At 36.9% G+C, this 72,089-nt stretch overlaps 1 protein-coding gene across 1 annotated transcript; it reads left to right on the top strand.

Moving 5' to 3' along the window:
- Positions 1 to 45,944: 45,944 nt before the first annotated feature.
- Positions 45,945 to 52,012, top strand: LOC113302814 (ankyrin-3-like). Its single transcript, XM_026551771.1, has 4 exons — positions 45,945 to 46,431; positions 49,159 to 49,434; positions 50,007 to 50,144; positions 50,256 to 52,012. The coding sequence occupies exons 1-4, from the start codon at positions 46,087 to 46,089 to the stop codon at positions 51,810 to 51,812; spliced, it is 2,316 nt and encodes a 771-aa protein (XP_026407556.1). The 5' UTR covers positions 45,945 to 46,086; the 3' UTR covers positions 51,813 to 52,012.
- Positions 52,013 to 72,089: the final 20,077 nt, after the last annotated feature.

Below are 72,089 nucleotides of genomic sequence, written 5' to 3'. Positions count from 1 at the left end.
CACCACAAGAATATTTTCTCGAAATTAAAGCTCTTACCATCTTTGTTTCGTTTAAACAGGCTGTTATCAACTAATTGTAGCGAGAAAAATATCCCAAATCTTCTCGAGTTTAATGGAGAATATTCTCCCATACAGTACGCCCCTGTTTTCTTCAACACGAGTTAACTAGCCAAATTCAATGGACGCGGATACCCAAAACTAGCCTGTTATGATCAATCAAGTCAGCCCATAAAATTCCAGCTATTGAGTCTCATGAAATCACGTCCAAAGGGTTAACCCTAATTCTGCCAGTCAAAGAACTCTTTTTCCGGCCAAAATTCAGTTTCAAACGAAGGGGATGAAGGTGCCCCTTAACCAGCTGCTTGGGTGCCAATAGTACTTTGGGCACCCCTTAGTAATTGAGGTGCCCCTTATCCAAAGGTGAGAGTTCGAATAACACGTGTCCTCCGGGTCCAAAATCAACTTTTCTAGCCGAATTTTCCAACAAAGTTTATTTCCCAAAAATACCTACACACACATAAAACACAATAATAAGCACAAAATCGAGTACCAATAATACATAAAATTGAGGACAACTTATACACAAAAATATATCTATCAGATACCCCCAAACTTATTATTTGCTAGTCCTCGAGAAAATCAAATCTAGAAAATAAAATCCTAACTCACTAGGTGGCCCTAGTGACCGAGATATAGTCTCGGGAGGGTTTACCAGAGGTGTACCCACAAAACCTTTACTCCAGACCCTAGCTATCTACGCAGAACCTTGGAAGGCACTAAAGAATCTCCTTGGTTGGCATACTTATTGATTACGGGAGGAAGTACCCTGATGCGAAATTCCAATTGTTGTACACGAGTTTGCACTCAAGCATACTAAAATTCATATATAAGTGACAGAGCTCTGCTCAGATAGTTGCTGGACATCATAATCGGAGTCACCCAGTCACATGGATAGATTTAGAAGATGGATGTGGAAAAAAAAACGTAGATGGTTTTGATGTTGACTAAGGTGAACGGGGTTTCCCATATCTTCTGAAGGCCACTGCCAAAGCGAACCTATCCTAATGGACTGAGATACTGGTCTGGACTAATACCAACACACTGGCATATACAAGGGAACCAGTGGTCGATAAACCCAACTCTAGGTCAACACAACTGGCATATACAAGGGCACCAGTGGTTGACTTTATTGAATTTATTCTGGTTGGTCTGATGGTCCGGTCTTTTTTTTTTTTTTTTTGTATCTCAATCACTCTATTTCACCCTAGCAATGGTAACAACTTGAATCGTGTGCCCCACCAAATCACTTAAAAAAACAGAAGGAGTAGGATTCAACGAGATATGGCGAAACTACCATGTTTTTTTTTTTTTAATTCTAACACTTGAGCTATGTGCTTTTATGAATAGACTCTTTAGATGTTTCCATATAATCAGATTGGTTCCTCAACTCCTACAAACCAAGATGTTCCCATCCACTTAGATTGGTTAGTGCCAACCTTAATAAGCATAAATTTCTAGGCTCTGGAGTTTATTTATTGTAACTAAAAGCTAACAAAAAGTTTCTTCCCCACCCCCAAACTTAAACCTAACATTGTCTTCAATGTTCTAAAGATGAAATTAAAAGCATGAACAAGGAGAAACTGTTACCACTTGATGGATGGAAAAAGAAATAAGGAAGGATATTATCGTAAGCATGAGCGTGGGTGCCTCCCAGAAAATTCTAAATTTAAAGTCTTTAGCTGGAAATCAAATACCTAAAAAAGGATTGTCACCTTCCAAAGTCATATACCAATAGCCGAAATAGTTGCGGGTCCTCAGAACCAAATAAAGCAGACACAAAAGAAAGACTACCATCTTGGATTAAAAAATGAGCTGACGGAGCATAACTTGATTTAGGGCTTTCATCAAGGAAACTAGATTTATCTGGGGTGTCTCTCTGGGCTCTATATAAGTGTCTACGAAAACAGGTTCAACCGAATGACATGTCTCTATAAGAATTGGGTTTCTTCATGGACAATATCTGGAGGATCGGGTAGCAGAGTTTGAAGAAACTCAAGTAGTATCTTAGACGCACAAAGCTCGAGCCCCAAGTTAGGGACTTAAATTATGGATACATGACGAACACTAGACTCATCATTACCCCCAAACTTAGGGTGAACAATATCCTCAAATGGACCAAAACCTATGGGATGGGTTCTAGGTTCCATAAAGTCAGCACAGATACTAGCTTCTTTTGGGGATTGTTCATATAAACGAACAACATCCTCATATAATGGATTTTCAAAGAAAATCTCTAGCATAGGCTCATCGACTAAGGTGTTCACCATGGTTACATCCTCCGAAGCACTGAAAGGTTCATCAAATAATGGATTATCAAACATAGTGCAGGCTAAAGGATCAGGAACTAGAGTGCTAATCATGTTCACCACTTCTAAATCATCTATCTCAGAAGATTTAATGACATTAAAGACATTTAGCTCAATAGTCATATTACCAAAAGATATGTTCATAAGTCCGGTTCTACAATTGATGACAACATTAGATGTGGCTAAGGATGGACGACCTAAAATCACCGGTATTTGAGCACTTGGGTCCTGAAGAGGCTTGGTATTTAGAACAACAAAATCCAATGGGTATATGAACCTATCAACCTCAATAAGAACATCTTCTATGACACCACGAGGCACTTTCACAGACCTATCAGCTAATTGAAGTGTCATTTTGGTCGGTTTCAACTTACCAAGTCCTAGATGGGTATACAAATGGTATGAGAGTAAGTTAATACTAGCTCCTAAGTCAAGCAATGCCTTATCAACTACATGATTACCAATCACACAAGATATGGTGGGGCATACAGGGTCCTTATACTTAGGGGGTGTTTGGTTCAGAAGAATTGAACTTACTTGACCAGCTAAAAAGGCTTTCTTATGGACATTCAACTTACGCTTTCGTGTACAAAGATCTTTAAGGAACTTGGCATAAGCGGGCATATGCCTACTTGCTTCTCATAATGGAATGTTGATGTTCACCTGCTTAAATGTTTCTATCATCTCGTTGAAAGTTGACTCCTTCTTTGTTGGGGCTAACAAATGTGGATATGGGGCTCTAGGCACATAGGTAGTCCTATCAGGAATTTCTTGGGACTCCTTAGAAATTGTTTCAGTTTCCTCAGCTATGGGTTCCTCTTCGGAAGTAGAAGGTGGAACTACAGTATGTCCACTAGACATGGCTACCTTATTGTCTACCGTTTTACCGCTCCTAAGGGTTGTTATTGCATTAACATGATCGGATGCTCTTTCACCTATTTCATTAATTCCTCTAGGGTTGGGTTGAGTTTGACTAGGAAACTTACCTCTTTCTCTTAAAGACTCATTTATCTGACTAACCTGAGTTTTCAACTCGGAAATAGCCTGAGAGTTAGCCTGACCTATTCTCTTATTTTCTTCTAAACCTTGAGCAACAGATTGCTGAAACTGCACAGTGTTACGAGTTAACAAAGCAAAAGACTCTTCTAAACTCATAATCTTCTTATCCGAAGGGTTCTGAAATTGTGCCGGAGCTGAAGGATTATTAGTATATCCAAAACCTGGGGGAACCTGAGAGTTACTAGACTGGCCTTGATTCTGGCCCTTAAACCAAGAAAGGTTGGGATGGTTTCTCCAGCCAGGGTTATAGGTTTCTGAATATGGGTCAAACTTCTGACGGTTATCGAATCTAGTGTTGTTATAAAGAGCATTGGCTTGCTCCTCAACAGTATGGCCTTCCCAAAAAGGCTATATTCTACCACTATTATCACTAGAATGACCTAATTCTAAGGCTTCTAACCTTTTGCCCATGGCTGCTATTTTAGCATCTGACTCATAAGATCCTTCTACTCTATTGACATTTCCTCTACTTAGAAGAATTATTTTTTGGGGTTCCCTACTATTTTCCCATTGTTGGGTGTTATTGGCGATTTCATTCAAAAATGTCATCGCCTCATCAACAGTTTTATTCTCAAACCCACATGTGGTGCATAAGGACTCAACCATGGTTGTTGTTGAATAATCTAAACCCTCGTAGAGGACCTGAACTAACCAAACCATATCTAAACCATGATGAGGGAATTGAGATATTAAGTCATTGAACCTTTCTAAATACCTATATAAAGATTCTCCCTCTTGTTGAGCAAAAGTATGTCCTAATAGACGATATTTTGTGCCTTGGGAAAAACTTCTGTATAAAGGCAGATGTAAGTTGGCGATAGGTTTCAATTGACTCAGAAGCCAAACTATACAGCCAATATTTGGAGTTATCTTTTAAGAAAAAGGGAAATAACCTAAGTTTCAACGCATCATCACTAAGGTTTTTAATTTTCAGAGTACTACAAACTTCCTCAAATTCCCTAACATGAAAATATGGGTTCTCATTCTCTTTTCTTAAAAATATTGGGAGCATCTGTAAAGTCCCAGGGTTGAGTTCATAATTTGCCTCGGTTTCAGCTAACTTGATACAAGACAGACGAGAGGTCCTAGTTGGGTTTAATAAAGCTTTCAAAGTTGCCATTTCTGGCACTAAAAAAGGACTAGGAGTACTTTCTTCACTAATTATCAAGTTTTCAAAGCTGAAATTTCCAAAGACAGGGCTCTCAAAAGAAGAGTCTTCGAGCTCCCCGCCTTCACAAGAAGAACTACTAGGTTTATCACTAATCAAACGACCTAGAGTGTTTCTTTTCCAAGCCCGCTCTCTAATAACCTCGGGAATACACTAGAAAAACAAAAGAAAAACAAAAGAAATCCTAAAAGGAAGGGAAGTTCTATGCAAACACAAACAAGGCTGACTCCACCACAATAAACCTACTGATTTCTAGCAAATAAAAAGCATGATGGCTCCACTTAGATTGTTTCTAGACCAGCTTCCAATCCTTCGAAAGGGAATTCGTTACAATTTAAGCAAACTCCTCTGGAATCAATCCGAGTTAAAGAAAGTTGAATCGAGACGAGGGAAGCTCAATGGATCTTTGATACCCAAGGCCTCACCGACGTTACAAGGCGGCGTATTCAACTCACATAAACCATCATGAACTTTGAAGCATGGTTAAAAGAGTAACCAATATTTTTCGAATGACTTTCCTATTAAGATCGTTACCCTATAGGTCTCGTTCTAGTCAAATTTTAGGCTTAGGTTCGCGTTTGGTTTCGTTTTCCTAAGGCGCGCAAGAAGGGAACGGTGATGAAATCCGAACCCTTATCTTGTATGGCCAGTCCTTGCCCTTTACTAGGAAATTAAAGCAGTCGTTTTAAAATCCTCAGCATATATGCAAACGAAGGAATACAGTAACTCGCTGACAGGGGATTCGCGAGTGTTTCGACAAACTTACCTCCCGTACCAGACGGGCGAAGAACTGCTGAAGTCGACTCGGGCCACGACTCCTATGTCATGTACGAACCCGAGGGGCCGAGGCGATATCGTAATCGTCGTCCTTCTCTGCAAACAATTTATATTTGAACTCTCTTCCGTAGGGTTAAAAAAAAAAAGTCCCAAAGTCCAAAGTCCAAAAATAAAGTGCAAAAGAAAAAGATAATCTAAAAAAAATTCTAAAACAAATGTCTCTCTCTCTCTTCTTTTTAATTAATTTTTATTCTTCTTTTCTTTCGCTCCTTTCGCTTTGCTTTTACTCCAAATCTTTAAGTATTCACCAAAAGTTTTGGCAAATTTTTCTTTCGCTCCAAACTCCAAAATTTGTAAGGAAAAGACAAAAACCCAAAAACATAAAGAAGAAAAAATAAAATAAAAATGAAATACAAATAAAAACCTAAAACAAAAATCTAAAAACTCTAGCCTAAAGACAAGTTCGCGTCGGCGGCGCCAAAAATTGATGGTATTTTCAATTGAGTTGTAGTAGAAGATTCGTTGAGACTTATGAAAGCAAAAGATTCTAGATTTACTAAAAACAAAGAAAACTTAACTCAAAATTTGATTTCAAGATATTAAAGATAACCAAGACACTAGAATCCACTATTACACATGAATGAATGACATCAAATATTTCATAACTCTAATCAGCCTTTAAATCCTTTATATCTTAATCCACAAATAATCAAACAAATTCTCAAATATTAATTGTATTCCCTAAGCATAGACTATCAATAGATTAGACAAAGTATAATCTATCAAATTGAATCACAAATAATTAAGAAAATTATGTAAACATTTTAAAACTCTGCAAAAGCAGTGATTGAGTGAATTATAATTAAACGTTAGAGAAAATGAAATAGTTACCCATTATTCATGTGTAAATAGCTTCATCCATTGCCTTGGTTACGCGAGAATTTAGCCTCTCATCATGTTGGAAACACGCTCAAAATTTCATTTCATTTATGCTCAAAGATGGTATACAAATGATAAAAGTGTGAGAATGATTAAAATTACAGAGAACGATATATGTTGATTGTCGCTGTTACTATAGCAAATAAGACTATCGCCAACAGTCGCTGACACTGTAGCTTCTAAGACCCACGGCTGTGTGTCGTTATCACTGTTGATAAAAGACTGTCTTGGTTGGTCTGTTCTTCGTGTTCTTCACCTATGCAGCAGCAGAAATGACGTTTCCTGCAACTTTGATTTCTCGACTCTCTGTTCGTTCTAACTGCTCCTCAAACTCTCTGTATCCGCTCTCTGATATCCCAACAACTATTTATAACCCAACAACATCGAAATATCACGCCATAACTGCCAATCATTCTCCCATTGCTCGATAGTAAATAATATCTTTTTGGGAATATTTTCTTCCCTTTCATCTCTTCTCACGCTGTCAACCAGTGTTTACACGCTCCAAACATGCTTCCAGATCATCAAGCAATGATTCAACACGCTGATAATGCATGCAATCTTTCCAAAGACGAAATAGATATCTCGGGAATATCTTGAAGACCAAACGTGCCCTGTTTTCTTTCAAATCACACCACAAGAATATTTTCTCGAAATTAAATCTCTTACCATCTCTGTTTCGTTTAAACAGGCTGGTATCAACTAATTGTAGCGAGAAAAATATCCCAAATCTTCTCGAGTTTAATGGAGAATATTCTCCCATACAGTACGCCCATGTTTTCTTCAACACGAGTTAACTAGCCAAATTCAATGGACGCGGATACCCAAAACTAGCCTGTTATGATCAATCAAGTCAGCCCATAAAATTCCAGCTATTGAGTCTCATGAAATCACGTCCAAAGGGTTAACCCTAATTCTTCCAGTCAAAGAACTCTTTTTCCGGCCAAAATTCAGTTTCAAACGAAGGGGATGAAGGTGCCCCTTAACCAGCTGCTTGGGTGCCAATAGTACTTTGGGTACCCCTTAGTAATTGAGGTGCCCCTTATCCAAAGGTGAGAGTTCGAATAACACGTGTCCTTCGGGTCCAAAATCAACTTTTCGAGCCGAATTTTCCAACAAAGTTTATTTTCCAAAAATACCTACACACACATAAAACACAATAATAAGCACAAAATCGAGTACTACTAATATAGAAAATTGAGGATAACTTAGACACAAAAATATGTCTATCACCCTCCAGCAAACAATTATGTCCAGAGTGTAACACCCCGAGTTTCCGGACCAGGGTCAAGCCCGTATGGAGATCCGAACCCAAAGCGAACGGGTCGGAAAGAGACTTATGCATATATTTCTCTTACTTAAATATTTATATTAAACATTATAAATGCTTTATGAACATGAATTGATGAATTCAAATTTACTAAAAATCTCTAACAACATTTTAGTTCAAATTTACATTTCAAACAATTACAAGAAACAACACAATCACTAAGAAACTCAATCCTAGCTTCCGCTGCGCTACTCTAACAAATCTGCAACGGATGTCAATTAGGGTGAGATGAGTAGAATGCATTCCCAATCTCAAAACAGCATAACAAATTCAAGAGTCAAATAACATACAACTTGAGCATACGACATGATTTCGAGTGATCAATGATATATATATATATATATATTGAACCAACAAGATTACAACACAAGTATTATTTTCAATAAATCATTTCATTCATGTAGTCAATCATGAATTTATAGTACCAATATTATTTATAACAAATCATATCATTGATATTTTAAACTTGAGTTCATAAGACCAATAATATATCAACAGTTCATCTAATTATATTTAAAACTTGAGTTCATAACACCAATAATATATATCAAAAATTCATCCAATTAGATTTTACACTTGAGTTCATAACACCAATTACGTTTTCCAACAAATCATTTAATCTAGATTCCAACAATTCATTCATTTGAGTTTCAACACGTGGGTTCATAACACGAATAATATTTGAAAAATTCATTCAATTATACTTCACTGATGAGTTCATAACACCAATAATATATCAACAATTCATCCAATTAGATTTCATATTTGAATTCATAACACCAATTATGTTTTCCAACAAATCATTTAATCTAGATTCCAACATATTATCACATATTTATATTGTCACCTCAAACCATGAGCTTACAATGTTAATATCATTATCAACAAATCATCCATTTAGGATTCAACCCATCAATTCATCACAACAATAATGGTTTCAACAATTCATGCAATTAGACTTCACAAATGTGTTCATAACACCAATTATGTTTCCAACAAATCATTTTTCAACACATGCATTATTCATAAATTAATATTTTCATTAACACACCATGAGTTTACGGTACAAAAACCTTGGTTCGTACACCCACCTATCATTTGTCGGCACGGACAGCCTTCATCGATGGTCAGGAACAAAAGTTCCTATGGGGATCATACCCATGTGCTCTCGGGGATCATTACCCGTTTCATTCACAGTACGAAAACCTTGGTTCGTAAAACACCTATCGTTTACCGGCACGGACAGCCGCCATTGATGGTAGGGAAACACAAGTTCCCATGGGGATCATTACCCATTTAACTCTCGGGGATCATTACCCGCCGTTAGCATGAAACGATATTTCATCTAACGGAAAAAACATGAACTCATTTCATTTTTAAAATCATTTTACAAACAACACAAGCAACCATGGCTTAACAACATAAATTTCTTTCAAGCATTTCTACAAACAAGCTAACTACAGCCATATTATATTATATGTTTCACGGTAATAAATTTAACCAATCATATCCAAACTTTACCGGGACATACATGAACCAATCATAAACAACATATTAAAATTTCACAGTAACCAACAGTTCAAACAAAAGATAATGAATTTATAATGACAACCTAAAAACTTGGCAGATTACATGTCGTTACCAAATAATTCATGATAAATTCATAATAATCTGAAATTAACCCAGTCCAAAGCACATACATAGATAAATTACAAACCTACAACTTTTGTCAAGAACTAAAATCATTTTAACATCATTAAGACTTCCTAAGAACATCAAAACCACAGAAATACAAAACTGTTCAGAATTTTATAAATCTTTAACGAAACCAAAACAAACATTCAACGGTGAATTTACGATTATCGTAAAATTTTAACTAGTGGTACCCAATTATGTTATATACCAATAATCAAAGTCTGATCATCAATCAAATTCATTAAAATACACAGATAAATTTCGGAACCCTAATGATATAAGATTAAATAAATTTTAAATCAAAGTATACAAAGGAACACAAAGAGAAAGGGATCAAATATTCTACCTTTAATTAGCTACGATCTCCTCTAGATTATCCATAGCCTTCTTCTCTAAAAAAACTCTAGATCCATCTCTTTCTCCTTCTCATTCTTTTCCAAATCTAAAATTATTTCTTCTTATTATTTTTCTTAACTAATTTATTTATCTTTTCATTTTCCCTTAATTTTATTTATTATTGATTATTCTATTTCACCCTAAATTTTTGTCTTTCTAGTTCAATCCACCCACATAGGTTAAGGCTAAGGGACAAAAAACTAAGCCACAAGGTTAACTAATCAGGGTATAACCCGACCCGTAACAATAGCTAAAAATGCAGGGTATTACACAGAGAGCCGCCTGAATCTATACACGGTTTCTCTACATAGTCAGGAAACAACGAGTATCACCGACGTCCTGAAGGCGTTAATACCTCCAGCAAACAATTATGTTCGGAGGACCACCCAATCATGTTATTCTCACGATGAAATGCGTAGCATCGGATGCTCAGCTAGTGGGAGGCCTTTCGAGAAACATATTCATCATGGGTCTGAGAGGAAGGCTCACTCAGTTAGAGATCGTGAAACGGTTTACGGATCCTAAATCATGAAATGTCACATGTGCTCCTGAAGCCGGGTCAGAAACATGCAGTATCATGATTTTACGATTTTGACCTTTGTCGAAAATCCACCATCAATAGTTCACACCAAAGGTTATGAACCCAAATATCTTCTTTGCCTTCAAATCTTCTTTGATCTTCAATAAACACCTGCACACAATCAACTTTAATCTCTTGTGATCAATCACACACAGAACGGAGTCTGTTAACAATAGATTATCACAGGATGTCTTTAGAACTACAAACAGTTTACAGATCCCCGTCGAAACTTCGATCTATTTTGAGTGAATCTTATATCAGAAGAGAAGATTCTCAAGCATAAACAAACTAGGTGCAATAAAAGTTCAACAACCGTTGGTCAATCAAATCAATCAAAAACTAATAATAAACTACAATTATCTAGTTTCCCACCAACGGTACTAATAGAGCTTCTCAATCCCAGAGAAGTCTTTAAACCGAGCGGTCGTAAGAGATTTCGCCTAATTAGGTTGCTTTCCTCTCCGAATAGGCGGCTCCACCAGTAACAACACAACTAGGTAGTTTTTCTGGCTCTGAGGATTAGTTTGCTTGAAATGGAAACTTCAATATTTTTAGACCAAGGAAGTTTGGACACCAAGGAATTTCCAAAACCGAATATTCTCACAGATATGCAATAAACACCAAATCGGTTTTCATATTTCTTGGAAATGCTCTATCCAATTAATGACCGAATCTCAGTAGAAAATTTCCAACTAGTAAATGAACATTACTAATTTTTATTTTCTAAAGATATACATTTTAATTGATGGAAATTAAAAGCATATAAAACTAAGAACCTTAATTGAAAGATTCTCAATTTATTTCGATCCGGGATTCTCCTTTAGCTATTAAGGAATATCTTTGAACAATAAAAGATAGGAGCTACTGCACATGTTCAAAGTATGTCGACATCTTAACTTTGTAAGTCCTTTTTCATATTTACAATCTTGGAATTGATTTTCCACACTTCCAAACAAATTTAGAATTGGTTCATCTGACTTCCAAGAACTATGTGATTGATTATCCTATCAAATCACAAATCATGGGTTTCACGGTTCTACCAAAACAAGTTTCGGTTCTACCTCCATGTGGGTACTAGAATTAGTCACACTAGTTACCAAACCTTGGTTGACTAGGTACTAGGATCGATTCCCACATATATGGTATCTCACTTGTATTTGCGGAACATGTTCATAGGATCGGTTCCCAATAATTAAAAACGTGTTGCACATGTTCATAGGATCGGTTCCAAATAACTAAAAACTTGTTGCACATCTTACAAGGATCGATTACCCTTTTGTGATCGGTTGCACCTCTTACTAGGATCGTCGGTCCCCTAATGTCTACAGTTGGTCATACCAATTACAACAAATCGATCATACCATCTCAGGTGATTACTTAAGATCAGTTTCACTAATAAAAGTCATACCAATACATAAGTCAAGCCTGAATAGTTTTACCAAGAACATAAGCAAGTCACCAGCGGTTATACTAAACACACATATTGGTAATCCAAAGATTTGCAATGAATAACAATACCAATAATCCTAGATATTTCCCTTTCGATTCATAAAACAAGTTTATGAATTGTACTTCCTTTAAATGAATGTAAAATATTGTTTCCTAAGAAGAAATCTTCACCCATACCCATACATAATCACAATAGTATTCATATGATTATGTCGATGTCTTATATACGAAGTTCAAAAGATAAGCGTTATACTTCGTATTGTATTCCTCAATACTATGTCTAACTAGAGTATAATCATTCACAGCTTCGCAGTTATGTTTTCAATATGCACGACTTAAAAGATACGTTAGGGAATGAAACAGTCCAAGTCAAATATTACTAACCTCAAGTGGAAGGATGATGTCGTCGTTGTAGCTCCTTACTTCTTCACATTCTTCAAGTCTTCACGTAATACTTGTAATGTCTCATATCCTAATATTTTCAAGCTAACTTATATGAAGTTGACTCTAGTAAATAATCAAGTGACTCTTTAAATGAGTTTTAGTTTACTAAAATATGACAATCAAACTTGACATACCAACGCTTGGTGGGTTCAACCGAGCTATGCTCTAACAAAAACTTCATTGGGATTGTGAATCCAGACTCAACTATTTTCTTTGTAGTTGCGTGATCTGATCTTGATGTTTCTATCGTGTTGAGTATAATTCAAATAATTGACTCGAGATTAAATTCCCGATAGGCAAGATAAAAGTAATCACAAACATCTTCGTCTTTTCGTTTGTGATTCCACAATATCTTGTTTCGCTAGTCGATTAATATTATTGTGAGGTGATTGTAACACTAGGCTTTTCTACGAGAATATAAGTCTGGTTTATAAATTGGTTCCTATTCACCTTGATTTATCAAAATATGAAACAAAAACTCTTGGGTATTTATGTGGGAGACAGATTTATTCAATCTATAGACTTTTATGTATGAGACCAATTTGTTTATCAAGTCTTCGACTTTGGGTCGTAGCAACTCTTGGTTGTGGGTGAGATCAACTAAGGGAATCAAGTGCGTAGTATCCTGCTAGAATCAGAGACGTAAGGAATGCAACTGTACCTTGAACCAGTGTGAGATTGATTAGGGTTCAACTACAGTCCAGTCTGAAGTTAATTGGTAGTAGTCTAGAGTCTGTAGCGGCTTAATACAGTGTGGTGTTCAATCTGAACTAGGTCCCGGGGTTTTTCTACATTTGTGGTTTCCTCGTTAACAAAATTTTGGTGTCTGTGTTATTTCTTTTCCGCATTATATTTTCTTATATACTTAAAATATCACAGGTTGTGCGTTAAGATCAATCAATTAGAATATCCAACCTTTGGTTGTTGATTTACATTGATTGACACTTGAACATTGGTCTTTGGTACCGTTCAAGTAACTCCTCTTATATGCAATCGTGCTCGCAGATTTCTATTTGCGGATTGAATTAAGAGTTAGAGATATTAAGATCTTTGATATACTTTACTCTAGATTGAGTCTGACTGTCTAGTTGATTCTACAAAAAGTTTATTAGAGTAAGTCCTCTCAGATTTCTAAGCGAATTGTTGGGTATGGTTTTAGACCCCCGCATTTTCAATAACTCTTTGATATCTTTCCTTGATTGAGTCTGACTGTCTAGTTGATTCTCTCGGAATTATATTGGAGTTAGTCCATACAGATTTCCAAATGAATTATTGGGTGTGGTTGTTATACCCACACTTTTTCAATTGGTATCAGAGCAGGAAAACACGCTAAGACCTTATAAGTCTTTGTTTGAATCAATCTGATTATTATGGCAGAAGTGTTATCTCTATAAACGTACCGCCAGCCTTCGATGACACGAACTATTTATGGTGGAAAATTGCTATGCGTGCTTTTATACAAGCGCGAGGTTTTCAATCATGGGTTCATATTGTTAATGGCTATAATCCTCCATTAGTTACAGTAGACGGTGTAACTGTTGCAAAGGATATTGGTGATTATAATGATCTTGAGATTCTTGCTGCAAAGCAAAATTCTGACGGATTAAATGCTATCATCCATGCCATTACCCCAGATCTTCAGCACCACGTGACTACGTGAAATAAGTCTAAAGATGCTTGGGATATCTTAGAAACCGTATTTGAAGGGAATGCCGCATAGAAAGAATCAAGACTTCAAAACCTAGCATCTGACTGGGAAAACCTTCGCATGTATGATAATGAAACCTTTGATGAGTTTAACCAAAGACTTTCTTAAATAGTTAACGCCTCATATTCATTAGGAAGAACTATTCCAGAGAAAGTTATTGTGTGCAAAATTCTCAAGTCTCTACCATCAAGATATGAGTCTAAGAAACATGCCATTGAAGAAGCACGTGATATTTCAACACTCTCCAGAAATACTCTTGTTAGAAAGTTAAATATCTTTGATAATGAACATCGGTCTGGAAAAGAGGTGATTTCTCTTAAAGCTGCTGACAATTCTGAATCCTCTAAGGATAAATCTGGTTCACCAGATACTAAGGATGTTACTCCACGACAATTTAGAAAACTCTCGAGAAACAGGAAAAAGAGTTTCTTTAAAGTTATAACATCTCCTAATGATGATGTATAATGCTTTAACTGTCGTTGTTTCGGGTACTTTTCTTCGAATTTCCCTAGCTGGAGCCGTAGACAATCGGCATATGCATAAGCTTTGCCTACTCTTGATGATGAACCTGAATATTATGATTACTAAGAGTACGCAGGAAAGGTTGCATTAGCTACTGGAAATAATCTTCCGGATACTGATTCTGATTCTGACGAAGAAGTGTTCCATGTAGATCCAGTTGCTAATAAACTTCTTAAGCAACGTCATCAGAAACTTTCATAGCTGAAAGCACCATATTCAGTGAGAAAGTAAAATATGACAGATTTCGTACTCGGAATAAAGACTTGCAATACCAACTTGATTCTGTTGGTGCAAGAGATTATCTCAATGAAATACAAAAGCTTAAAGAAGGAATTTTCGGAATTCGAGATCGGGACGAATCTAGATAACTTGGAGAACATTGAGATGAACTTGTTATTTGATTCGGAACGAGAAGATCTCAAAGTTCAATGTGAATCATCCAAGAATGATCTAGTTGTTGCACTTGAAAAGGTCAGAAGGTTGGAAGAAGAAAACTCTAGCTTAAAAGAGAGTTTGTCTAGAAATAGCAGCTCAGATAAATTAACCTCAATATTGGGAGCATGTAGAATTCATCGTGATACACGAGGATTGGGCTATGAAAGAATAGACACTCCTGGTATTTGAAAAGAGGTATAATTAGTCAGAGCTAAAGTTTCTTCTTAACCAAAACCTTCCATGGTTGACAAAAGTGAAGTATCTCTACCAACTGCCGACGACGAAAAGACGAAATTCTGTCAAGCTCCAAAGCAAGCACATACACATTCAGGTAACACTAAACATAACTTTTTCCATCATACTAAACATTTTTATATTTGTGGAAAACCATGTCACTTGCAAAGGAATTGTAGATTTCTTAAATGAGATAAAACCATATCTGATTCTGTTAAGATGAAAAGATTTGATGTTTCAAACTGGAGAAAAACTAAGTCTCATAATATCAGTTCTTCCAATATTCCCACAAAGAAGTTTCATAATTATATTGGGTAGAAAAATAAATAAGTTTCTCCAAAAGCTTCTCAGAAATGGGTACCAAAGAAGATAAATAAAGTAACGAGTGCTATCAAGAAGGATCTCCCAGACAAGAGTTCGACAAGGGATAACATCTTAAAAAGGTATGGAATAATTATTGAAAGTTTCAAGGAAGTTGTTAAATTCCTATGCATGATTTTGTTTCGAATACCTTTGGTAAGTAAGATTTTGTTCAGCTCAACAAAACTTGATTGTGTTGGAAGTGCATCCTCACCAAGAAGCTCTTGTAAATGCGGTGAGGATTGCAGAAGAATTAGGGCGCACATATCATGTTGGGTACTTTTTTTATATGTGGAAGCTTTTTGCTTTAGCTAGATTCATCTTATATTCTTGACGAAAGTCAAAAGATGATCATGTGAAAATCGCCTTGTAACATCTTACGTGATTTGTTTGAGACAGTCATTTGATGTAGACTCAGAATGTTTCGTATTGATAGATCACTTGAAAATTGCTTTGAAGCTAATAGTTTGTATGAGACATCTATTGTCGTCTTCCAAGAATGTTTTAATGGTTTAAATGAGAGTTTAGAACAATTGGATATAAGCATAGTATGCGTACTTGCATATATGTAGTCCAAGTCCGGGAACCATGGTATGCATACCCGTGTGCGTACTGGTTGGTTTAGTGAAAGTCCGGGAACCTTGTACGCATACTGATACACGTACTGGCATGAGGTTCAGGTCTGAGAATTTCTGCTCAGTTTGGTGGTATGCGTACCCGTTCGCATACTGGCGAACCCAAACTTAGTCCGACCACTAAGGTATACATACCCGCTTGTATACTTGAGTGGGTTATGTTCTAGAATCGGTTGTGTCATGAACTAATACATTTATATAATAAGGAATGTAATCTTTTGCAAACCGTGGCTATATGTTCATGATTTGATTCGAGTGAATCAAAACCGATTTTGCTTCAATTGTGTCTTATATACTTCTATGAGAATATAGATAATTGAACAACTCTAGAACTAGTTTCATTTGAGTCATTTAAACTAGTTATGTGTTAGATGAATATGGCTAAATACCACATGTATGATTCTTAATTACCTAACTTGATTTGTATTTGAAATTCTTAAGTATAACAGGTTAAAAGCAATAATCAAAGCCATTGGATGTTGGTTTTTATTGTCAAAGAAACTTTTTCATACACTTATGTAACCATTCTTGGTGTAAATCCTTGTGGAAAAGGTTATTCTTCTCTCTAAGCATATCAATTCTTATTTATACAAGATTGTATCTTGGAAAAGATGATCACAATACTTGATCTTCATGATTACATATTGTGTGTTGTTTACCATGAGATAGTTCTAATTTTTTAGTAACACGATCTCATGAGAGACTTTCAATGATTGATCCTTAGCTCGTATCTCTGTGTGGGATTTCTAAAATCAATATATAAATCATTTTCCCTTGAGAATGGTCACTCTTGTTGTTCTTTCGGGAATGCCATTTTATGGGGGAGAATTCTTAAATGAACTTGTGCTTAATAGCTATATCTTTGAGGGGAGAAGCGGTTGTGGAACATGTAAGGGTTAACTTGTATCTTAATAAAATCATTGATGAAGTCACTAAGTTTCGACTCCGTGATATCATTTAAAGTAAAGTTGATATGTTCTCTTTTAGTCATGAATAATCTCTTTGAGAATTTCATTATGATCCCACAATTTTCGTGCCTTTGCCAATTTATATTGACAAAAAGGGGGAGAATTATTTTGTAGTTCACACTACATATACATATGGTTTACGGATCATTATGTAAGGGGGAGTGGTTTTCATTCTGAGAAAGTATTGACTAAGGGGGAGTGATACATATCACCGTAGTATTATTGTCAAAGTTTTAATACAATTGAACTTTGATATTGTGTAATAATACTATGATAGATCTTCAACAAGTACATGATGAACACACGCATGGTTGAAGAACCAAGGAAAACAAGCATGTCGGATTTTGGAGCTGTAATGCTTTTAACGAGTACAATACATATGTAAAATGGTTTTGTCACTAAAATTGACAAAGGGGGAGATTGTTAGAGCATTGCTCGGTTGAACCCACTAGCGTTAGTATGTCAAGTTAGTTATGAATTTTAGTTTCCAAAATGTATTCTTGATTTAGTTTACTAAAGATAGTTTTGGACTAGATTAAGTCTAAGAAGTATAATCGAAGCTATCTTTGAAGGATGAAGTTTGAAGACTACAAGAAGACATCAACAAGGACTTCATCAACAAAGGTATGTGTTAATTGATTTCATTTGGATTCTTGTTCAATTATACCTTTCTAATCTATCAAAATAGATGGTTACTCTATGGAACAATTCCTATGACGGTAAATGTACATTTATGTACATATACTTGAGGTTATTTGATTCACGACTTTGGTGACAATAACCTTTATCCCTATAAAGGATCTCATGTTTTAGTGAATGAGCTTATGAATTCAACGAGCCAAGAATCACTCAATTCCGAGCTATAACGATGAAGTTATGAATGATTTAGTAAAGTAACAATTATAAGTGTTGTTGTAATTGTTACAGTTCGTTAGTAGGAAACAATCCACGAACTAATTGTAACAGTTCACGGACTTGATCCTAATTACGTGACTAGAAGACAATTTTGGTCAAGTTTTTGATGTTTCCTTATCTAGGCAAGATATCTATGTACCCAGTTCACGTAACGACGTAGCTATAGTTCGGAAATATCTTTTGGGTACACATACCCAGTGTGCAAACCCAAAAAATTCTGTTACTCGCGAACTCGGGTTAGTACGCATACCTAGTATGCATACCGAAAAGTTTTATGAACTCCTAAACTCTTTTTTGTCTTAAGGGTATACAAACTCGGTACAAGTACCATGACAAAACACGAACTGGAAGTAAGTACACGCACTAGGTACACGTACTTACTGTTAGAGCACTGCTCGTTCAAACTCGCATGCGTTTCTATCTCAAACATGTTTATCAATGTTAGTGATAAAAACTATAAGTCTTGATTTATAGCCTATTTATAGATGTCTCGGACTAGGACATAGTTTGTGTAGTTGAGCTTAGACTTCACGGCACTTATCACTTGAAGACGAAGAAGTACTAAGGAGAGCTTGTGGAACTTCATCGACAAAAGGTATGTGGAGACTTAAACTCATCTATCACTTGGAAAGTATATTTCTACTCTATCTCCTATATTGATACATAAGTCGTGTTACGATATAGTTTTCTCTATACACATTTGAGATTTTGAGCTGAGTATATCTCGCTCACATATTTCTCGAAATATGTGTTGGTAAGATTTCGCTTCGACCAAGTTCATCTTATATCATGAGAAAATTGTTGAGTAACATCTTATATTGTTAGTGTGATACAATCATTTGGTGTAAGACTTGGAAAGTTTCGATAATGATTATTTCAATATCTTGAAAATTGCTTTGATGCTAATATTGTGTGAAAACGACTATTGTCATTATAGAAGAATGTTTCAATGATTGAAATAAAGAGTTTAGAATCTTGTAACCATCTTTGGATATAAACATAGTATGTTCTCACATTAGTGTATAAGTCCAAAACCGGGATCCTAAAGTATGCATACTTGTGTATATACAAAAAGGTTGTAGGAGATTGGGTAAGTATGCTTACCCGTACGCATACTGGCGGAAGTTCACGTCCGTGAATTTCTGCTGAGTTTGAATACCAAAACCAAACTCATCCGGTTACCTAAAGTACGCGTACCCATTCACATACTGGCGGAAAGTTCACGTTCGTGAATTTCTGCTGATTTTGAAAACTAAAACAAACTCAAATCCGGTTACTTAAGTACGCATACTTAAGTGGTTACTTTCTAAGATTTATCAATAAGGAATGCGATCTTTGCAAACTGTGGCTATAATGTTCATGTATCGATTCGAGTGAATCAAACCGATTTTGCTTCAATTGTGTTCTTGTATATATCCATGAGAATATAACAATTGAACAACTCTTTAACTAGTTTCATTTGAGTCATTTGAACTAGTTATGGTTAAGATGAATAAGTTTGATATGAGAGTAATCATATCGCTAACCTCGGTTAACTATTTGTGAACCAACATGGTGTACACGTTTGGGTACTGTTACATAAACCTAAATGAGGGTACATTTCATTTGTGTGTAACAAGCTAAGTTCGATCTAATGGTTGAAAGATATTAGCTTGGTTGAATCGGGTTTTTCATCTAACGGTGAATATTGAATGCTTTGTTACCAAGGTAATTTGGATTGCAAACCCTGATTTGAAAACTATATAAAGGAGAACTCTAGCAACTGGGAAACCTAATCCCCACACCTCCTGTGTGCTACTAGTTGCATAACTAGAGTCGATTTTCCGTTAACCTTAGGTTTCTTCTCGAAACCCTGTAGGTTAACGACTTGAATACTTCATTGGGATTATGAAGCCAGACCCAACTATTCTCTTTGTAGTTGCGTGATCTGATCTTGCTGTTTCTATCATGATTGAGTGCAATTGTAAAATTGGCTTGATATTTATATCTCCGATAGGAAAGATAGAAAAGTAATCACAAACACCTTCATCTCATCGTTTGTGATTCCACAATAACTTGTTTCGCTAGTCGATTAAGTTTATTGTGAGGTGATTGATAATACTAGGTTGTTCTTTGGGAATATAAGTCTGGTTTATCAATTGGTTCCTGTTCACTTTGATTTATCAAAAGACAGAACAAAAACTCTTGGGTATTTATGTGGGAGACAGATTTATTCAATCCTATAGATTTTTCTGTGTGAGACAGATTTGTTTATCAAGTCTTCTACTTTGGGTCGTAGCAATTCTTAGTTGTGGGTGAGATCAGCTAAGGGAATCAAGTGCGTAGTATCCTGCTGGGATCAGAGACGTAAGGAGCGCACCTGTACCTTGAATCAGTGTGAGATTGATTAGGGTTCAACTACAGTCCAGTTCGAAGTTAATTGGTTGTAGGCTAGTGGTTGTAACGACTTAATACAACGTGGTGTTCAATCTGGACTAGGTCCCGGGGTTTTTCTGCATTTGCGGTTTCCTCGTTAACAAAATTCTGGTCTCTGTGTTATTTCTTTTCCGCATTATATTTTGTATAATTGAAATATCACAGGTTGTGCATTAAGATCAATCAATTAGAATATCCAACCTTTCGTTGTTGATTTACATTGATTGACACTTGAACATTGGTCTTTGGTACCGTTCAAGTAATTCCTCTTATATTCAATCAGGCTCGCAGATTTCTATTTGCTGATTGAATTAAGAGTTAGAGATATTAAAATTTTTGATATACTTTATTCTAGATTGAGTCTGACTGTCTAGTTGATTCTCTATAAAGTATATTGAAGTAAGTCCTCTCAGATTTCCAAACGAATTGTTAGTTGTGGTTGTTATACCCCCGCATTTTCAATTGGTATCAGAGCAGGCAAACACCTTAAAGACCTTACAAGTCTGTGTTTGTAGCAATCTGATATGGACAGAGGTGTTATCTCAATAAATGTACCACCAGATCCAGGGATTCCAGAAGTCACTTCCATGTCTGATTTAATTAAATACATATAAGAAACTCTTTCTGAACCTCCACTAGGATTAAAATCCCTTGAAGTTTTTTCAGGAATTGAAAAAAAACTTGAAAGCCTATCTTCTGATGTTGATCTTTATCTCCAGAATGAACAAGAATATCTTGACAGGCTAAATCAAGTTATGATGAATGATAGTCATGTTGAGGTTGATATTGATTTGTTAATCAGTAAGAGCAATGCTTCTCCTCTGTGTAATCCAAACAGTTGTAACAAACTAAATGATTTACAAAGAGTTTAAATCTCAGTCATATGAGTACATCACCTTAAGGCATGAATTGATTCAGGGATCAATTCCTGACACTTCCTATCAAGATGGTAGTATTGTCTTCTTTCATGAAGAAGTTAGGATGTCTCTTTTTAAGAAAAGAGTTTCCCTTCACAGTACTAAAAACTATCTGTTGAAACTGTTATTTATAAGTTGGAAAACAGGAAATCAAAAACTCAATTTTCTTTGGGTTCTCTTGAAGTTCCTTGATAAACTTATAAAAACAATGTTCTGGGTTTCTCTCGTTGTTGAAGTTTGTAAGAGTTTTTGGAAAGAAACCATTTCTTGGTGTCATGGCACTCAAGAATAGTTCACACTGTGTTTTGGTGTCCACACGTCTCAGCTCAAGTGGTTTATTTGTTGAGTCTCCACTCCAAATATCTTATTTTAGTTATCCAAACGAGTCCCTCTTGCACATGTGTGGCTCACACTACTTGAAATCAGTTCCCCTACATTTTAATATTCCAAAACGCACCCGAACCGGCTCAAGTCCACCGCTTGACACATTTAAAGAAAAGATTCTCTTTGGTTTCTTCTCCTTCTTCTTCTTCATCTCTTTTCATTCGCAAACGAAGAAAAAAATCAATTGTTCACGAACTTTTGGTTCCCTTAACCTCAATTCTCAACTGTTTTGAGCGTTCTTGGGCTCTTTTTTTATCACAACAAGAAATTACATCACGGGTTGGCACTTTGTTTGTGTTTCATTGCAGTTCCGGAAGTCTACCATTTGCATCAGTTCATGTACTCAACTGAAACTCTTGTTTTGAAGCTCAAGAACAGTCATACTCTGTTCCAGTACACCTCTTGTGCAGCCGTTCGGGTACCCAAGTAAGTTTTTCCTTTCTTTTCCGTTGCATCTATGGCACATAGGAGGCGAACTAGTCAGGGAGAAAACTCAAGAGGACAAGATAGGGATGAATCCTCTTATGATCCTAATATATGTGCTAGGTTTGTCAACTCGCAGATCGTTTCCTCTATTTGGAGTATAAGAACAAACAACCAATCTTTGAAAGATACTATAATGAATCAGAGATTGGGATACAAGGTTTAACTGATTTTTTCAAAATACACAAATGGGGAATCATTCACAAACCCTTAGGAACTGCTCGTATTGAGATGATTGTACAGTTTTATGCCAATATTCATGATACGGACCCAACCAATTGCATGTTTAAGTCTATGGTAGGAGGTATTACTTTCACTGTGGATCGTTATGTTATTGGATATCTGCTAGATTTAACTCATGTTGGTAATGCTCGATTTCCTCCTCTTGAGAATGAAATATTGACTCCTCAAGTGATGTAAAATCGTCTCTTCAATAGAGATGTCTCTCGGAGAGATGGCAAGATTTTTGTTGGAGGTGCTGAATTGTTCCTCAAAGTCGCTGCAAAACTTATTATGGCCTATATGATGCCAAGCACGATTGACAACAGTCTCTGGACAAGGTCTCTTGCTGAATTTATCTGTTATATTGTTGAAGAGAGAGACGTTGATTTCTGTGAACTTATTGTTAATCAGATGATAAGTATGAAACAGACTTCAAAGAAAACTCTAGGATTTCCTTGTCTCATTTCAAGGATTTGCAGTCACTTTAATATTGCTCCTTTTGGAACTGAGATTGATGGTCCAAAGGTTCTGAGTAGGGCTAACATCAAAAAGATGAAGCAATCTTCAACCAGTACCCCAGCAAGTACCTCTGCCGCTACAAACTCCGAGCTTGCTCGCCTTCAAGATGAAGTTGACTGCATCAAAGAGCAGTTGGAGTATGTTGAAGCAGAAAATCCAAATCTAATCGAGAAGTTTTATGAAATTGCTAGAGATTATTATGGGAGGAGAGATTTATCTCTGCTTTAGTAACTCTACTACTTTATTTATCTCTTAAAATTCTTATTGACATTAATAGTTGTAATAAGTTTTATGGTATTTTAACTTTGAATGTTTTCCTTCAGTTAAAATTTGCTAAATATGAAAAGTCATAAGAAGTACAGATGAACTTGTTCAAAAGTTATCTCTATTATATCGGTATGAAAGTATTGATAGAAGATAGAATGAACTTTTGACATTACAAAAGTTAAAACCTTTTATGTCATTGTTTTGATGGAAGAAAGGATAAAACTTTTGTTTACAAGGATTAAGTCTATTATATGTCATTGTGCAAATATTGATGGAAAATAGAATGAATCCTTGTCTATTCCGCAGTATTGGTCGATCTCCGATCCACATTTTTGTGCATATACTGTGTTGCTCCATAATTTTTCTTATGTTTGAGCATGACCAATTGAATTGATCATTCTCTTGTGGTAAGTTTAGTTGTTGCTCCGTAAGTTCTCTTATGACGAGCATGACCAATTGAATTGATCACTTTTGTGGTTAATTTAGTTGTGTAATTCCAATTGAATTAATCATGGGTTTTCTTGTAGTTAATTTAGTTGTGCATTTCGATTGAACGAGTCATGAATTTTTGTGGATAATTCAATTGAATACGTTGGACTCAAATTCATGTTTTCATGTGATTTGGTTATGTCCAAAGAAATCCTTCTTTTCTCGTGAAAGTAAGTTCGCGTTTGTGGTTTTTTCGGGAATGACATTTTATGGGGGAGAGTTCTTTTTGAACTTGTGCTTAATTGCCAAATATTTTTGGGGAGTGCGACTGTGGAATATTATAGGGGTTATCTTGTATCTTTATAAACTCCTTGATGAATGCATTTAGCTTCGACTTTATGATGGCATCTAAATAAGTTGATATGGTATTATCTTTTGGTCATGAAGTATCTCTATGAAAATTTCATGAGGATCCCGCTAGTTTTCGTACCTTTGCCAATTTATATTGACAAAAAGGGGGAGAATTAATGTGCAGTGTGATACTACAAATACATATGGTTTACAGATCATTATGTAAGGGGGGTGGTTTTCATGTCGAGATGAAGTATTGACTAAGGGGGAGCGATACATATCACCATAGTATTGTTGTCAAAGTTGTGATACAATTGAACTTTGATGTTCTGTAATAATACTATGACACTGTATAACGATGATTGAGAGCATTTGTTTTCTCATTATTATTGTTACGGATCTTCAACAAATATGATGCTGAACTTACAACCTTTAGGATCATGGAGTAATTGGAAGTGACGAAGATTTCGAGTCACGTTGAAGATGCCAAGGAGATTAGTATTTGGATGAGAAGCTAAAATTTTTATTTATTTTTTAATCCATATGTATTTATAGTTTTGTCACTAAAATTGACAAAGGGGGAGATTGTTAGAGCACTGCTCGGTCATTTGGAATGCAATCTTTGCAAACCTTGGCTATAATGTTCATGTATCGATTCGAGTGAATCAAACCGATTTTGCTTCAATTGTGTTCTTGTATAAATCCATGAGAATATAGCAATTGAACAACTCTTTAACTAGTTTCATTTGAGTCATTTGAACTAGTTATGGTTAAGATGAATAAGGTTGATATGAGAGTAATCATATGGCTAACCTCGGTTACCTATTTGTGAACCAACATGGTGTACAAGTTTAGGTACGGTTACATAAACCTAAATGAGGGTACATTTTATTCGTGTCTAAGAATCTAAGTTCGATCTAACGGTTAAAAGATATTAGCTTGGTTGAATCAGGTTTTTCATCTAACGGTGAATATTGAATGCTTTGTTACCAAGGTAACTTGGATTGCAAACCCTGGTTTGAAAATTATATAAAGGAGAACTCTAGCAACTGGGAAACCTAATCCCCACACCTCTTGTGTGCTACTAGTTGCATAACTAGAGTCGATTCTCCTTTAAGGTTTCTTCTCGAGACTCTGTAGGTTAACGACTTGAAGACTTCATTGGGATTGTGAAGCAAGACCCAACTATTCTCTTTGTAGTTGCGTAATCTGATCTTGTTGTTTCTATCGTGATTGAGTGCAATTGTAAAATTGGCTTGAGATTTATATCTCCGATAGGAAAGATAGAAAAGTAATCACAAACACCTTCATCTCATCGTTTGTGATTCCACAATAACTTGTTTCGCTAGTCGATTAAGTTTGTTGTGAGGTGATTGATAATACTAGGTTGTTCTTCGGGAATATAAGTCTGGTTTATCAATTGGTTCTTGTTCACCTTGATTTATCAAAAGACAGAACAAAAACTCTTGGGTATTTATGTGGGAGACAGATTTATTCAATCCTATAGATTTTTCTGTGTGAGACAGATTTGTTTATCAAGTCTTCGAATTTGGGTCGTAGCAATTCTTAGTTGTGGGTGAGATCAGCTAAGGGAATCAAGTGCGTAGTATCCTGCTGGGATCAGAGACATAAGGAGCGCAATTGTACCTTGAATCAGTGTGAGATTGATTAGGGTTAAACTACAGTCCAGTTCGAAGTTAATTGGTTGTAGGCCAGTGGTTGTAACGGCTTAATACAGCGTGGTGTTCAATCTGGACTAGGTCCCGGGGTTTTTCTGCATTTGCGGTTTCCTCGTTAACAAAATTCTGGTCTCTGTGTTATTTCTTTTCCGCATTATATTTTGTTATATAATTGAAATATCACAGGTTGTGCATTAAGATCAATCAATTAGAATATCCAACCTTTCGTTGTTGATTTACATTGATTGACACTTGAACATTGGTATTTGGTACCGTTCAAGTAATTCCTCTTATATTCAATCGGTCTCGCAGATTTCTATTTGCTGATTGTGGATTGAATTCATAGTTAGAGATATTAAACTCTTTGATATACTTTATTCTATATTGAGTATGACTGTCTAGTTGATTCTCTAGAAAGTATATTGGAGTAAGTCCTCTCAGATTGCCAAACGAATTGTTAGGTGTGGTTGTTAGACCCCCGCATTTTCTTTTACCATGTCGAATATTTTCAAATGCATCAAAATTAATTTTATGAGATTACCGGCATTTGAACAACTCTCTATAAAAACATATTTAGACATATTTGATCATATTGCAACTTATGGTTTTGACTCAAGACTAAAGTTATAAAGTGTTACATGAAAATGATTAAGCTTTTTAGTTCGTCTGGCTAGTTTCGGATAACCTTTCATGAACAATTCATTGTACACGAAAGTATATATTTTGTTGTGTTAATCTCAAAACAAAGATTCATCTAACGGTGGATATTGATTGCTTGATTCCAAAGTTACCTTATCTTAAAGCTAAATCAACCTTTGTTTTGAAAGTATGTATAAGGAGAACCTAAGCAACTGGGATCTTTGAATCCCCGATACTTTTCTTGTGTGTCCTAGTTGTAAACTAGAGTCGTCCTCTCCTTTAAATCGTTTTAGGTTTAGCGACTAAAAAGACTTCGCTTAGGGATTCGTGAAGACGGGCCCAACTATCTATATCTTGATACTTTGTTCATCCTAATCTTGCTACTGATTGTTGAGTATCACTCCGATCAGGCAACATTTATAAAAATCGCAAAGTTTCTTCGTCCCAGACTTTGTGATTCCACATGTATATTCCTCAATAACGATTCTTAATTGAAATCGGAGTAGGAGTTACTTGTGAGGTGAATAATAATCTAGGATGCTCTTCGGGAGTCGTAAGTACTGGATTTTGAGGTTTGCTAGACTTTGTTTATTGCAAACGATTTCCTATCTCACCTTGATCTTTGATCAAAACGGAAATCACATATATGCTTAATTGTGGGAGGCAGATTGGCTTAAAGTCTTCAATTGAGTTGAAGCAACTCTTAGGCTATAAAGGACGTCAGCTAAGGGAATTAATTGCGCAGAGTCTTATGGGATTCAAGAGGCGTAAGGAGTGTGACTGTAACTGAATCGCTGTGACGGTAGATTTGGTCTCAATTACATTTAATTCTGAAGTTTTGACAGTAGGCTAGAGTCTGTAGCAGCTTAATACAGTTTTGTGTTCAAATCTGGACAAGGTCCCGGGTTTTTCTGCATTTGCAGTTTCCTCGTTAACAAATTTTTTGGTGTATGTGTTATTTCTTTTTCCGAATTATATTGTTTATCTTAATAATTAAAACATCACAGGTTGTACGTAAATCAATCAAAGTATCTACTCTATCGTAATTGTTGGATACGACTTGATTGATCTTGGATATTGACCTTTGAAATCGTCCAAGTACTCTCACAGCATAATCAGGTTCACGAACTTGTCTCCGTTTACATATTGATTGTGAGAGAAAGAGATATAAACTCTTCTTATAATTCCTGATTGAGATTCATTACGTTGTAACTCTCGGAATTGTAACTGAGTTTAGTCCATACAGGTTGCCTAAGAAAAAGTTGGTGGTGTACTTTGGTACCCGACATTTTCAGTTACTGTTTTTCAATCTTTACAGCTAGAAAATGATGAACTACTAATCGAAATCGGGTTTTCCGAAATCGAATTTTTGTCTCAAAAATCATATCCATTAATGATTATTCTTAGCCATAGATTAAAAAATAGTACCAACGACTTGGTTGTCGAACATTACGATCTAGCAGTAAAAGTTACTTTCAGTTTTTTTGACATTACAGAGTCGTCAATGGTTAAGTTGAAGATACAGATTTCTAACGGTAAACACCTCCATGGCTAGAAATAAGAACGACCTACGACTAGATTTTTTGAGAGAAAAATTAGATTTTGAATATCCAGTTGTGGCTAGAAGTTTATCATTTTCTAGCCTTAGAAATATTTATAGGTAGGAAAATTAAATATGACCTAGCATGACAAATCTGAAAATGAAAGTGTCTTCGCTAAATAAATAATCAGATAATAAAACCAAAAAATAAACAATAAAAAAACTTTTGTAGAACCAATAAAATAAATATATATAAAAATAAACTCTTGAAGGGGCTACTTAGACATTTGCCTTACATCAGAACGTCCCTTTGCCACATTCTAGACAACAAAATCCTAGAAATGCTCTTAAAGGAAAACTTGACCCCAGAAAAACAGATTTCCGCATTAAGGCCAGAATCGTTTTAGCTGGTACAAAATATATAGGCACATAGAGACGGTCCTTGGCAATGGAGCTAAAACTTTTGGCCCTAACCCTGGCAAACAAGCAAAAGGAATTTGAATTCCCTGAGCAAGGACCACAATATCTCTAGAGACGGTCCTTGGCAATGGACCATGGTTCTATGCTTCTTGTTTACTCTTCTGAAATGCTAGTGGACTTGAGGAAAGTAATTTGAACTGCGCATATGGGTGAAAGCCACGTAGCATATGGAATAAATATTTGAAATGAAGATCCTAACGATATTTGTTCACGCTAAGAAGTTTATGATGATTTAAAAGATAACATAAGTTTGGAACAATATTGTAAGCTTTAAGCTTTCGTTTAAATGATGCTTATGCTTCATTAGGTTTTGTTTTTCCCTCTCATGTTCAAACATCAAGTCCCTACAAAATAAAAACTTCATCTAGTGTTTTATAGTTTCCGGTCCACCATTTGAAAGTTTGATTATGCTGTTACCATTAAAAAGCAAAGTTAACAGCAAACAAAAATAAATCTAATAAAAAATCAACAGACGGTTAAAGAAACATAATTGATACTAAATCCTATGGTGTTACAAATCCAATAAATCATGTGCTCGAGATCGTTTTGTTTTATATAAATTCAGCAACTCCTTTGAAATTTGGTATCCTCTATTTTGATCAAGTACAAAGGTCTGAACTAATAAATATTCAAACAGTAAGTTCTTACACGCAAGAAGACCCCAATTTATCTAACAGTAAGAATTGTGCATTAACCCCACGAACATAATAATAGAATTTGTTCGATAAATTTTAAACTCTCATAACCTTTGCAATATTAAAAAAATGGATTATAATCTTAAAATGGTAAAGAAAATTTTGCAAATGGATGATTTCAAATTGGATTATAAAGGGGAAATTAGAAAAGTGATTATATTTGCTTCAACTTAGGGACATCTAAGAGTAAGCAACATAATTAATAATGTTAGTTGAACAAACAAATCAGTTTTCTCTAATATTCCCGTTAATTTTTCTCTCTCAATGTAGGGTTTTTCAGATTTAAAATTCAAACATTAAGACTATTTCATTTCATATAAAGCGTATGAGCAATTTGAATTTAGTTAGTCACTTACGTGTTTGTATTATAAAAGGTAAAATTTACTTATTAATTAATAAGAAATTATCTCTAGTAACCCCTTTTCTTTAGTTGTTGTACCAAGATAACCAATTGGCGCCCATTCAGCTTGAAATGAGTTTGGACCCTATTAGATAATCATCACCATCATCCTACTTTAGTCGCCTGGTGAGGAGATTTTGTTTTTCCGGAAAACGTGTCATTTGTCCAAATATTTTTAAAACATGACTCAAATGGACGAGTAAAAATTAGTATGAGTGAAATGGACAAAAATAGTTTAGCAAGGATGAAACTGGATTCATCCTGGCTTAAATTTAAAATATAACGAGGATGAAACTGGATGCATCCTGTGTAAATTAAAAAATAAGAAAAAGTATTTAAAAATTGGCAGGATAAAACTGTTTACATTCTGACTATTTTTACATTTTTGTCCATTTAAACAGTATCAAAATCTAAGTGTCCTTTTAACCCAGAAATTATTAATTTTGATCTTTTTAACCAATTTTGTGTTGTTTTTTCAAGCCATTGCCGTGGTGGTCGGGATGGGTCCATTTGTTCCCATTCTTGGTGTACAAGGTAGAATGCCTCAACGGAAATAACCAATCAATGGCCCATTATGATGAAATTTTGAAAACAAATTCGGTTTGATGCGCTTTAATTTATCATCATTGTATATGTTTACAAAATTTTGAGTTTACAAGCAAGAGTATAAACACCCTAAGTAGAGTGAAAACTCTGACAGAGTATAGCACTACGTAACTAGAGTGAAAACCCTGCACTATGTTCCTAGAGTGAAGGCCAGGTCCAAACAAAAGTTATGATCTATGGGCTTCTAACGTCCGATGATCAATTTTTCGAGAAATGGGCGGTTACGGTCCCGCTATTCGTATGAAGTATGATTTTAGGTATACTGAAATCTTATTAGAGCAACTGCAGTGGTGCGATTAAAACCAAAGATCAAAGATCAAAAAAAAGACCAAAATTTGGGTTTAGTCCGTGTTGTGACGCAACGGTACATGATTAAAATTTCATCAGGCGGACTTTAGAAGTCCGTCCCATTTTTTTTTGTAAAATTTCATCAGGCGGACTTTAAAAGTCCGCCCCATTTTTTGTAAATTTCATCAGGCGGACTTTAAAAGTCCGCCCCATTTTTTGTTTCATCAGGCGGACTTTAAAAGTCCGCCCCATTCTTTGCAACTTTCATCAGGCGGACTTTCTCATTCTTTTTTTTTATTTAATTAAAATTTCATCGGGCGTAATTTAAATCTCCGCCCGTTAACAAGCGTACTTTAATTTACGCCCAGCAACAAGCGTACTTTAAATTTACGCCCGACTATATTAGAATTTGGGATTTGGTCGCGACCATATTTGGTCTGGAATTTGATCTTTGGTTGGGATTTGATCTTTACTCCGTCCCACTGTGTTACGATCTCATCCCAAATTTTTGGTTATACTCGCCCACTGTGGATGCTCTTAAGCATATTAAATAAAAACAAAAAAGGATGTGAAATAACAAAATCAGAAATTTCCTTAACTAATTTTTTCTAATGGAAAATTTACCCTTTACGTATTAGTGTTAGTAATTTGGATTAGTGATTGAAACTTTTGTTTAGTGATTAAGATAATTTTCAGAATTATAAAGGTTTGTTTAGATGAAAAAATTTGGGGAAAAAAAAATCAAAATTTTTATTGAGAAGGAGAAAGTGAGAAAAATTTTCTTCTTGATTCAATGGAGGATGATGAGGGTCATTCTTCATCTAAAAAACCCAGGAAAATACATATCAGCTACAACAATGATCCAGAGATGGCTGATTTCTTAGATTATGAGAATGATTTTACACAAACTCAAACTCAAGATGATGATTTTTTATGAGCCAAATCCAGATGATGAATACATAGATGAGGAACCCAATGCTTCTAACACAGATGTACACTTCTATATTATGTTTAATCTCACTTTTGTAGCTTGAAATCATCAAAAAATTGTATTTTTCATCATGGTTCGGCGAACTAGGACTATGTTCGGCTTAAAAATATTAGCCGAACCCACTAAATTGATGAACAGTTCGGCTAGCTGAATTTGTTAGCATTATACGCCGAACCTTTATTTTCCAACTTCCAACCTATTTGCAAGATCCTAGTTCGGCTTATATTAAAGTCTAATAACAAGCCGAACTTATTCCTGAGAGTTAGGTTCGGTTCTCACTCTAAATATCATATCAGCCGAACTATATATTTTTCCAAGTTCGGCTCATATTCAAAAAATCACATCAGCCGAACATGATACTGATTTTCCATGAAACACTTAAGTTCATACACATTTAGAGGTTGTTCTAGGCTTTTTATTACATATGTTTTCTATTGTGCAGCCTTTTTATAGGATGAACCAAACAAAAAAGGTGGAAATTACTGAAAGTGTTAAGAAAGTGAAGTCTAATAATGGAGAATACCAAGGTCCATATTAAACTCATTAAAATCAATTAGATCTTGTCTTCAACTTCAAGAGAATGAAAATACAAACACAACGCAAAAAGAATGAGGTCATCCGACATCGGACGAAAAAGTTATGGCAAAACAAGATCGAAAAACTTGAGTGTGCAAAGAGAAGGTTCGGCTGATAACTCAACAACACGAGCTAGCCGAACCTAGAGCCTGCAAATCAATATTTTCGAAGTGTTTACAAAGAGAGGTTCGGCTTGAAAGTGATATAATCGAGTCAGCCGAACCTGACAACCACCTGGGGTAAATTTCACTTCTCAGGTTCGGCCGGGAAGGTTTGCAAGGTATTAGCCAAACCTGACACTGTTCTGGGACGTATTCAATACACATTTTGGGGTTCGGATAAAAATTGACATTTACGGTTTATCCGAACTGTTCATAGACACTTTCAGGGTAAAATTTCAAGAACAGTTCGGCTCAAAGCTCAACTCAATTATCAGCCGAACCCGCTACTGTAACCGCCAAAAACCCTAAGTTTTTAGCAATTTAACCCATTCAATCCATGAAAAACAACAAATAAAAGATTGGGTTTGTAGGGAATACCTTCTTATCCTCATTTCAGTATTTGGAGCTTCAAATGGTTGAATTTCGGATTCAATTTCTGGTCCAATTATAGTTTTCACACCTTCATCTTCAATTGGTTCTTCTTCTTTAATTCATGGATTGGAAAAGGATTTAGAACACTTGACGTTTTCTTTTTTCTTTGTACGATCCATTATATTGTTCAATTTAACCGATGATCGAATTTTCACGAATCGATAATTAATTACAGTGATGAAAAAAAATATTCTGAGAGAAAAGGAAGGTGGTTTGGATGGAGGAAGAAGAAGAGATGTTTAGGATAGTTTATTTTTTGATTTTAGGTTCAAGGGTATATAGGTAATTGAACTACCCAATAGACACCCCTTATAAGGTCACCTAGGATGGGAAAACTATTTTGTATGCCTTAAAAGTTTTTGGTATGCCTAAAATCATAGTTCATTCGTATTTCCCCGTAACTTCATTTTTTGAAGTATGCGGCATACACTTGAGTCCATTTTTGTGGACATTCCTACAAAAGTGTATATTAGAAATGTTATTTTGATTGATCATCTAGTCAACAAAACAAACAACCCTATTACCATCCATGTTAAGGATCTCGGCCTCGTTATGTAACTCCTAAAATTAAATCAGTGGCGAACTAAAACATCACGTGCGCCTTCATTAATGAGTACGCTCAAAATGGACTCCATATTCCTCCATCACATGGTCGCAAGAAAAATAAAGGTTTTAGTCCAGTTTCGTGGAGCTCTTTGTGTTCTCCTAAAGAGGAAGGTGGATTAGCTTTTAGAAACCTTGAATCATATAACAAAGCTCTCATGATTAAATTAGCATGGAGATTGTGTACAGAGGATGACAAGCCTTGGACTCAAATCATGAAGGCCAAGTATTCCCCTTACTGCAGTTTTCTCCATCTTCAAGATACACACAACAACAGTTCTTGGATATGGAAAGGTCTTGAACTAGGGTTGCAATATGTTAGACAGTATCATAGATGGGATGTTAGGTGTGGCACAAAATTTTTAGTTTGGTATGACAAGTGGGTGAGAGGCCTAGATACACCACCGCTTCCTAAAGATAACTATTCAAAATCAATTAAAATAGTCCATGTTTCAGACCTTATGTTACAAAATCCTAAAAGATGGAATAGACAGATAATTCAAAAAGTGTTTCCAGAAGAAACTGCAGAGCTTATCTTAAAAATGCCTTTGGTTCAGTTTGGTTGTGATAAGTTAATTTGAGAGTTAACTAAAACAGGATAATTCACTATTAAAGCTACCTATAATGAGTTAGTGAAACAGTCAAGAAATACTACTACTCATACCAATAGTAATATTTCTGCTAAAGTGTGGAAGTGTCTCTGGAAGATGAATGTTCCACACAAAGTCAAGTTGTTCATCTGGAAATGTATGAAAGATATAGTGCCAACAAAATCAAAACTACATACATATAAGCATGATGTAAATCCAATATGTTCCAGATGTATGCAGGAAGAGGAAACTTTGAAACACCTACTTATAGAGTGTGATCATTCTAGATCAGTTTGGTTAAGAATGAATATTAATCTTTCTTCTTTACAAGATCAGCAGATTCAGGTGAAGAATTGGATAGTTTCTTGGTTTTTTAGTAGCACCTCAAAGATAGATAATACTACAAATACTTGGATCACAACAGCTATGGTAACTGCCCGGTACATTTGGAAGAACAGATGCTTAAAGGGGTTTGAAAACAAAAATTCTAATATACACTCCACAGTCTTTTCTATTAATCACATGATTAATCAATGTGTGGTAACCAAAGAAATTCCTACTGCTCGGTAAGTTATTCACTGGTCTCCACCACAAAATGATGTTCTTAAAATTAATATGGATGCTTCATTTGATAGTGATAACTCTTATATTGGTGTTGATTTAATTATTCGCAACTCTGCAGGAAACTGTGAAGGCATCACAGGTAGAGTCTTCAATGGAGGAATAGATCCAGAACAGGCAGAATGTCTAGCCTTTAGAGAATCCATTTGTTGGGCTAGAGAACTGAACCTTTCGAAAGTTTTGTTTGAAGGAGACTGTGTAAATATGATCAACTCACTAAAGAATGCCAAATCCTCAGTTAATTGGATGAATGATGGTATTGTAAATGAAATAAGACGCCTACTATCCTGGTTTTCTTGGTCTAGTGCTAACTATGTTCAAAGACAACTAAACAATGTGGCACATGTAATAGCAAACAACGCAAGAAATGGCAAACTTTCGTTTGATTATCAATGTAACTTTCCTGGAATATTTTTGGAACAAATCAGGAAGGATCAATGTCAAGCCAGTTTAAGTTACTTGTAATTCTTTTCTTTAATACAAGTTGTTGTTTGCATCAAAAAAAAAAAAATTCCTCCACCACCACATGAAGTTAGTGTATTTTTCAAATATTAGGAATTAAGGTCTTAAAAAAACATGCCACACGACACTAACTGATGGCAAAAATGAAATCTCATTTATATCAAATCTCCCTCCCCAGTCCCCACCATAGCACTTAGTTGCTCTTTCCAACTAACGTGGCGGCACTATTCAAGTCGTTCTTCCCTCCTCCATGAGGCTTGACCTTGGCCAAAAGATAATTTGCAGGATACAAACTATATTTTGCTACTCCCTCCGTTCCTTTTTAATAGGCTGGTTTCTATAAATAAACGTTTCAGAAAAATAGACTGGTTTCCTAATTGAGAAAGTCAAATGTTATTTTAATTTTTGGGACCACTTTTCTCTTTAATTTTTTTTGATGACAAGTGTCATGATGACCACTTTCAATGATTAGTTCTCTTAATTTCCTTAAATTTCTCTAAAAACAAAACCAGCTTATTAAAAAAGAACGGAGAGAGTATTAGCTAGTAGGTGTTGGAAACAATTTACAAAATCAAAACGGATCTCAAACAGCTGAGTCGCGGACTAAGTCACTATCTTTAAGGTGTTTCGCGACTCTGCCTCTTGATTGTGTGCTAGCAGTCGATTCTTGTCGAGAACCCTATGGGATAAAACAGCTGATAACTCTCTTGTTCGATTTCTCTGCACTGTGAGAAATCGAACCAACAACAACTCTTTCTACACTTGCTCAGAACTCAAAATAGATGAAAAACAATTGTGTTTCATCTTCTCCAGAAACTGTTCTTTTATAACTCAAAAGAAATTAATACGGTTTTAATGAAAATCAATTTTGCAATTAGTGCTCACTGAAAATCCTCCATAACAGTCACAAAACGGTAACAATATTATTGCCAAAAATTAATAGAATTAATTGGAGAATATTAAGTTGAAAAAACCGTTTTTGGAAATCAAGAGTTAAATCTTCAAAAAAACAGTTTCTGAATCACCAGACCTCCCAAGGCCCCGCTCTCCCGGATTTAAATAAATAATATTATTATAAATATATAAATATGCCTAGTCAAATGCATGGGGTGAGACTTGAACCCAAATCTATAGTGTGGGAGCCCAAAATAATACCACCACCTATTTCTCTAAGTTTGATATAAATTAAAAAACTATGTTTTTAAATATATATATCTCCCAACAGTAGGGCTATATTAAACAAAATGGCAATTGTTGTAAATGAAGTGGCATTTACCAGTTGCCACTAATTTCCCCAATTTCATATCCGCAAAATGGGTCATTTGTCCAAACATTTTCAAAACATGGTTTTAATGGACGAGCAAAGATTAGTATGGGCGAAATGGATACCAAAACAAATAACAAGGATGAAACTGGATTCATCTTGGCTTAAACTTAAAAAAGAGCAGGGATGAAACTGGATGCATCCTACTGTAAATTAAAAATAAGAAAAAATATTTGAAAATGGGTAGGATGAAACTGTTTACATCCTGGCTATTTTTTCATTCTCGTGCACTTAAACAATATCAAATTTTACATATTTTTTTCGTTCATGAATGGTTGATTTTATTCTTTTTAATCATTTTTGTGTTTCATATTTGCATTGAACTCGGACTGCCATAAGTGATCTTGTTGGGTAGATGAGCAGCAAGGTTGCATCTTGCATGGACACATTTGGTGATACCTAGAGGCTAGAAAGTTATAAAAAGAACATGTACTAGAAGATGGGACGGGGCTCATCACGTGGTTAGACAGCCGCATGCTTTCATCGATCACAGTAATTTAATCAACAACTAATGACAGGATTTAGCTTCAAATCTACAATTAGGAGAGTATCTAGCTCAATTAGCTCAGCTAATCTCAAGTAGCTTAGCTAGGATAGCTACTTACAGTGTACTAGTAGGAAACCAAAAATTAATAAGACTTTGATTATAACAAAATTTTGTTTTGGGGCAAACCATTTTGTGTTGAGTGTTCCCGTGTTTATCATTAAAGAATGCATCAAAAGGTAGTTTTAATTCAAGATTAAGTTAAACAAGAAATTATGGGTTTTTGTATCAAATTTAATTTGGAGTTAGAGAAAGTCAAGAAGATTGATGTACACTAATTTCCACCTGAGTGAATTTAGGAATCGTAATGTATTTGACTATTGTGTCACACTCACACACACTACCCTACCAAAGAATGCAGTGTATGTGTGGTTAAACTCACCAGCAAAGAAACAAATTTGTTCCTGGTTAACTGGAAGCCATGGTGACAATCCTATTTTTGATAACTCGAGTGGAACCATTTTCCAAATCAATGCCAGACTAAAAGCCGAACCTACGTTGCTGGACCTAAAATCAGGGGTTATATAAAATGAGAACATGACTCAATGAGTCAGTTGAGAGAGTTGTAGTAAAAAATTATGTGATTTTTGCTTAGATTCAGGAAACATGTTTTTGATTTTCTAATGAATACAAATCAAAAGCGTATTATACAACTTGAAAATCAAGATAACCAAGGAAAGTGATTTTTGATTAATTAGATTCTAAGTCTAAAATCTATGTAGGGGCGAGATAAGTTTAATAATAACATGCTAGCTCTGTTCATCGCATGCTAGCCACATGTACGACATGATTTCTCAAGAGTTCACAAAATTACCGAAATGCGTTTATTTCTTGGTCATATCATTTTTCTCAACGTATTTATATTTTCATTTATTTATTTGACGAGAGAATAATATAACTGTTGTGCTAATAGCAGAACGTGCGACTACATGAGTAATTCTGAAGTCACTATGTGTTAACTAGTCCGAACTCCGAAGTGGAAGTACTAAAGATGCACACAAATTAGAGATTCCAATTGCCGACTAGCGCCAACTTTTTTTTTTATTAGAGTAAGTGCTATAAAATGAGAGTTCTTATTCCATGCAAAGGAGTTTGATCAAAAAATAAATAAATCAAATTAGATGTTATTATGCAGTGAGAATACTTATTTGTTCATCAAAACTCATTCATATACTCTTTCGATCGAAAGAGTGGGAGACAGTGGAGGGTTGAAGGGTTGAAGATCCGCCACTTGGAAAAAAAATGCTTCGAGCGGCTGAATATCTGCCTCCAAATGCTTGTTTAAGTATTTTATTCATTTTAAAACTCTTTTATGCGGGTCCTATAATAATTTAATTGTTAAAATAATAATAAAAGATACGTTCAATGTTCAGCCGCCTAGGTGAATCTTTTTATCCAAACGGCTAATCTCTAGCCTCTTAGTCTATAATATAGTCCTTCCCATGGTCCAAAATTCGTTCATTCACCCATTCTCTCGTTCAATTTGGCAGTGAATGAGGAGTTTTTATATTTTTTCAATTTTTTTTTTTTTTTGTCTTTAGGAACCATATAATCTATGGTTTGTCCAATCTGTTAAGAACATGAGTTACGTGATGGAGTGTTTTAGTATCTCGTATGAAAGTGACTAATCTGCGTTTTTGGAATATTAGTTTTATTCCAAAAATATAAGAAATTACAAACATAGCCCTAACACTTTATCTTTTGTTTCATTCGTCCACACCCAACCATCTTTACCCACATTGGCATCATCACTTCCGACACCATCCTCTCCGAAAGATCTTCTTAAAACAATCACCACCAGTTTTATTGTTGCTTTCATTCACGCCTTGAGATGATAATCAACACTTACGTTATTAGTTGTTGTGGTTGTGATTATTCTTGTAATTGTAAGACTTGAACTAATTAAAATGCAAAGTGGAAATCCTTTTACATGTAGGAAGTAAGTCACTTGTCGAATCTGTTACCGAAAACAAGGTAAAATAAACTTTTTTTTTTTTTATTTTTTTATAAAGAGTCATTTGCTACACGTTCCGGGTTTTTGATCTAATTGAATGAAACCCTAGATTTTTATACCATTTTAGAAGCTTTGGTTTTACTTCGATTTTGTTTTAATGTTATATGGTTTGTGAATTGGGGGATTTTCTGTTTAGGTTTTAATTAGAGTTGTAATGAGCATCAAAGAAACATAAGTAGTGGTTAGAGTTGAGATTAAAATGATAAGGATGAAGATCCGTCAATTAAGAAACTTTCTTGGGTCGATTCATCATTGAGCTGGGTCCTCAACAATATCATCAAATTGCAATTTAAAATCAACACCAATTTCTAACTTAACTCTTCGAGGGTTTGTGGTAGTGATGGTGATAGATGAGCAACTGGCGCCGAATCAAGAGCTTATTATCCTAATATGTTTGCAGTTAAAAACCAAATAGAGTTAATTCAAATGAAATTAGATGTTAGCTTCAATAATATTCTAACCCACACACGTACAATCCATCGAGCACCGGCAACATCAAACTTATAGTTAGAAGCTGGTCTTGACCAGAAAAGATGATGATAGAAGAAGACAGTTGAGGGATAAATTTGTAAAATGAATTATTTTTATTAATAAAAATTAAATAAAATAAAAAATAGATTAGTCAAACTAAATCTTAGACAATCAACATTGGTTAAGGCACCAATCCTTAAAATTTTCAAGTGTTAGGTACCAAAGCTAAGTGCTGGGCATATAATTACCATATTTATAACAGATTTTAAATTTTAAAAAACAATAGAACAAATTCAAGGCTACAAAAGAATTACCTTTACAAATATTTTTTTTCTTTTTAGTTAACGATTCCAGGGACCCTGATGATTAGATTAGTAATGAGGATTCAAAATATCACATATTAAACAATCAAAGAAAAACTCAACAACTGAAAGAAAAATCGATTCACTTTTATTTGATATGGTACCATAATTCGTTTCAGGGATAATCTAAATAAAAAAACCTATCTTTATTAATTAGGAGCGGTTTGCTGCCTCCGAACTTCAGATAACTAGGTAAAACAAAAGATATGCTGACATAAGTGCAGTTTGAACTCCATGTTTCTCGATACAACCACTAAATATCTAGGCCTCTTGATATGACCATTAAACATCTGACCGACTCTATTTTATCGAAGTTGTGTTTTTTTTCGAAAGGAAAATTTTTATATTAAAGAGAAAAACAACCAAAGCAATAGACGACAACTGAAAACACTAAAGCAGGTTACAGATAATGATTAGGCATGCAAAACTATCTTCCAATTATGAATAATTTGATTATTATCGACAAATTTAAACGTGTTCATGTCGCAACTCCAAAGAACCAACGATTCTTTGATCAAAACAATGACTTCTTCCACGTCTTTAGGCCTCCCACCAAGTACCATTTGGTTCCTTTCATTCCACACATTCCAAATAATAGCATAAAGCAAAATGTTCCAAATGTTCTTGCATTTTCCAGTCAACACATTATTGTCCCAGGCTTCAAATAGTTGTAACACCTTACTAGGTATCTGCCAAGAGTTTCCCAGTGATTTAATAAAGTAATCCCTCAGTTGAAAAGAATAATGGCAGTAGTGCAATAATAGGTGATCAAACGTCTCTATTACTTCGTTGCAAAGTGGGCAAACAATATTTGAGTTATGTTACTAGTCACATAAAAGATAAATGTGCATAATCAACACATTTTCAGTGGATTGAACCACTCCAAAATTATCCGCCCCATCATTTACAATGGAGATATGATGAGGTTTCTTAGGAGAGTTTAGACCTAGCTAGGTGCTATTAAGATAGAAGATAAGAGAGCTTAAATATTTTCCAGACTAGTTCTGGTTACCACGAGATCTACTATATTTTTTTATTTTTTTTGATCGGTAAAAAAATTTATTGATCAAAAAAAGAGAGGGTATTAGAGGCTCATACCACCCTCAAGGGTTACAAAGAAACGAAAATAAAGAGAAAAAAAAGAAGTAAGCAAAACTACTTCTTAAAATTACAAGCGATCAAAGTAAATTTTTGGTCAACTGGTCATAACATCTTGAAAGGTTGGATTCTCCAGAGTTTGAAAGACCAAACACCATGTAAAAATCAAGTACTTGATCTTCTATTGCAATGCTATCTCGGTATTCTTTTTGTCTTTAAAAACTCTAGAGTTTCTTTCCAGCCAGATGCTCCAAACAATAGCCGCAAACACCATGCACAAATCTGAAACTGCTGCTTTGAAGGCATGACAATATTCCAAGAGAATAATAAAGAGAAAAAATCGTCTGGCATTGTGAAGTACAACTTCAGCTTCTCCTTAAAATGATCCCAGATTTTTGAAGCAAACTCACAATGTAAGAAAAAACGATTGACAATCTCATCTTTGTCACAAAAAAACACATTTTTAAAACATCCATGCCTCTCCTATGTAACATATCTCTTGTTGAAAGACTATTATGAGTTATAGTCCACAAGAAAAATTTAACTTTTGGTGGGAATTTATGCTTCTAAATGTAAGAAAAGATATGAAATTGACTATCATCCTCTGGCACTTTGTTTAAAGAGTCATAGGTAGAGTTAACAGAAAACTGACCTTTAGGACCAATGGACCATTGGATAACATCCTCCAGTTCTTTGTTGATAGTGATGGAAATGATATTTCTTTGCAAATATGTAAAGTATCTCCTTGCAACCACATTCAATCTTCTAGGAACACTGAAATTCCAAGAAGCAGTGTCTTCCACATAAGTCTCTGCCACACTTTTATTTTTAGCTTTAGATACAACAAACAAATTTAGATATTTTATGGAAAGAGAAACATCAAAGAGCCAATTGTCCATCCAAAAGCTAATGTTACTACCATAGTTAACTTTGAATTTAACATGGCTCTTAAAAAATTGTTGCAATGCATAATACCTTTCCATACTAAAGTTCCATAAGTAGTCTTGGGAAGTTTTGAGAGCCAAACCTTTTCTGTGCCATACTTTTCTGCAATTATCTTCCTCCATAGTACATCTTTTTCAGTTGAAAATCTCCACTGCCACTTTGTTAGAAGGGATAAATTCATCTTCTCTAGATTCTTAATTCCCAAACCTCCAAATTTCTTAATCCTTCGTAAGCCTTTTCTAGTATTTTGGCCATAGAAACTGCATCACAAAAAGAGACATATAGTATGCTGGCAAGCTTCCAAGCACACTATTAATCAGATTGATTTTCCCTGCTCTATTTAACAACCTTTTCTTCCATCCTGTAAGTTTGAGAATGAATTTTTCAATAATTCTATCCCATTTTGTAACACGACCACATTTATTTCCAAGAGGGAGTCCCAAATAATTTGTTGGTAACCGACCAGAATAACAACCCAAAATCGAAGAAAACTGAGCTAAATCACCATGAAACTAACACCAAAAATCTGACTCTTTGCAAAGTTGATTTTGAGGCATGTGAGTTTCTCAAAATAAAGAAGTAAAAGCCTTAAATTCTTTACCTGCTCTATGTCTGCATCTAAAAAGATAAGAGTGCAGAGCAGATGACTAATAAGCTTGCCTCATTCAATTGCTTGAAAACCAGAAAGTAAGCCTTGTTCATGAGTTTTAGTGATCATGAAAGAAAGAGCTTCTCCTACAAGCAAAAAAATAAAAGGGGAGAGGGGATCTCCCTGCCTAATTCCTTTATTGGATTTAAAATATCTTGTTGAATAACCATTTACCAAAACTGAGAATCTTACAAGCTCAATACAACATCTTATCCATTTTCTCCAACTGTCACCAAAATTCATTTTTGCTAGTTACTCATAAATGAAATCCCAGTTAACATGATCAAAAGCCTTTTCAAAATTTACTTTGATCAAAATACCTGGTTTTTTGCTCCTTGTTCTTGAATCAATGAGTTCATTAGCCACCAAAACTCCATCTAGTATTTTTTTTTTTTTTGATAAAAGTTGTTTAATGTGCATAATGATTTCAGGTAAAATTTCTTTAAATTTGTCAGCTAACACCTATTGTTAAAAGTCTGCGGGCATCCAACTCAAAAACAATATGGCAATGAGTGGAGCGGCCCTTCCATATTATACTTTAAGTTAATTAAGCGGATTCTAGCAATGTGGGACTATTGTCCTTTCACACGCCCTCTCACGTATAAGGCCTGTCACTCGGCCTAACACGTGGACCTACGTACGAGTGATCAGTCAATCGGTAACAGGTGTATAAGTGAGTGACTATTAAATCGGTAACACCTCGGCCAGTACGACCCACACCTCGGGTATACAAGTGACAAATCGGTACACTTCGGCTAGTAACTCGGCCTACACTCGGCGTACAGCAGGTCTGGGTCTGAGGCTTGGCTCGGATATCATGTTAAAATATGCGGGCATCCAGCTCAAAACCAATTGGCAATGAGTGGAAAGGCCCGAAGGATTATAAACCGCAGGATCTTAAATTGCCCAGACAATGTGGGACTAATAATCTCAACATTTCCCCTCACGTGTAGCCTCGTTGGGTTTAACACGTGGACAATAAATTGGGTGACGCGGAGTAAAGGTGCGGTCAAATGACTCGACACAAATAGCCTGCTCTGATACCATGTTAAAGTCTGCAGGCATCTAACTCAAAACCAATTTGCAATGAGTGGAGCGGCCCTTCTATATTATATTTAAGTTAATTAAGCGGATTCTACCGATATGGGACAATTGTCCTTTCACATGCCCCCTCACGTGTAAGGCCAGTCACTCGGCCTACCACGTGGACCTATGTACGAGTAACCAGTCAATCGGTAACAGGTGTACAAGTGAGTGACTAAATCGGCGGTAACACCTCAGCCAGTATCGACCTACACTCGGGTGTACAAGTGACAAAATCGGTTAAACACTTCGGCCAGTAACTCGGCATACACCCGGCTACGCATGTCTGGGTCTGGGGCTTAGCTCTGATACCATGTTACAAGTCTGCGGCATTCAACTCAAAACCAACTGACATTGAGTGAAGTGGCCCTTCTATATTATATTTTAAGTTAATTAAGCGGACTCTAGCAATGTGGGACTATTGTCCTTTCACACCTATATAATTTATCTTGTAAACACCATAAACCAAGTTAATTGGTGAGATCTACTATAAATTCTCGCTAGGGTTTTAGCAGCTATGTTAGTTACCTTGCTTATAAAAATTAATTTACTAACATCAAAATGATTGTTGATGGGGAACCATATTCCCAATGATTCGAAGTACTCCCGAATCTTCCTCCTACTACTCATGTTCTTCTAGATAAAAGGTGCAAAATTTCTTTAGTATCTGACATTTTACGTCACAAATCTACTGCCGATTAATCAGTTGTTGTTGCTCATTCTTTTAACAAGTCTCTGGTAGAGGTGTAAGAGGCCGAGATTCCCCTTGCTCCATTACACTGTCCTGCATAATTAGTAAGAGTTGGACTAAAACCTGCCTTTTCGTTTCCCTTGCATTGCTTGCTTCTACCCACATGCAAATCTCACTCCAAGAAATGTAAAACTGTAAAATAGATCTTTTTTTTTTTAATGGTATGTAAAAGAGACTTGAGTCACTCGCTCACATTGGATTCATAAGCAAGACTGATCTCTTTGTCTCCAAGCAAAATTTATTTAATAAAGCTTTTCCATTACTGCCTGTCTAGTGATGTATCCAAATATTAATTTAATTTTATTAGTATTATTCTTTTAGAATTCTGTAAACTTCCACAGAACCCTTGTGATCTTCAATAAATCCTTTCCCGCGTTTGCCACGTCGATTCTTTAACTTTCGTTGTAATTTTTATCACGCACGCAGGCGGGCGAAATTCGGCCACTACCAAACAAACCAATAACACGTGTCTGTACATGCCGTGCAAGCGTGTGGAATTTAATACCTCCTTTCCCTCCTTCATTTACCAACCTCACCTTGACACGTGTCCGATCTTAATTTAGTTTCTCTCTGCATCTTCTTCAGTCACATCATACTTTGCTGTCCTTCTTTGTACTGTGATAGAAACAATTTAAGATTAATCGCATCCGTAATCTACTGACAGAAACTGAAATAGCTGATACCAGCCGTTTGATCGTATGACGTGGTGCTAAAATCAGGTCAAAGGGTATTTAAGTTACTGATTCAGATTTAGTTTCAGACGTTGTTTATTTGTAGCTTGAGATGGACTCTTTCACAGGGTGGAGTATATGTAAAGGGACAATACAGTAGTAACTCGATGACACCTCTGTATTTTTACAGTCACCAGTAGTAATGGAATAGGATAGAGCTAGAGGGTCAGTTGGGGTGTGCTCCAACAACCTCTGGTTTTGAGGATGCTCCTCAAACCCTATTTATTCAGCTCCCTATTTGCTAATACAAACTTTATTTGGCCCCACGCACTTGCTATTACAATTTCTGGCCATTGGCTCACCAGAGCTGGTCTCACTGCTGGTTGATTAGATTGAATGGAATGGATTGGATTGAGCAGGAGTTGTAGGGCCAGCTTGGAGGAGTACATTGATGCTTTTTACTACAACTCTCCGGATTTTAAGCGTATTCCGCACACTACCTTCCTTGTCTTTTTTATCTTTTCAGATGGACTTCTGACAGTTTTAGAGAGGAGAAAAACTGCTGCTGAGAGTCTGATGCCACAAAAGTCGAGCCAGAACAAATAACGTGGCTAAAAGTTGATTGGTTCTCTGCAGCTTAGCCTGTTAGCCATAAAAGCTTGTCTGTCTAGCTAGCGGGGCATGTCTTCAGCTGACTAGTTCTATTATGGATAACGAAGATGCATATAAAAAATGAGTTAGTATGACATTTGCTAATGTGTGAATATGGGCACTGTTGTTTACAGTGCAAGTGAATTTGATTATATGAAAAATAATACGATATGCAACTTCCATGGAGTTGGGCTATGCAAGGTGATCATTTTAAAATAAACAAGCCGAAATCATCTTACACAGAAAAGCTAGCTACCGGGTGTCAACACTGCCAAGGAAAAGATTCCAGATGACAGATTTTCCTTTTTCTTTTTGTTTGATATTAGGTAGACAGGAATAACGTTCCACGGCAATGGCGCATCTTGAGTTATCCTATAAGCCATGATCTCACCGCAGCCAAGCCTAACCAAGCCAATGGAAGATCCGCCGTTTATCCACAAAATTATAAGCTGATTCAGATCAAACATAAAGACGGTCGTCCTCGTCCAAAAGTCCATACTCCACAGTGGGCCCATAGTAAAATACTCTTAATCTTACCACAACCTCCAATCCTGGCTATAGTCAAGCATTTTTAACCATGGTTAAAAACCTTTTCCTCCCCGATAAAATCAACGCATTCCTCACTCCCCTCTCTCTAGTTTTTCTCTGGGCGCTCACTTCGTTCAAGTTCTCTCTTTCTCTCTCCCCCCAGAATACACTCAAAACCAAATGCAAATCCTTGTTATCATCGCCTGAAACCTACTTGCAGCGGTGATCGGAAATAGAACGCCAGAAATCACATACAACTGTAAAAATGACAGTATTCAGTGTTAGTCATAATTATCACAATGGTGGAGGAAAGAAACAACAAGTAGTCCCAGTTGATTATGAATCTGAGGTTTCACAGAGATTGATTGATGCTATACATAGTGAGCATGATAGGAATGATGTGAAGTTAGTCTGTGATATGATTAGTGATCCCTGTGTAGATATTAACTTCATTGGTGGTGTTTATTTGAAAACAAGAAAGACTGAAGTTATTTTGAAAGATGAGATTAGCAATGAAGTGAAGATTGAGTATCAAGAGTTTAAGTCTGATGTTACTGCTCTGTTTCTTGCTTCTCATTCTGGAAATCTCACTCTCGTTCGTAAATTACTGGTAATAATCACTTCTTATTCTTATTAGTGTCAGAGTCCAGTTTTAATCTACATTGTTTCCATATTTTTGTAAAAATTAGGGCTTTATCTTAGTTTTTAACGATATTCTATTAATCTTTCTAATCTGCATTTTTGATGAGATTAGTCTTAATAGTGATCTAATGATGTTAATCTCCTCTCAGCTTTTAAAAGTAACTGTTAGCTCAAATATGATTTCCGAGAACTCTTGAGGTTTTGGCTTTTGTATTGAGTTTTTTTTATTTTTTTTTGACTTTGAGCGAAATTTTAGCTGATTTGATTCTAAGTTTCTATTAGTGTAATGAAATGCGGGAGTGTGATTTAATGTGTTTAACTTTTTTTTGGAATTTGAAATTTTGATTTTGAACAGTAATGTTGTAGATTGATCTTCTAAAAATGCAAGAAAATTAATGCCGTTGTACAGTTTCATTTTCTTTACCTTGCTTAATTTTCTGCAAATTTTACTCCAATTTGAAATTGATGGAAAAAAAGTCTACTGAGTTTACTGTGCATTTACTTTGTTGAAAATTGGTATACTGAAATTGAAATTTAATGTGGATGTTTTGATGTAATTTTTGTCAAAATTTCAAGGGTTAACAATGAATTCTAAGGCATGAATGTTAGATTCTGCAGGCGTTTTCTCGGAATTAAAGTTCATTATATTTTCTTTTTCATTGTGTTCTCAATTGTCGTTTTCACTTTTTTCTTTTTAAGGTTCTTTATTCAATTTTTCTTTTTTCTTTGAGAGTTTTGAAACTTGTAAATCAAATGAAATCTTTCTTTTGTTTTATATTAAGCAGAACAGATTCTTCAACCCTTTTTTGTCCATTCTAATAAATGCGGTTACTCTTTGGTAAAAAATTTGTTATGCTGAAACAATGTAAAGAGTTGAGACTGCAAATTTTAAATGCTGAGAGTTGAGACTTTAGTTGCTTGGTTAGCTAACTTTGTTCTACTTTCTCTTCACTTACCTTTCAAATGACAGTCCACATAGACCCCATCACAACGTTAGGTGGTCTAATTGGTGATAGGGCTCAACGGGGTTTATTTTTCTACATGCGACCCCTCCACAGCTGATCTTCATTAAATTTCTTGATTGTGTTTGTGTTCTTAACTATCGATGACTGAGAGTAGTTTAGGTTTACTTTTTGCACAACACTAACTTTTTTTGTTAAGCACAAATGTTAGTTGCTGTTGGAATGGACACATTTAAGATCGAACTGTAGTTCCACTATCCAGTGAAGGTGAAAAAGCTTGCCTGCGATTGAGATTTGAGAGAGTAATTATCGCATTTGAATAGTTCAGTATGTTATTTTGTTATGTATGTCAGTAATCTTTATATTGTACTAAAGTTTTTGGCCTTTTGCTGAAAATACATAACCATCTCACATCACTCGTGAGTTTTTTGTCACTTACTTCATCTTATCATATTCATCGAGTACACATCTGTACCCTACAGCCAAAGATCCTGAGAAATACGTGATTTCCAGGAGATCTTCATTTCAGATTTTATTTTTAATGAATGAGCTGGATTGACCATTTCTTCCTGTTAGTAGGACTAAAGAAGAAAAGATCTCATGTAGTTATAGTTGTAGTTGTAGACTTGTAGTTTGACAAAATATGATGTTTTGTTTGTTTAGATTTTTCATTAAATTATTTCTACTAATTTGGATAGGAAATCTGTACTAAATTGATGTTCAATTTGGAGATTTTATTGTTATCACATATATCATTTATTAGGGTTTTTATTTGTATCATGGTTATTATCAACTTATAGTTATACTAGTCTTAGTACACATATCGGACAGTACAGTGTTTGGTTCTACAGGATTTATTTATTATTGTACAGGATATGGTTGCCCCATACCTTTCCTATAGGCCCATCCAGCTTATAAGGAAAATAATTTAGTATACAGTGCATGCATTTAACGGTTGTCATCTGGCATACTATTGTTTGTTTGTCCTTTTACTCGGGCTTATTTTCCTCCCAGAGATAAGTTTTCCATTAGAAACGGCCATCCCTATTTCAGACGTCGTACCTAAATTTACAAATCACTTCAATTATTTTCATTTCACTTGTATATGTTTTCACCTTGACAAATTTTACTGCCTCTTTATCCAATTTAAGTAAGCTAAAGCTACTACATCTGATAATCATAACTATACGTCTAGTCGTCTCTTTTTAAGTTTATCTCAAGTTGTCAAAAGTTATTCTTGTTAGGTATGTAGTAAAGTGATCCAACCCATTGTATGGTTTCCAAAAAAACACATCTCTGTTTGCCTGTTAGAACTTTCTGAGGCTCCAAAAATTAATGAAGGCATACAGATGTTGGGAGAAGCTAGTTCTTTTCATGTGCGTTGGCAAAAAATGTGTTTTTGTTGTATTCAAAGTTTCACTATTCTGAAATAATAAATGATGAAATAATAAAAAGAAACTACACATGATCCATCCCCTCTTCTCATAAATTTTGTATGTTAATAATGCACCATATCGCATTGTCTGCAACATCTTTACTGTTCCCCATTTTGTCTGACTATGTCCTCTTGTATCACTAGGAATCCAAGAAACCTTCAGTCTTATTTTTATGTAGTTGTATTCTACTACCTTTATTCATCATTACAATTACTGTTAAAATAATGACATAGAAACAGAGTTTCTCTTTTATCAAGTTCATCCTGTTTACTGAAACTCCACATTTTTGCATGACAGAGTGCTGGAGCAGATGTTAATCAACAACTATTTAGAGGGTTCGCGACAACGGCAGCAGTTAGGGAGGGCCACCTTGAGATACTGGAGATCTTACTTAAGGCTGGAGCATCACAGCTGGCTTGTGAAGAGGCATTGTTGGAGGCGAGTTACCATGGGTGGCCAAGGCTCACTGAGCTCCTTATGGGTTCCGACATGATCAGATCCCATGTTGCAGTTCATGCACTTGTTACTGCGTGTAGCAGAGGGTTCGTGGATGTCGTAGACAAGTTGACGAAGGTAAAATGAACACGTAATCACTGATTTACTGCAAATTCTATGTCAATTTTACTTGATCAAATGTGGGTCAGTGAGTCCCAAACATGTGATTGGTGGGGACTTGCGTGGTAAACTGAGTACCTTCCATGTGATTGGTGGAGTTAAATAGTAAAGAAGGATGGTGAAGTTGACTATATGTGTCCCCACCAATCACATGGTGGGGTCTTCTTGACCCAGTTGCATCAACAAATTCTCCTTCCATACTTGTTGGCCTCTCTTCTGAAATTACTAATGTTTTTGGCTTTTATCACCAATGAGTAAAAGACATAACGATTTCTGATGGTGATTGTAGTGTAAGATATCTACAATAATGGCTTATGAGACAAATTGTGAGTTAGATATTTTAATCAACTGGGGGACACGAAAATTGATTAAATCATAAGGCAGTGATGGCAGTCGTAGAACTGCTGGCTGAGCCACCTCTCTTATTATATCCCCTTTTCAAGTTAAATAATTGTAGTGCTTATCTTGCTTCCGCTGATGATTAATTAATTAAGAAAAAAAAAACTAACCTGCCTTTTAATTATGTGCAGTCTGGGGTTGATCCTAATTCAACTGATCGTGTGCTGCTCCAATCTTCTGTGCCTTCCTTGCATACGAATGCTGACTGCACAGCTCTTGTTGCGGCAGTTGTCAGCAGACAGGCCACAGTTGTCCGCCAATTACTACAGGTAATACTTAAATAATGAGCTTTCATAGGCCAAGTTCTATGTGTTTTTCTAGCTTTTCGAACATTGACACCACATGTGGGCTAACGTTGTTTTTCCTCAATTGGAGCATAGGTTGGAGTTAAAACAGACAGCAAGGTTAAACTTGGAGCTTGGTCATGGGATACAAATGCTGTGGAAGAGTTAAAGGTTGGTGCAGGGCTAGCAGAACCTTACCCCATTACCTGGTGTGCTGTAGAGTATTATGAAGCTAGTGGTTCCATCTTGCGTCTGCTTCTTAAAAACCACTCGCCCGACACCCAGCACTATGGGAGAACCCTCCTTCACCATGCCATCCTATGTAACAATGCTAAAGCCCTTGATTTACTTCTGAAGTTTGGGGCTGACATAGAATGCATAGTGAAAACCACTCGTAAAGCTTCATTCCATCCAATACACATGGCTGCCCGACTTGGATTTAAGAGAATCGTTCAATGCCTGGTTGATGCTGGCTGCCATCTCAACTCTCTAACAGACTCTGGAGATACAGCTTTAATGATCTCAACCAGAGGTAAACACGAGGAATGTCTCAGAGTACTTGGATCTACTGGAGCAGATTTTGGTTTAGTCAATAATGCTGGTCAGTCTGCAAGCTCAATTGCTGCATCAAGCCGCTGGAGCCTGAGTTTTCAACGTGTTTTGTTGGACATAATCCGATCGGGGAAGACTATTAAAACAAGCAATCACTCAATCTTCTCCCCATTAATGTTTGTTGCTCTTGCTGGTGATGTTGACACCCTGAAAATACTGATAGCCCAATCAGATACAGATATTGATTATCAAGACAATAGTGGTCAGTCAGCCTTGATGGCTACAGCAAAGGAAGGCCACGTGGAAGCCTTCCGCTTGCTTGTTTATGCAGGAGCAGATGTAAAGTTGAGAAACAAATCTGGCGAGACAGCAATTGGCTTATCAGAACGAAACCATAATTGCGATCTCTTTGAGAAGGTATTACTTGAATACGCACTTGAAAAGGGTAACCATGGAGCAAGAGGGTTCTACGTGCTTCATTGTGCAGCCCGTCGTGGCGACTTAGCTGCAGTTCGTCTCTTAACAAATAGAGGCTATGATGTCAATCTCCCGGATGCAGAAGATTATACCCCAATCATGTTGGCAGCAAGAGAAGGACATGGAAGCATGTGTGAGCTACTAATCTCATGTGGTGCCAGATGTGATCTCAAGACAGCAAGAGGAGAAACTGCCCTTTCACTCGCAAGAAAGAATGGTGCTGGAAGTGAAGCAGAAATGGTAATATTAGACCAACTCTCCCGTGTTCTTGTTTTGAATGGTGCTCGTATACGGAAACACACAAAAGGTGGAAAAGGTGCACCACATGGGAAGACGATGAAGATGATTGCTGCGGCAGGAATCTTGTGTTGGGGGAAATCCAGCAGAAGGAATGTACTATGCAGGGATGCAGTTATCGGGTGTAGCCCTGTGTTTAGGAAGAACAGAGAGAGGAAAGGTTACGATGGTAATGAGAAAGGAGTATTTAGGATTATGACCACAAAGAACAAGGATTTTCATTTTGTGTGTGAAAGTGCAGTCGAGGCTGAGTTGTGGGTAAGAGGTATTAAACTTGTGACTAGGGAAGCTATCTTTGGCAAGAAACAAAGTGAGACTGAAAGGTGAAGAGTTATGTAAGTGGTTTACTGTAAAGAATGTTCGGTGGCAAAGTACTTCATCTCGAAGTACTATGGTTAATACCGTTTTTGTTTTTTGTTTTTTTTATCTAGATTATGTAAATGTTTCTTGTCCTCAATCTTGTAACCTTAGAATGTTTTTCTATTGAAAGGGAAACATTATGAAATATCCCTGTAGTTGATTTCTCATCTTCTAGATTTCTACATATTGATTGATTATCATGTTGGGCTTCAAAAAGAGAACATGTATCACAGTATCAGTTCTCATTTCGTTCGGATTGAGATATCCCGATCTATCATAGATTCAATTATGAAAAACCGCATTTTTATGGAGAGGGCAGCTGGTGTCATTGGCAAAATCACGTTAGTTTTGCGTTATTACCTTTACCATTTAATTTACGGTAGCTATACACTGGTACTGGCGAGTGGATTTTTGAAGAAAAGTAGATTGAATGCATGATTACTACATACTTCAAAGAGCTCTACTCTTCACAAGATTCAGTCGACCTTGATGATATCGATGCTCTTATTCCTCGAGTCTGATGAGGATAATGCTTGGCTCACTAGGCTGATTGATAAAAAAGAAATCTGGCATACCGTCAAAAGCATGGGGCCTCTTAAGGCCCAGGCCCTGATGGCATGAATGGTTTATTCTTCATGTTAAGATCTCGACTCCACAAGTTAAGTGTGGAAGTCATTCACCAAAAATATTTTCTAACTTGGTATCAGCCAAGATCCAACCTGCGCTTCCAAAAACAAACAAAAAAATAAATAAAAACCAATCAAAAACCAACATCGATGGCAATTACAAATCAACTTCGTCAAATCCAGATTCATCATCGGGTAACCCTAAAACTCACGGAGACAAATTTTGTGCTCTAGAAGACACAATTCAAGCCTATTCTCAAGGGCAATGGATTAACATGTTTTACCGATGACACAAAGATTAAACCTGCAAGAACTTTACCAAACTCAGAAGCTATAAGCCCAAACTACACAACATATGAAGAACAAGACTCTTTACTGGTTGGCTGGTTAAACTCAACCCTCACTGATGCTGTGCTAGGTAAAGTGGGTGGTCTAGAAACATCTAAGGAGGTTTGGGATACACTTGAAGGGGAATTTGCACCCAAAACAAAGGCGCATCAGATGCACCTAAAGAAACAACTTCATTCAATGAACAAAGGTAACAAAACAACTGAAAGTATTTTTTAATGAAGCTAAATCCTTGTTTGATCAGCTTGCAGCAACAGTCTATGTGGTAACTGCTGATGAGATGAAACAGTCCATCAGTAATGGCTTAAATCAGTTGTATGACCCAATTGTTACTGCACTAAGTACCGTGGAAGATATGGACATGAAGACTTTATATGCACATCTTCTTACTTTTGATGTGAGGCTTGAGCAGCATCTTGCTGTTATTCAACAACCAATAACAAATTTGGATGTCACGAACTCTGCCTCATTCAGAAAATCTGCACCAAGACAATTCAATAATCAAAATCGTGGACCTGGCCAACACAACAACAATCAAGGCAATCGTCGATATCAGCCACCTCAGAGAAGTTTCTCTCCAGATGCACGGCCTTGTCAGATCTGCAAGAAACACAATCATCAAGCTGATAAATGTTGGTTTCGTTACAAGCCTAGCAACAATCAACAAAAGCAACCATCTGCATATATTTCTCTTCCAAGTGGTACAAATGGAAATCAATGGGTCACTGATACAGGTGCTACACATCACCTTACTGCTGATATGAGAAACCTAACAATACCACATGAGTATGATGGTATTGAGATGGTACATGTTGGTAATGGTAATGCTATTGACATTGCTAATATTGGTAATGCTTCCTTTACATATAAGTCCAGATCTTTTCATTTAAACAACATATATCATGTACCACAGATAAAGACAAACTTATTGTCAGTTTCTCGGTTTTGTAAAGACAATGATGTGTATTTTGAGTTTTACACATCTCATTTTATTGTGAAGGACAAGCACACGGGGATAACTCTGCTACGAGGGATGAATAAGAATGGCTTACACATTTTTGAAGGAGTTGACATGCTAGACAAACCTATCAAGCCACATACAAACATATCATCTTCCTTCCCATTACGGCACCAACGTCTAGGGCATTCTATGTTGCGTACTGTTTCTCAAATTTATCTTCAAAATTATTTTTCAGTTTCCAATAAGCATTTTGATTACTGTCATTCTTGCCACCTTAGTAAGAGCAAGAATTGTCTTTTTCTTTAAGCAACATTGTTTATGAAAAGCCTTTGAGTTTGGTTGTGTCAGATATTTGGGTATCACCTCAATTGTCTAGATCTGGTTTTCGTTACTATCTTCTAATAATGGATGTCTTTTCTCATTTCACATGGGTTTTTCTACTCGTACAACGTTCTGATGCTTTACAAACTTTTATTCTCTTTCATAAACAAGTCGAGAATCTAATTGAACACAAAATCAAAGTCTTTCAATCAGACAATGCATTAGAGTACAAAAAATTCACTGCCTACCTCAATGAATCAGGTATCCAATATAGATTCTCCTGTCCACATACTTCCCCTCAGAATGACATAGCTGAACGTTGTATTAGATACATTACTGAATCTGGTTTCGCACTGCTATTTCATGCTCATATGCCAAAGGCATTTTGGGAAGATACTTTTACAACTGCCTGTTATCTAATCAATAGATTACCCAAGTCAGTCTCGGAAACCAAAACACCCTTAGAAATTCTGTTCAACAAAAAACCAGATTACACATTCTTACGTGTATTTGGTTATTTGGCATATCCATTCCTTAGACAATACAATGCAACCAAATTAGAACCGAGGTCACTTCCTTGTGTTTTCATAGGCTATAGTAGTGCACATAAAGGATATTTGTGCTTGCATCGAGAAACAAACAGACTTTACATATCTCGCCATGTTCGTTTTGAAGAAAGCACATTCCCATTCCAGTCTCTCAAGCAGAAGGTGAAAAGAAGAGGGTACGCAAATATACCTCAAACTAAAACTTTTCCACCTATAAGTCCTTTCTCCGAAAGTGATTGTCTATGCACTGAGTCGAGACAATACAACAAATCGGTTCACACTTCGTGTGATCGTCTATGGATATGAGATCGAGACAATACAACAACGAAGTATGTTTACTTGATAAAAGGTTCGGACTTAACCAAAAACAAAAGAATTACTTATCAAGTTAATAGGAATTAACGTTTGTGTAATTTAATTTAAATTATAATAACAACAATTATAATTGCGTAAAATAAAAGTAAATGACACAACAAGATTTTGTTAACGAGGAAACGGCAAATGCAGAAAAATCCTGGGACCTTGTACAAAATTGAATACTCTCAGGATTAAGCCGCTATACAAAATCAAACCAACTTCGTATAGTTGAGACAAAGCAACTAAACCTATAGTTCACCTAGTTCCGTCTGTATTCCCATGCCTCCGACCTGTAATAAGTCACGTACTTGGAGAAATTCCTTTGGTTCGTATTCACAAACATTAAAGGAACAATAAATCTGTTTGGTATCAACTCTTTTCAACCAAGTGATGTGAGTTCGATAAAAGTCTATTCTGTTTATCTCAATAAACTCCTTTGTCAGGTTCTTAGATCTATCTTATTATCAACCACCAAAGTAATTGTTAAGATTTTGCAATCAATACTTTTAATCACAAAGAATTGTATTGATGCCGATCTACACAACTAATCTAATCTAATCTAACCGAAACAAGTATTGTGCACACTAAAGATTATGAACCTAAATCAGAAATCTTCAAAGTCTTCTTTGTCTTCGAATCTTCTTAGATCTTCAATAAACACCTGCACATAATCAACTTGAATCTCTTGTGATCAATCACGCACAGAACGGAGTCTGTTAACAATGGATTATCACAAGACGTCTTTAGATCTACAAATAGTCTAAAGATCCCCGTCGAAACTTCGATATAGTTTGAGTGAATCTTATATCAGAAGAGAAAATTCTCAAGCATAAACAAACTAGGTGCAATCAAAGTTCAACCACCGTTAGTCAATCAAATCAATCGAAAACAAAAGATAAAAAACAATTATCTAGTTTCCCACCAACGGTACTAATTGAGCTTCTCAATCCCAAAGAAGTCTTTAAACTGAGCGGCCGTAATAGATTTCTCGTAATTAGGTTACTTTTCTCTCCGAATAGGCGGCATCACCAGTAGCAGCACAACTGAGATAGTTTTGCTGTCTCTGAGGATTAGTTTGCTCGAAATGCAAACTTTCACATTTATAGACCAAGGAAGTTTGAACACCAAGGAATTTCCAAAACCGAAAATATTCTCAAGATATGCAATATATTCCAGATTCGGTTTCCATAATTCCTGGAAATGCTTTGTCCAAATAATGACCGAAAATCTCTTAGAAAATCTCCAACTAGCAAATGCACATTACTAATTTTCATTTTCCAAAAATAAAATTAAAAACCTTAAATAAAAGATTCTCTATTTATTTTATTCGATCCGGGATTTTCTTCCTTTCGCTATTAAGGAATATCTTTGAACAATTAAAGATAAGCGTTACTGCACATGTTCAAAGTATGTCGACATCTTTACTTTGTAAGTCCTCTTTCATACTTACAATCCTGAAACCGATTTGCCACACTTCCAAACAAGTTTAGAATTGGTTCATCTGACTTTCAAGAATTACGTGATTGAGCAAGAACACTCAATCACCAAACATGGGTTTCACGGTTCTACCAAAACAAGTTTCGGTTCTACCTCCATGTGAGTACTTTGCATAGTCACGCTAGTTACCAAAATTCGGTTGACTAGGTACTAGGATCGGTTCCCCACATATATATGGTATCTAACTTGTACTTGTTGCACATGTCCATAGGATCGGTTCCCATTTCTGCTAAAAACTTGTTGCACCTCATACAAGGATCGATTCCCCTTTGTGATAGGTTGCACCTCTTACTAGGATCGGTTCCCCTTTACCCAGAGTCGGTCATACCAATAACACTAAATCGATCATACCATCTTAGATGATTACTTAAGATCGGTTTCACTAATAAAAGTCATACCAATACAAAAATCAGGCCTTTATGAATAATTTTACCAAGAACATAAACAAGTCATGAGCGGTTATACTAATCACACATATTGGTAGTTCAAAATGAAAAAGCGGGGGTACAAAAACCACACCCAATATTTCGATTAGCAATCTGTATGGACTAACTCCAAAATACTTTCAAGAGAATCAACTAGACTCAGTCTTAATAAAGTATATCAAAGAGTTCAAATATCTCTATTTCACAATGTAATCAGTAAATCGAACAGATAGAAATCCGTGAGCCTGATTATTATGTGAAATAACTTGAATGGTATCAAAGACCAATGTTCAAGTGTCAATCAATGTAAATCAACAACCAATGGTTGGATATTCTAATTAATTGATCTTAACGCACAACCTGTGATATTTCAATTATATAACAAAATATAATACGGAAAAGAAATAACACAGACACCAGAATTTTGTTAACGAGGAAACCGCAAATGCAGAAAAACCCCGGGACCTAGTCCAGATTGAACACACACTGTATTAAGCCGTTATAGACACTAGCCTTCTACAAACTAACTTCGGTCTGGACTGTAGTTGAACCCTAATCAATCTCATACTGATCCAAGGTACAGTTGCGCTCCTTACTTCTCTGATCCCAGCAGGATATTACGCACTTGATTCCCTTAGATGATCTCACCCACAATTAAGAGTTGCTACGACCCAAAATCGAAAACTTTAATAAACAAATCTATATCACACAGAAAAGTCTAAGATAATAGATAAATACGTCTCCCACATATATACCTACAAGTTTTGTTCCATCTTTTGATAAATCAAGGTGAACTGGAACCAATTGATAACCCAGACTTACATTCCCGAAGAACATCCTAGTATTATCAATCACCTCATGATAATCTTAATCTACGCGGCGAAACAAGATATTGTGAAATCACAAACGATGAGACGAAGATGTTTGTGACTACTTTTATATCTTGGATATCAGAGATAACAATCTCAAGCCAATCATTACGATTGTACTCAACACGATAGAATCAACAAGATTAGATCACAGAACTACAAGAAAGTAGTATCGGTCTGGCTTCACAATCCCAATGAAGTCTTCAAGTCGTTAAATGTTTTTGGGTAAAAACTGATTCAACTGTTTTTGGTAATTTGGGGTATGTTGATGAGAAACGAGTTCAAATCCTAAACAAATGCACTGCACGGGAATGCTTTTAGGTTTGAGAAATCAATCTGTAAGACTCTGGCCTAAATCAAGAAATGGACGTTCCAGATTCAATTCGGTCACAAGGTGAAGGAGAAGGGTTGATCTTAGGGAGGGAAGCGGAGAAGGTGTTTGAGATCAGAGTGTTGAATTATGAAGGTGTGTATGTTTATAACTTGTGTATCAGAAAATGGTTTCTGGCTACTTGTGTTAATAACACTTGCGTTTTCCTTGTCCCCCTTTGAAATAGATTGAAAATCTATTTATATAAGTCATTGAGCACACCTTGATCTCTTAATAAGTGGAGGAAGTGAAGTAGTGGAGAAGTTGGTTTGTGCGGAAGGTAGTGATCGTCGTGTTTCCGTTATGAAGGATGACTGATCACACGTTCTCCCACTACTCTCATTACTGATAACCATCCGTCTTTCCTGACACATTCTCGTAATGGGCACGTTGCACACCGCACGCTGTAAACCACCAGACCAGTACCCCATAAGTATCCCCCAGTTTGTGATATGTTTGATGTCTCGAGTAGGTGGGCCAAGCCTCGGGACTTGCCGCAAAGAATAACATATGGCGTTGTTAGGTTAAATAACTAAGTTATTTATAAAGCCGATATTTATAAAATATCGCATGTATCCGATGCATGAGAAGCATCACTTTTAAGAAAGCAGCTCAAAATAATGAATATGTATGTTGCATCGTTGTTGTAAAGCTTGATTGAATAAGTCGCGGATAAGCGTCTTAAAGGAGGCAACATGATCGACCACTTTTGGGTGATCGTTTGGTGGCTCTAGGGATAAGCAATCACTTGGTCGATCACTGCTCGTGGAAGAGGGGTGATCGGTGATCATGGAGTCATCCTTCTGGCCTTATAGAATTTGATCTAAACCGTCCGACCAAGCTAGCAAAGTTGGTCGGACAAGATGATTTGCGGCAGTTGAACGGTGCCGCTGATTATTTTTTAGGGTTTGAAGCTGCACAGCCAACCCCTATTTAAGCGTGCGTTCTGGGACATCGAGCCCTTGTTCGAACAGGCCAGTCGGCCATGTATAGAGGTGGGTCAACGGTGATCACACTGACATCTTCGGGGCGCCTGAGATTGAATCTAATCCGCTCAACTAGGCCGACGAAAATGGATGGTCGCGATTGATTTGCGACAGTAGGGTGTTGCCGCAAACGCAATTTTAAGGTTTTCAAAGCAGCGCGTTCAAACTACTTTTGGCAAACGATTTGGTATGCTCTGGTTTTGCCATGGAGAGGTCGATCGACCAAGGGATAAGTTGGTCCAAGGGTGAACACGTTGGCACTTCTTTGGTTGCTCGATATGCGATCCAAGCCGTCTAACTAGGATGGCTAAGTTGGACGGTCATGATCGATCTGCGATAGCTGTGTATCGCCGCGACCCAAATTAGGGTTTTGCTCACAACGTGTTTGCTCGAGTTTGGGAAATCGATGTAGCGCCCTATAGGCTTGCCGCAGGAAAATCGATCGGGAAAGGGGAGAGTTGGGACGCCAATGTGCATGCTGGCGCCTATTTGATCATTCCTGGAAAGATCTCGGTCGTCCAACAAGGCTGGCAAAGTTGGACGGTCATGATGTATTTAAGACCCTTTTTAACGGTCTTAGATCGTTGTATATTTCTTTCGAATAGCTCGAACACCCATTTTAGGGTTGACGTTCGGAGCACTTGTGTCCGAGGGGAGTGGGACTCGATCGACTAGGGCGCTGGTGGGCCCGCCGGTGGTCACTACGGTGATTGCCTAGTTCTGTTAGGAGTAAGCTATGCTCGTTAAATCGTGCGGCCAAGTTGTGTGGCCGTGATCGTTTCTGAGACTGATATTAACAGTCTATATTTTCTTTAAGGAATAAATATGTGTTCGAGCACGCTAACTTTAATTAAAAAGTGTGTGAACGCGTTGATATCTTAGTCAGAGAGAGATGTAGCATGTATGAGTATTTTAGTGTGGATCCCAATACTAACACTTCGGGAGATTCATGCTACTCTAATGAGAGTGAGCATTGATCGTCATGTCATGTCAGTATTGAGAGTTCGGCTTGGAACATGGCATGGAAAAATACCAGGAGAGTCATGCATTAGTTAATAATGCTGGCATAAAGTAGAATTCACAGAATATTTGGGATTGCTACTACGCGCACCACTCTGAACGAATTTCATATATGTACTGAGTTTTTCAGTATAAGTAAAGAGGTTTGAGCACTCTTTACCTTAAAACGGCCTTTATTCCTTTGCAGGATGACAACGCTAAATATAGGGTTTTACGACTTTGACCCTAAACTAAAAACCACCATCAATATTAAGTCCCCTGCTTAGCACGTAATGGTGACACTATTGCGGGGTAAGCACTAGATGGTGATAGTCGAAGAAATTTACAAGAAGAGTCCGGCGTACATTACCCGGATAGAGGCTGACTTGGCTCTTGAGTAGGACACGTTTCCTTTCAGCGTACGTTTGTTGTCTTCGGATGGATAAGTATCTACTTTATTGTAATCCCGCACTTGGAGCCTTTATACACGGCAAGTAGAGACTCCTTTTCTTCCCGGGATCTTGCTGATTTTCGGAATATAAAGAAGACGCTGAGCTTTTCTCCCATTGTAGAATTGCTTTTCTTCTTTGTTCCAGGTATTGCTCCATGTTCATTATACAGTTTGATTTTTCATTGATAATAACGATTGTTTTTAAATTATATTTACCAGCTGTTGGTATGATCGTAACGTCCCTTTTTGAAGTGTATGATGGGAACTGCTGGTGATGATTACTCCTTTACTTCTCCGAAGAGGAGCTTGGAAGTCAACAAACCCGAGGTTGGTGCGTTCGAGGAGGTGATGGCCAAAATAGATCCTCTGTTTCGTGAAGATGGTCGTGCCATACAAGGTATGTCTCTTCTACAACTACGTCTCGTTCGAGAGCGTGCTCAGGCTTTCTTGGCTTCAGTCGACATGGAGAAAGAATGGAGGCGCGACGAAGCGTCTCAGCCGCCGAGCGCGAGAGCTGAAAGGTTTGCAGCTCGGCTAAAGCGGCGAAGGATCGAGCATGAGCGGCGTTCCAATGATAACAAGTATGATTACCCTGTTTGTAATGGAATCATCATCCTCGATTCCGACATGGACGAACCAGAGTATCCTCAGAAGGCTGTTGGGGAAGTTCCTGAGGGAGAGATCGAAGTAGTTTCCGTAGAGGGTGTTGAAGCAACCACCGGAGGGAACACTGAAGTGGTTGCTGAGGAGATCATGGTAGCAGCATATAGAGAAGATGTTGAAAAGGCTTCCAAGGATGATATCGGTGCATCTCCTAGAGGGATATTGAAGTAGCTATTGAGGGAGGCGTCCAAGCGGAATCAAAAAGGGAATTCGATGCGGCTTCTAGAGAGGATGCAATAATGGCTTGCGATGAAGGCGTTGAAGCAGTTTCCAACATATCCTGTGAAGATACTGTTGATCCTTCCGATGACTAGATTTCCCTTTGTTGCTTTTATTCATTGTTGAACGCTTTCATAGTTTGTAGATATTCCTCTTTATGCTCAGCGATGACTGAATTTAGGTTCAATTAAACAATGGTTCTTCTATTCACATTATCTTGAGACCCTAACTGTGACGCTCTCCAGTAGGGTCATAATAGAGTCTCCCCATCAATTCATGCATACAATTAGGGGTGAAGAAACTTATAAAAGGAAATAATATTTTAATTAATCAACAAATCGGGACCCTACTAATTATGAATTCAAACAGTGCATTCATTTTTAGAGAAATTACAAATACTACATGAATGGGGAAATTGTTTGGAAGAAATACTATGGAGAACGCTGAGGAAAAGATATCACAGCGTTTTAGGTATGGAGAACGCTGGAGGAAATGGTAGCACAACGTTTTAGGTATTTTAGGGTTTGAGCCATCGTGAGTGAATCGTCACGCCTTCCAGTTTGTAAGCATTGAGCTTGCAGTAACCGCCTAAGATAACATCTGCCACCAGGTATGGCTCGTCTTTCTTTTCTGCAGGCAAATCAGTCTGAGCGGTCGTCTTTACCGTCATGTCTCCAACTCGAAACGTGTCTGTCTTCACTACCAAATCTCCAATTTGAAATGGGTTTGGGCGTTTTACAACTACTCGATTCTGAGACTCGTTGTCTTTGACCGAGGAAGCTTCTAAATTTTTGATAAAGCATTTAAAAGGACCAACATCCCATTCACATCTCCTAGTGGCGGCAGGGTTGTTGATCGAAGCAAGTCCCCGAGCCTTAGCGGAAGGGGAAGTGACCGATTGCAAAAAGGGTTGTTCAATAAGACTTACTTGGGCTCGGAACCTTCGGAGGTATGCTGACGGGCTTTCTCCAAGAAGTTGTGTCACATTTGTGAGTGGTTGATACGGCAGCAAGTAGTCCTCGGGATTGGATGGCTTGTTGGAGATCTTCTCAGGTATAGACATTGGCAAAGGATACACCCCTAACTTTGCTTTGTTGTTATGCACCCACGAGCGCCCCATAATCATATCATAGTTCGGGTAATCTTTCACAATATACAACTTACCGCGTGTTAGAGCGTCTCCTATATTGACTTCGAGGTCGATGTACCCATAAGAATCTCTGAACTCCCCTTCGAAATTTTTAATTATGGTTGGGCAACGAACAACTTCATGCTTCGAAATCTTTGCAGCTTTCAGGGCCTTAACAGTGACAATGTTGAAGTCAGATGCTACATCAATCAGCGTGTTGTCGAACTCGATATCCTTCAAGCGAGCGATGTTTAGGAGTCCCCAGTTACATCTCGCATTTCCTAGGAAGGATTGAGGTTCATGAGCAACTTCCTTAACCGGAAACAGATGCTTGCCTGATACGATGCGGTTAAGAGCTACAAACATGTCTTGACGCTGTGCCGTAGAGAAATACAGAATTTCACATAAATGTTCCATCATAGACTGCACATTCTTGTGAACAGAGTCTCCATAAATCATGCAGCTCCTGACAGGAAGAGGGTCTCTGTTGACTCCTTCATTTCCTAGTTGAAGTTCTCCCGCATCCACCTTCTCTTTGAAAATGTGCGTCAACTTGTTGCAGTCGCTGGTTGGGTGATTGAAGAACCTGTGATAACGACAGTATTTAGGATTCGCCATCTCTTCTTCGGTTGGTGGACGTCTAAGAGGAGGTAGCTTGATTGCATCATCTTGAATCCATGCTTCCAGGAGTTCAATGACTTCATCTATTGGAAATGGGAAGTCTGGAGCAGCATCTCCAGCTTCAGGAGTCTTAGCCGTGGTTTTTCGAGATGGAGTCGTATGCGCTGGCGCTACGCGTTTGGGTTGTTTCTCCGTTAATGGAGCTTTCCTTTTTCCTCCTCCACCTACCATGCTTACAAAAGGACTGATGTTGTATTGCTTGGTGATAAGACGACTGTTTCCTCGAGTTTTGCACGCATCCTCACCCCTGGTCGGTCTGGCTCTTTCTAGAAGTGCTGGTGCGGCCGTAGCCGATCGTTTAGCAGCTTCATGGAGTTCAGAGAATGTATGGAAGCGCAGGTTTTCCAGTAAAGAACGATAGATGGGAACCATACCGTTAATGCACGACTCCACCAATTTTTGTTCGGTCACATTTGGGTCATGACAGTCTAAAGCTTGAATTCTGAATCTATTGACGTAATAATTCGGATGCTCTTTGTTTCGCTGAAACATTCTTCCCAAGTCCGAGAAAGTGATTTGTTCGGACACGAAGAAATACTTCTTGTAAAAAGCGGTGACCATCTCACACCAATTTGATATACTGTTTGGTGCGATGTTGTTGTACCAGGTGTATTCTCTTCCAGTAAGCGACTTTGATAACTCTTTCAGGCGGAGGACGTGATTGTATTCATGTTCTCCCAAAGATTCCATAAAACGAGAAATGTGTTCATGAGCGTTACCAGCACCATCATAAAGGGAAAACTGAGGAGAGGAATATCCTCTCAGTAGGGTAACTCTCTGCACATCAGGAGGATACGGAGTTTGGTGCTGGTGCAGGTCCACCGGGTTTTCCTTGCCTCGATTTTGGAGAAGTCGTTCTAGATACTCACGAGTGATGAAGTTGGATGGCTGGTTCCTTTCCCATGGGCGTTCAGGAGCAATACGGGCTTCTTCATCTAGATAGGCACGTCCTGCTGAAGCGCTCGCGCCAGGCGTGTTGAAGGTACTCCTTGTTGGTTCCATGGGCTGTTGTGACTCTTGTGGAAACCGTTCTGTTAGTGTATTGAGAAAAGTAAGCACCTATTTCTGAATTGTATCCATGTCCGTTTGAGCCTTAGCAAGAACTTATTGCCTCTCCATCAAATCAACAATGGTAATAGGGGGTTGGCCTCCTCTGGTTCCTCCAGCCTCTCGTCCTGACGGGGGAGTAGCAGCTGCTCTGGTGATGACTGGAGGTGTTACACTTGAAGAAATGTTTGGGTTTGCGGCTGCTATGGCTCTGGTGATAGAGGTGTCACGCCCGAGGGAATATCTCCTTCTCCGCTGGTGTTGGTGGTAGAGGACGTAGTTCCACGAGATGCATTGATCGTATTGACAGGATGTACGGTAGCGCCACTGACAGGGACATCAACGCCAAGAGTGTTGTCAGTGCTAGTTCCATCAGAATTGGTCTCCGATCCAGACCTAAGATCCACCATTTTGAATTTGAGGAAATTGTAATGGAATTGAAATTGATCTTGCAACTGAGAGATTAATCTCCCGCTGTGGTCGCCAGTTTTTTTGGGGTAAAAACTGATTCTGTTCTTTTTGGTAATTTGGGGTGTGTTGATGAGAAATGAGTTCAAACCCTAAACAAATGCACTGCACGGGAATGCTTTTAGGTTCGAGAAATCAATCTGTAAGACTTTGGCCTAAACCAAGAAATGGCCGTTCCAGATTCAATTGGGTCACAAGGTGAAGGAGAAGGGTTGATCTTAGGGAGGGAAGCGGAGAAGGTGTTTGAGATCATAGTGTTGAATTATGAAGGTGTGGATGTTTATGACTTGCGTATCATAAAATGGTTTCTGGCTACTTGTGTTGATAACACTTGCGTTTTCCTTGTCCCCCTTTGAAATAGATTGAAAATCTATTTATATAAGTCATTGAGCACACCCTGATCTCTTAGGAAATGGAGGAAGTGAAGTAGTGGAGAAGTGGGTTTGTGCGGAAGGTAGTGATCATCGTGTTTCCGTTATGAAGGATGAATGATCACACGTTCTCCCACTACTCTCATTACTGATAACCGTTCGTCTTTCCTGACACATTATCGTAATGTGCGCGTTGCACCCCGCACGATGCAAATCGCCAGACCAATACCCCAGTAAGTATCCCACAGTTTGTGACATGTTTGATGTCTCGAGTAGGTGGGCCAAGCCGTGGGACTTTCCGGAAAGAATAACATATGGCGCTGTTAGGTTAAATAACTAAGTTATTTATGAAGCTGATATTTATAAAATATCGCATGTATTCGATGCATGTGAAGCATTGATTTTACGCAAGCAACTCAAAATAATCGATGTGTATGTTGTGTCGTTGTTTTAAAGCTTGATTGAATAAGTCGCGGATAAGCGTCTTAAAGGAGGCAATATGATCGACCACTTTTGGGTGATCGTTTGGTGGCTCTAGTGATACGCCATCACTTGGTCGATCACTGCTCGTGGAAGAGGGGTGATCGGTGATCATGGAGTCATCCTCCTGGCCTTCTATAATTTGATCTAAACCGTCCGACCAATCTAGCAAAGTTGGTCGGACAAGATGATTTGCAGCAGTTGAACGGTGTCGCTGATTATTTTTTATGGTTTGAAGCTGCACAACCAACCCCTCTTTGAGCGTGCGTTTTGGGACATCTTGCCCTTGTTCGAACAGGACGGTCGGCCATATATAGAGGTGGGTCAACGGTGATCACACTGACATCTTCGGGGCGCCTAAGATTGAATCGAAGCCGCTCAACTAGGACGACGAAGATGGATGGTCGCGATTGATTTGCGACAGTATGGCGAAGCAACGCGTTTAAGCTACTTTGGGCAAACGATTTGGTATGCTCTTGTTTTGCCATGGAGAGGTCGATCGACCAAGGGAGAAGTTGGGCCAACGGTGAACACGTTGGCAATTTTTTGGTTGCTCGAGATGCGATCCAAGCCGTCTAACTAGGCTAGCTAAATTGGACGATCATGATCGAACTGCGACAGCTGTGTATCGCCGCGACCCAAATTAGGGTTTTTCTCACAACGTGTTTGCTCGAGTTTGGGAAATCTATTTAGCGCCCTATAGGCGTGTCGCGGGCAAATCGATCGGGCAAGGGGAGAGTTGGGCCACCAATGTGCATGCTGGCGCCGCTTTAATCATTCCAGGAAAGATCTCGGTCGTCCAACAAGGCTGGAAAAGTTGGACGGTCATGATGTATTTAAGACCTTTTTTAACGGTCTTAGATCGTTGTAGCTTTCTTTTGAATAAATCGAACACCCATTTTAGGGTTGACGTTCGGAGCACTTGTGCTTGAGGGGAGTGGGACTCAATCAACTAGGGCGCTAGTTGTCCCACCGGTGGTCACTACGGTGATTTCCTAGTTCTGTTAGGAGTAAGCTATGCTCTTTAAATCGTGCGGCCAAGTTGTGTGGCCGTGATCGTTTGTGAGACTGATATTAACAATCTAGATTTTCTTTAACGAATAAATATATGTTCGATCACGCTAACTTTAATTAAAAGTGTGTGAAGCGTTGTTCTCTTAGTCATAGATAGATGTAGCATGTATGAGTATTTTTTTGCGGATCCCAAAACTAGCACTTCGGGAGATTCATGTTACTCTGCTGAGAGTGAGCATTGATCTTCATGTCATGTCAGTATTGAGAGTTCGACTGGGAACATAGCATGGAAAAATACCAGGCGAGTCATACATTAGTTAATAATGCTGGCATAAAGTAAAATTCACATAATATTTGGGATTGCTACTACGCGCACCACTCTGAACGAAATTCATATATATGTTGAGTTGTTCAGTATAAGTAAAGAGGTTGGATCACTCGTTACCTTCAAACGACCTTTATTTCTTTGCAGGATGACATCGCTAAATATAGGGTTTTACGACTTTAAACCTAAACTAAAAACCACCATCAACATTAACCTACAGGGTCTCGAGAAGAAACCTAAGGTTAAAGGAGAATCGACTCTAGCTTATACAACTAGTATCACACGGGAGGTGTGGGGATTAGGTTTCCCAGTTGCTAGAGTTCTCCCTTATATAGTCTTTCAAATCAGGGTTTGCAATCAATGTTAGCTTAGTAACAAAGCATTCAATATTCATCGTTAGATGAAAACCTGATTAGATTCAATCTAATATCTTTCAACTGTTGGATCGAAAACTTATCTTGTTACACACAAATGATTTAGGTTTGTGTAACCGTAACCAAACATGTACATTTGTTGGTTCAACAGTAGTTAACCAAATGGTTATCCATATGAGCACTTTTATATCAACCATATTCTTCTTCACCATAACTAGTTCAAATGACTCAAATGAACTAGCAAAACGATTTGATTCACTCGAATCGATTCATGAACCTTATAGCCACGGTTTGCAAATTGCATTCCTTAGTTAATATAAATATAAGTTCACAAATAATCGTCTTTAGATATAACCAACTCAAGTACGCGGACTTAATTCGCGGACTTAAGTTCCCGGAAGGAGTTCACAAACTCCAGCAGATATTCTCGGAATGAGAACCTCCGCCAGTTCGCGGACTGAGTTCACAGCTCTTGTTCCGGTTTTTCGGATCAACAAAGTACGCATACTTTGGTTAAAGCAATAAGGAATTATACATATTTGTGTTGCCACATAATGCTTATATCCAACATTGGTTATATAATCTAAACTCTCATTTCAATCATCGAAACATTCTTAGAGGACGTTATAAAGTTGTTATTCACAAACCATTTTTCGTCAAAGGCATTTTCAAAGTGATTGAAACATAACATGACTTTCGTCACTAGGTAAAGATGAACTTGGACAAAGCGAAAGCTTACCAACACATATTTCAAGAAATAGATAAGCGAGATAAACTCGACTCGAAATAGAAAATGTGTATAATCAAAGTATATATAGCAAAACGACTTTTGTCTCAAGATAGGAGATATAGTAGATAGACTTTTGAGTGATAGATAAGTTCAAGTCTCCACACACCTTTTAGTCGATGAAGTTCCACCAGTTCCTTGAGTAGTTCTTCGTCTTGTATGATGATCGCCATGGAGTTCTTGAGCTCAACTACACTTTCTATCCTAGTCCTAGACTTATCTATAGTAGACTAGAAATCAAGACTTATAGTTTTGATCACTAACATAGACAAACATGCTTGAGATAACAACGCATGAGAGTTCGACCAAGCAGTGCTCTAACAATCTCCCCATTTAGTGACAAAACTATCAATACATATGGAATACAAAAATAAATGAATAAACTTTTGTAGCTTGTATTCCACATGCCTAATCTTCAACATTACTCGAAATCTTCGTCACTTCCAAGTACTCCAATGATCCCAAAGGTTGAAGTTCAACATCATCGTTGTTGAAAATCCGTAGCTATAACAATGAGAAAACAAATATTCTCAATCATTGTTATACAATGTCATAGTATTATTATACAACATCAAAGTTCAATTGTATCACAACTTCGACAACAATACTATGGTGATATGTATCACTCACCCTTAGTCAATACTCCATCTCACATGGAAACCATTTCCCCTTACACAATGATCCGAAAACCATATGTATTTGTTGTGTGAACTACATATTAATTCTCCCCCTTTTTGTCAATAAAATTGGCAAAGGTACGAGAATGGGATCCTAATGAAATTTCCAAAAGAGACATTTCATGACCAAAAGAAAGCACATATCAACTTGTTTAGATGCAATCATAAAGCCGAAGCTAAATGCTTTCATCAAGGAGTTCATAAAGATACAAGATAACTCCTATCATATTCCACAGCCACACTCCCCACAAAGATTTGGCTATTAAGCACAAGTTCAATTAAGAACTCTCCCCCATAATATGTCATTCCTGAAAGAACAACAAGAGCGACCTTAATTTCAAAACAAAAGAAAGGTTTCTTTGGACATAACAAATCTCATACGAATATAAATTTTAATCCAAAAATACTCAATTAGATTAATCACAAGAGAACCCATAATTAATCTAACCGGAAATATACAACCAAATTAACCACAAAAAGTGATGAATTTTAATTGATCATGCTCGACATAAGAGAACTTACGGAGCCTCACAATATAACATAAAAATATCGATCAGGGAAGATCAATACTGCGGAATATACAAGGACTCATTCTATTTTCCATCACCATTTGCACAATGACATATAATAGACATAATCCTCATAAACAAAATTTCATCCTATCTTTCATCAATAGTGACATGATAGGCTTCAAACTTTTGTGATGTCAAAAGTCCATTCATTCTTTTATCAATACATGCATATCGACATATGAAAGATTTAACTTTTGACAAGGTATGGGACAATCATAGTTCACGGACGCAAACACACATATCCCATAACATATTGCAATATATAAAATTATAAAGATTAATACTGCAAAAATCATCTTCCAAACAATTTTAGAATTTAAACAAATAAACCTAAAAACATGAAGATGAAAACGTTGAACATAGCTATGTGTAATCACAATAATGACTATTCCAAACTCTAGTTATTCTTCTAAAAAAACAATAAAATAGAAAATTTTCTAGACAAAATAAAATCAACTCTTTAGAGAACATGAATCTGAAGAAAAAAACTAGACCCTTTACTTCACGGGCGAGGTCTCTGGTTCAAATCCAGGATGGCCCAGCTGCGCCAGGGAAAAGAATAGAAGAAGCATCTGACTCCTTCATGCATGCTCCACTTGGCTCGGGGGGATATAGCTCAGTTGGTAGAGCTCCGTACTTGCAATTGGGTCGTTGCGATTACGGGCTGGATGTCTAATTGTCCAACTAGAGATTGAACATGGACGAGCTCCTCAGTTGCTTTCTTCAGTTCGTTTTTCAGAAAATCAAGATTCCTTGTTGCAATTTCGAGTTGTTCACGTACGACCTTAAAATTTTGAAGAAGATTTCCTACCAGTTGTGAACTGGTAGCTTTTTTTCATGGTCAATGGCATGATAGCATGTTATGAAAACAAGATTCTTGTGAAACTCGATAGTCTTCCCCTTCTTGACTTCATCATCTTTGTTGCCTCCATTCATTGCACACACCAAAATTCGGTAGAACCTTTTGACCTTACGGAACTATGTATCAAGAGATGACACATAAGTGTATATAAATAAGTTCCATTGAAAACCCTAGGAAAACTTGTATACGTCCGTGCGGGTCAGGTGTTCGTGCACTTGTGGTCACGACCCTAATGTGTGACCAAGAGGATATAGGACAAATTTGGACTGCTTCTTGAGAGCTCAAGAGACATTTTAAACAAAGAATGAAAAACGTGTCAAGAATAATAGTTGAGAATCAACTATTTGTAGGAAGCACACAAAAAAATAGGGAATTTTTCTCAAAAGAGGATGATCAGAAATATCTTCAAGAGAAGAACTGGAGCGAAACTCAACAGATTTTTAAGATCATCAACAACAAAACAACAAAAAGAAGAAAGAAAGGAAAACATACAACCTCGACAGCACTCTCAAGTTACACTTCTTGAGACTATGAGCATCCTTCTTAGACTACAAGAAGAATGCTACATTGAGTAGTCATGTTATATTCAGATGAACAATTTGCTGATCAATATTGACTTCTTTTTTCTCTCCTTCAAGAGGATTTATAGAAAAATCACTTGACTTACTTGAAGGAGTTTTATCAAGAGAGGAACAAGAAGTACCTGAGCCAGACGCTTTCCTTGTCTTTTTGATGCTCCGTTTGAGTCTGTTTATGCTGATCTTAAGCTCTGAAACTCGATTATTGATATGAACGAAATCTAGAGCAGAAGACTTGGATCCAAAGTCTTCTTTAGAGAGAGAAAAGGAACCCAACTTTTCTTTCTTTCTCTTATGCCTTTTTTCTCTTTTCAGATTTATTTGAGAAGTCAGTTCTCCTTCTGCCATTGTCAGTATTTTTTGTTTCAATTACACAATTAAGAAAAGTATTATCACGGATTTTTTCTTGATTGTCGACAATGCCTTTTACTCCAATAATATGAGAGACAGGTTTAATAACTTATTTTGACATCCATGCAAGAATATTGTGGAGTTTTTCATTCCTTAAACGAAAACGACATCTTTGCTCAGAATGTCCTTTATTTCCGCAATAATAGCAGTTAAAAGAATTGTTCTTTACCGTTCTCGTATGAGTAGATTTAGAAGGAGCAAGATCCTTGTTTCCAGAATCATTACAAGCTGCAAAAGGTTTCTCGTATGAAGAATTATCATTAGCTTTAATAAAATTGATCTTACTAGTTTTTGGAGCGTCTATTCCTTTATATCCCAGACCACGTGTATCATGATGTTCTTTACATGCTCCAATCATAGAGGATAATGTTTTAGAGCTAGAATTGAATCTACTCAGACTCTCTTCCAGTGATTTCACTTTATCAAGAGCAGCAGCAAGGTCAGTCTCCAAGGATTTTTCTTTGGCGAGAAGACTTTTTCTTTGTCATTAAAACATTTTTGTTGAGAGTCATATCTTTCTTCAGATTCTGCAAGTTTTTCTTTCAACACAAAGAGAGTTCTCAGAAGAATATCACATTCGCATCTTTTCCAACGTACATTTTCTTCATGATCTTTAACAATAGATTGTAAGAGTTTGTATACACAATCATATCCCTTAAAGAGATTTCTCAATTTTCTGTTTTCTTGACAAAGAGGAGCCATGTATCTACTCAAGCAAGTTGTTGACTTCTTTTCTTACAAGTCACGGTCAAACAACTTGATAAACTGAGAGACTTCCTCATCAAGACTTTTTCCTTCTTCTGAATCACTGTCGTCCGAAAGATCATC

This window comes from Papaver somniferum, chromosome 8 (assembly GCF_003573695.1).
Source record: "Papaver somniferum cultivar HN1 chromosome 8, ASM357369v1, whole genome shotgun sequence".
Lineage (NCBI taxonomy): Eukaryota > Viridiplantae > Streptophyta > Magnoliopsida > Ranunculales > Papaveraceae > Papaver > Papaver somniferum.
Note: the sequence above shows the minus strand (reverse complement) of the source record. Positions and strands in the feature narration are given on the sequence as shown.

Coding starts and splice junctions, on each gene's coding strand:
- LOC113302814 (XM_026551771.1), top strand. CDS start 46,087: ATGACAGTATTCAGTGTTAGTCATAATTATCACAATGGTGGAGGAAAG. Junction 46,432..49,158: donor CTCTCGTTCGTAAATTACTG/GTAATAATCACT, acceptor TTTGCATGACAG/AGTGCTGGAGCAGATGTTAA. Junction 49,435..50,006: donor TCGTAGACAAGTTGACGAAG/GTAAAATGAACA, acceptor AATTATGTGCAG/TCTGGGGTTGATCCTAATTC.